Genomic DNA, 70,922 nt, shown 5'->3' on the forward strand with positions numbered 1-70,922 from the left:
TTTTTTGTGTTTCTATTGAGTTTCTAATGTATTCTGACATCGTTATCGTTGCTGCCATTGTTTCTCCTCCATTTCTTAGATTTGTGGTTTTTATATTGTTTACTGTGATTTGGACGTATCATTACTTCAATATATCCTATACTATAGCATAAAATATTCTATAGTGTACTGTAATATTACCTAATAACGTAAAACGTCATTAGGTAATATTACAGTATACTACAGTATATTTTATAGTATTATAGTATATATTTATATTATAATATTATTTTATAGTGCTATAGTATACATTTAAATATATTAGAGTATTATAATCTTATAGTATATTTTTATAATTTACGTTAGCATTTCTGCCTTGTCTATTTATTATTTGTATTGTAATTTATGAATTGTGTGTGTTATAGCTGTGCTTTGTTGAACGTTGTGTCGCCAGTTCCAGCGTTTTTCTTCCATTATGTGAAAAGCAGCAGCCGGCTCCACCATCAGGGAGCGACATCTCCTTTTATATTCATGTCAATAAAAAAAAGATTTTGGTATAAGAGATCAGCTGAAGTAGTGAATGAGGAAAGGGTAAGTATTCGAATTGCACGCTTTTGTAAATCCCGGATGCTTGAGGTGCGAGTATCGTACTGTTTTCCTAGGAATATGTGCAGTAAGTTAGGTGAATGTGCATAAATGCAAAATAAAGTAAACAAAGATTATGTTACTGAAAGTAATGACGTGTCGTGGGAAGCACCCGGATATTGAAAGTGACTTTTTTATTTAATGATTCCGAGTGTAGGTTGAATTTCAGATGTTCGTCTAGTATGACGCCAAGAAATCTGGTACATTGAGAAAGCGGGATGACGTTGTTATTCAAATAAAATAAATTAACAATAATAAGTTGTCTATGATCAGGATGAAAAACCATAAAATTTGTTCCTTTTACGGCTGGTTATTAAGACACTACGGGATTGGAATTTAAAGTTCAGCATTCGAGTTTTTAATTAGGTCATTAAATTTTTTGCGCTCGTATATGGTGTGGCATCATCAGCGTGTTAAATACAGTCAGATTTGACAAAATAAGTAGGCAAATAAAAAATCTATATTAAGAAAAGTATTGACCTTATGATATATCTTGGCTGATCACAAGTGCCTGATTAAAAATGTAGGCAGACAACACTATTTGAATTCAGTCACTAAGTAACAGAGCATAAGGGTTAAAGTATGGCCGCAGATTCTTAGAGATTCCAGCTTGGAAAAAGAATAGGATAGTAAATTGCATCAAAAACTTCTGTAAAATCCATAAAAAACAGTAATAAGCTGTGCTGTGCCATGACAGTGCACTGAATATTCCTATACGTCCACTAACGCGTTCATTATAGCAGATTTACCGCTTTGGAACTTTTAACTTTACATACCGGAACACATACTAGCTATACATTTATGCCATTCAAGGCAATAATGCGCGACTGATTTTTCTTCAGTTTGGCTTTACGTAGAGTGACGTTAAATGCTCTTTAGAAGTTCCTTACGGGCCACTACATAAAAGCATCCAGCTGAGTTCATTAATTTAATCGTTCACAGCCGCCGTCAACGGCGGTATCCGCGTTCCGTTTCAAAGTTACAATATTAAATGTTTAAACAAATTTGTCAAAAACACGATATTGTCAGAGAGAACAGCAACACATTAGAATGCATGCACGCGAAATTTTTCCAGTAAGTATCAAATGTTTAAGTAAATTAAACATATATTCAACCTTGAATCCATCGAGATGGTTCAGTGAGTATGACGTTTGGCTAGTGAGAAGAGGTTTAAGGGCTCGATTCCTGCCGCTGCGTTCATACTTCTTTGAAGATGAAATGCAAAAAAGACCACGTAGTGCGACTTCAATAAACGTTAAAGAAACCTAGATGGCCGGAGTTAATCCAGAGTCCTCAACTACGACGTACGCTCCGTTGCACATAGTGTTTCTTTGGGACGTCACATGCTTTAAACATTATTAATTTTTCTCGAAATGTCACTTTTCGCTAGCTATTTTTATGAAAGTAACATCTTGTGTAGATTACGTGTTCATCAAAGAAGAAGAAAACTAAAATTTGATTTGTTCACTGCTCGCGACGCGGCGAGCACACGCTGCGTAGAAATGTGAAGACTAGTACTTACTGCGAACAGAGAAGAACTGAAAAGTGCGGACAATTCATCGATAGTGCACTCAACGGCGGAGGGAGTCTGACTTTCCAATAGTACACCAGAAATGAGCCTCTTATTAAAATGCCGACTAAATCGCTGCCATTAATTCGTCTATTCAGCCCCACAAGGTCTTGAGGCCGCAATAACCGCCCGGCGAAATCCATTATGCGTCGGACGCTAGTGCAAACATTGACTTTATTGAGCACCAGCAATGTATAGGCAGCTGCCGTGAGCCAGTCGGAAAAGTAGGTGCAACTCGCAGCTGCCCTTTAAAAACTCGCGCATTTGGTCCGCACTTACGTGGAGGAACCAGCGCGCTAGACCACTATGCTGCAACTAAGTTTGATCGCACTTATTGCCTCCGCCCTCACGGCAAGAAACGGCGTGCAGGCAAGCCCCAAGACACTTATGGATAACTTCATTCCTTCGAAAGTAAGTCTCGTGAGCTTTCCTTGCAGCTGTGATCCCATCTTGATGGACAGTCTTATTAGTGATTGAGAATACCTGCGCCTTTCTCGATGCCGTGTTTATATTGAAACCCAACAGGTCAGCGAGCAAGTAAGAAAGCTTGGGGTTCTGAAATAACTCACTATTCTTGAAGGAAATTGTAAAGGAGCATTTAGGTGCAACAAATTCTGGAAGACAATGCTTTAAATGTTGTGTGCTCTGCACTTAACTATTGACACTGTACACTTCATCATTTGTACATGAGAACCGCATGTACTGCGAAGAAAACAATTTGAACAGGCTTTTGTAAATGAGGAAGAAATGCGACCGACAGAGGTATAATGTGATTACAAACAGTTCAATGCTATGTGTCCCCATTTTAATGGGTTCCTGAGCCCTCCACCCCCGATCATAGGGAGTGTACTGACTGGTCGTTTAGAGCGCATTGCTGTTGCCACCTTAGCCAATCAATTCTGTCCTACAGGGCACGCAGAACTGACGAATGAAACACACAGTCACGCTCTCCTGTGTTCTATACAGTGGTGGTCTCCGTAGGCATCACGCTCAAGGTGCAGTGAACACCAGCGTGGTGGTGCTACACTCTGTTCGATCGGTCTTTAGCCCACTCGTTGCTGAAAACCACCGTCAACAAAACTGAAAAAAAAGGCCTCTAGTTGCAGGAAGACCTCCCACTGATGAAAATTAAGGAAATATATTTTTTCTTTGCTACAGACGGACAATAGTCATCCAAATTCTGCTCAGAATACCGCACCTCAGGTCAAGAGATGTTTTCGTTCTCCCTATCTTATATACTTGTTCTTTTGTTTCTTGGACTTAATCTTCATAAAGAGCCACTTCAGAATCTTTTCAAGCTTCGTAAAGTTTAGCAGCGGCTTTCTAGAAGGCGCCTAAATAGTCTGATTTCTCGCTTCTCTGCAGTGTCCCAACCAAAAGTTAATGACGGCTGTTAAAGGATGTTGCTAGCATATTTCATTAAATTTCTGAGTTGTTCTGCAACTGTTTGTTGATGAACTTCATTTTAATCGCCGACCTTCTTTTCTTGCACAGTTCGAAGGGAAGTGGTGGGTCGACAGCTTCAGCCAAGTGATCTATGGCGACGCGGATCGGTGCGCACACTTCACGATCAAGAAGAACCATGACAACGTCTACAAAATCCAAGCTGAATACGTAGACAGCGAGTGAGTTAAGGAAAACCCATTCCTTTTCACGTATTCAACAGCTCGCCCATTAGTGCTACTGCAACAGAGCTCAGATAAAATAGGATTAACAGGTTGCGCTTCTTTCTACACGCTGAAGCTTTTACTGCACTGCTTGATATTTCAGCAAATTATATTGGCATTCAACTGTCAGCCGTGTTCGTTGCATAAATTAGTGAAATATTGAATTTATTCTGCAGTTCTCACTGCAGTAATTGCGAAGTTAATTAACTCAATAAACGGTAGTTCTTGCATCATAACTAACAGTAGGTTCTTTTTTTGTATGCAGCAATGAGCTCGTAGAAATGACTGTCGATGTCAACGAAGATGATCGTCATCCGTCCAGGTTCATTCTCAAGATTGACGGTAAGAGTCATATTTGAAGCTCTGCTGTTTTTTCCTGCGACTTATGCATTTAAATGGATGATGTGAGCTGTTTGATTGTGTCACATATGGCAGCGACCCAACCCGATTTGTATTCAGTGCTCTGCGTTGTCTACTTGATAAGTATGCTTTCTTTTATTCAACCTGCGCTTACCTTATTCTCAGTCGTCAGCAATAACCTCAGCAGAAAAGCTTTAAGTTACCATAAAACTGACTTTAATTGTTGCAAACGAGTTCATGTAAACTTGAAAGGTAACCGCAACTCAAAGCAGACAGGGTAGGCGTTGTTTGCTCTCGTAAGACAGGTTTAGAGCCATGTGCGCGATAGAATTCAGTAATTGCTGCATATGTTTTCTATGCATTTTCGTTTACACTACGTCCCTGTTGTGAGGCTGATAGTAGACGTATATTGCCACTTCAAACATTTTCTCGGCTACTTTGTGGTCAGCAGGGAACCATAACGGCCAAAAAAAAAAAATTCGCAGAGGAGCCCTGACTAACCTGGTCTTCGATACAGGAAAAGTTGGACTAAAACGTTACATTTTCAGCTGACAACATCTTCGAGACGGCCATAATCGACACCGACTATGATAACTGGGCTATAGTATGGGCCAAGTCAGGAACTGCAGGTAAAGAAATTTCACTTTTACAATGCTAACTGCACAATGGACATTGGGTCGTTTCACGTTTACCACGTTCTGCGTCCGCATAGGCGCAGAGAAGAGGTGGATAAACATTTGATCTTCTCGCAAAGCTCCCGGAACTACCTAATCTAGCGCAACCACAACACTTCATATAATCAAGTTGATATCCAAGCGGCCGTCGAGTATTCCAGCACATAGTCGCTCGTTCACTGTGGCACAGGAGATGGATGGGCCGAAGTGAATTCTTTTTCTACGAACTCGGACAAATCGTTACAGAGCTCGGACAGTTATCTTTCTAGTATTCGTGAAAAGTAATGATATTGAGGAAGCGTAAGTGTACTTCTGCCTCTGCTTGCAGCTGCTTACCATGTCGTGACCCGGAAGCCCAACGCAGAAGACCAATTCCTCCCGGCCATTCAAAAAGCTCTAGACAAGGAAGGCCTGAAGAAGGACGCCTTCAGAAAAGTGCCCAATATGGACTGCACAAAGAAGGACAACATTTAGGAGTAGAAGAAATAAAAGAAAGCTACCAAAAGAATTGAAACTGCCTGTAATGCCGATCACCACGATGATCTTGTAACCTGGAAGCAGCACATCCTTGAAAATGACGGCTTAGTGCTCTGGCATACTTCTTTGGGGTACTAAAGAGTTATTTACTTCTTATGGCGATATTTAGGAGGACAGAGGGTAAGGCGAGTATATTTCGATTTGATAAAAAGATGTTTCGCTACTATGCAAAATTTTCCGCAAATTCTTTGGGCAGACCTTGACAACGCGACCTGGAATTCAAACCCTGGCACAAGGTAGTTTATATTGAATGGAAGCGGTTGAGGCCTTAGCTGAAGAGAAGTTTTATCAGAATTATTTTGAAGTCCGTTCTTGACTGTACTGGGCATCAGCTGCTGGCAAAACAATTATCGGTGCTGCGGAGACCGTGCAACATTCCCAAGAGCAGAATTTCAAATAAAAAAAGCGAAACAGAACTTTTAACTGAGAAGTAGAACAGTCTGTTTGGCATCACAAATCGAAGCTGTGAGTTCGCGAGATTACTTCAACCCTCATTAAGCGTTATTCGGCTAATAACGGCGCCGCGACTGCATTTCAACGTCGTCTTTGGAACCAATATGCTGAGTGCTTTGCATAGGCTCTGTTGACTAACATGGTAGGATTTCGCTCGAACAGAAGTCATTCGTTCCAATTCAAAAAAAAAAGAAAATGTTCACCTGCGTCATGTACAATAAAAGTAGCCCTCCGCACCGGTTCATTTGCATGGCGTGCTAATTGTGAAGCAGGCTACTGCATGCAAAACTAAAGGATGAGTACAATCGTGCGGCTGTGATCCAAACTGCACTTCTGGTGAATGCGCTCGTAACGAAGGGAGCGTGGTAAAGTGAGGCTAGAGTTACGTTGCCTTCTTCAGCATTTCTTGAGCGTAATCATCCCGTGCGCCTGCTCGACAGCCAGTGCATAGGCGGCAGCGACTAAGAGGATTATCGAAACGAAGCGCGGTAAATTATCCTACCAAGTCTAATGCAGCCAGTATATTCACGTATACATTGATAAAGACCCTTTTATTGTCTCTTCTCCAATAGGTTGGTTGAAGGGGAATTTTGAGAGGCCTACGCCAATGTAGGATGCATCGATTCTCCAGGATACGCTCGATCAATCCTGAACAGGTCAATGAAAAAGAAGTTAAAAGCATACACCGCATGGTGATCACTTATGAGAAGCCCCCCCCCCCCCCCCCCACCCCCCTTTCTTTCTGCCCTTTATCCGGCCTCCAGAGAAGGCTACACGTAATGAAATACGGGCCGGGCACCGAGGAATGATGCATACAAAATGCATGCGTCAATATTTTAAAGTTTGCAAGAACGAATAGTTAATAGAGAAACAGGTCATTTTGCGAGGAGGCAAAGAAAATTTATCGAAACCACAAACTGCACGAGTACTGAACTACAAGGGCACTATATACCACCGTCCGCACGCTTAACACGAACGCTCGAATAGGTGGCTTGGACTGACGCCAGCGCCGAGAAGTGTTGGCCACTGTTGCCGAGATAATATCTCGGTATGTTTGGGGCTGCTGCCGATAGCTGGGGCGCAACTCGAATTGACTGGTCGGCTTGTCTTTCACCTTTGTCTGACCAGCGGGGAGAGTGCGCCCATTGACCGGCACGTTTCGCCTTTCGATCGTGGGCTTCGGTCTCACGCGCGCTGAGAAAACACGTTGCGGTTTGCTTATCTCGGCAAAGCGATGTGGCGTGCTAAAGCTCGCACTTATTTTGAGCTAGACTTCAAAGCTGCCGCTTGAAAGAAATGGATATTGGGAAAAGCAGAGGAAACACGGGTTTTTGGCGTTTGTAAAGGTTGGACAGCAAATAAGTCTGCAAATCCGAAGGCATAATTGTTCATGTCCTCCATTTCTTAATTTTCGGACAGCGCGCACAGGAGTGTTCTCGCAGGTGAGTATTGAGGACCTGCGCTGCCAAGGTGACACTGCAATTATTCCATTCGGTGACTCAAAACTGCTTTTGTCAGCCGCTGCAAACGCGAGAACACATTCTGCGTGATTAGATACCCGCGTTTGGCTGACAGCATTCATTGCCTAGATTCTCTCGGCATAGCCCAGATAGCTGACGCACGGCACGTGCGCCTTCGACAGAGCGCGCAGGCTCAAGCCAATAAGCGCCTGAAGGTGGCGCGGAAAAGTACTAATAGTACTACCCAGAACTGCTTGCTCTTCTCGCTAGGCAGTATGCTATGGCGCTGCAATCGGCACCGCAAACTTCACCGTGTTCCCCATACGGCGTCCTGCGTAGTGCACGCTTCTCTGGAGCTGTATAGTGTCGGGGCTCGGGGCTTAAGAGCTGCGCGTGTCCTGAGCAAGAAAAACGCGTTGATGCGACTCCAACCAAGTTCGTAATGTCTAGTTGTTAGCGAAAAGCGCTAAGTGGCGTCTTGTCGGATGAGAAACTGGCTCTTTAGGCAAAATTCGTTTGGTCTAATTAGATTCAACGTCCCGAAGCGACTCAGGCTATGAAAGATGCCATAGTGGAGGACTCCGGGTAATTTTGACCACCTGGAGTTCTTTAACGTGCACTGACATCGTGCAGAACACGGGCCTGCAGCATTTTGCCTCCATCAAAATGCGACCGCCGCGGCCTGGATCAAACCCGCGCCTCCCGAGCCAGCAGCTGAGTAATATAACCACTGAGATACCACGGCAGCATTATTTTGCAGGCTAGGAAGAATCTGGCCATAGACGCAACGAGTACAAGGGTACAAGCCGATGGAGAACACTGGTTGCCCTCTAGTAGATTGCACTTTGTGATATTGTGCGGACCATATGAACAATGGCCGCGCGCTCATCTCCGGTTGCTCTTGATGACATCTTTACAAAAAGACATGCATGGCGCATTATTTTGCGCGCAGATTGGCATCAAGACGAAACAATGCTAAGAAGTGGCGTTTCTGGCTCTGGCGTACGCAATTCGTCACGGCCGCACACCCCGGGTGACAGCTCGGGGCTTTTCATGCCAGGGAGCCTAGCCATTGATACGAAAGCATGAATCCACAAGAAAGCACGAAGAAGCGCGTTTTCAGGCAGCTACCAAGGTGGAACAGCATTATAGCGCTATAGACGATGTAGGCGCGGCGACAGCTTATGACATTTACGATAGTGAGGAACAATGTTAGACCCGAGGAGATAAAAAGCCGCGCATCTAAGAATGTTCTTCTAAAGACAGTCTGAAGAGTACAGAAAGAAGAGCGCTTCGCCATAGTTCACATGGCTCGTACAATGTTCCAAAGAGAAATAGCTGCTACAATAGGGAGGCCAGTGTTCACTGTGGACAGAATCGTCCAGGCATTTAGAGGTGAAGACCGGATAGAAAATGCTGCACGTGCAGTTCAGGATCGGGCAACAACGGAAGAGATCCGAGGCCTAACTCGAAAGACGCGCGAGCTGCCGCAGGCCATGTCACTTTGCAGAGATAAACAAACCGCAACGTGTTTTCTGAGCGCGCGTGAGACCGCGGCCACGAGCGAAATGCACTGAAATGGGCCTGACAGGTGAGCGTACTCCCCCCCCCCCCCCCCCCCCTTATCCCTCGCCAGCCAGACACAGGCGAAAAACAAGCCTACTATAGTCAAATCGAGCTGTGCAGCAGCTATCGGGAGCCACCGCAAAAATACCGAGATATCTCGGCAACAGTGGCCAACGCTTCGTATCTCGGGCGCGAGTCCAAGACACGCTATGGAGCGTTCGTGTTTAGCGTACTGAGGGCGGTACATGCATATCTGGTGCGGTTGACAGTGGTGGTCCCTAATGAAGAGTTTAGAAGGGCCTAGTAGTTTGCACCTCACCGCTTAGTGCAAGCGTCTGGATTAATGAAACACTGAGCAGGATATCTTGAGAGGATACATTTATTGAGGATGAGAGGAGCGATTGCTAAAATACAGACGAACACAAGGTATCACAAGGCAGATGACTCGGAGGCACTTGAGATCGTTTGTCCAGATGCTTAGAGAAGTGCGGATGGATGGAAAGGAAGTGAGAAAAGATCTCTAAACGAAGAACACGCTGTCCACTTCGTTGAGGCTCGTGGGTGGCGCGACTTCAGCGGGCGTGCAGTTGCCCTCTACTCTGTAGCCAGCCGTTGCCTTGTACTCTGCGTTGGACAAAAATACGAGTTAAGGAATGAAATTTAGCCCTCTCACTACTACAGTCAACCAGGCTAATGTTTAGTTATGCACTTATGCTGGTTTCCGGGCGGATAAATGTCGGTCAGAGTGCCTTGAATCGCGGGAACGTACCGAGAGTCAAGCAAGAACATATTTAACCTCTGTAGCGGTAAACGCGCTTGGATTTCTTTTAGAATAAAATCGCACATAACGACTCTGGTATTCAGCTCAGCCTAGGCTCAAGAAACTACAGCGAGAAAGACCTGCAGAACTAAGCGTGCTGTTGAGTACCGATTGTTGCAAAATGAGAGAAGGAAGCCTTGCTTTGTGTATGGCAAGAGTAGGGATATATTGTACTCGTATTAGTATAAAATGGTATGCTTACGGTACTGGTAGTAGTCGTACACCTCCACCACTGCATCCTGAAGGTTCGCCACTTGCAGGTACCTGCTTTCCGTTACGCTGAAGCACGTCGGCTGGATGGTCAGCTGCAAAGTGACAAAAGAACAGTCCGAATATTACTAAAATACCGCTGTCAGGTTTCGCTTTGCACAGGAAGTAAGGAGAGGTTCAAAGCCAACGGAAGATCCCTGGAATGAAATTTGATGCATTTGCAGCGACTGTACGATGCAATTGCACGTTGGAGAACCCCAGGTGATCGAAATTTCCGGAGCCCTCCAATACTGCGTCCGCATAGCCCGAGTCGCTTTGGGACGTTAATCGCCAATAAACCAAACCAAACCAAAAGTGAAACCCTGATAGCAAGGTGGAAGGATTCCATGTACATTGGACACTAAGCCACTCCCATTCAGAGCAGCGCAGTGCTGAAGAGGAGTCAATGGCGACGATGTAGTCTACAGAGTAAAGGAGTTTAAAATCGACGTTCTGGATTCCACCAAAGAGCGTATAGTTCTTACCGTCTGAATGATGAGCTGGATTTGGTTGCCGTTGACGACATACCGCTTAACGACGCCACTGCTCACGAGCTGTGGGGAAATAAATGGAGAGAAAGTTGAGAATGTGCAGAAATGGAAACATTGTCAGAAAGCTAGCGGCCCGAGGGGTGCTTGTTCAAGTGCAGATGTATCTGCAAGACATTGCTTAACGCACATTTTTGAGAGACTGGTCATCTGCCGAGTATCCAGAAAGCAGGGTGATCTGGACGATCGCGGAGCTGCGCAGAAAGCCTTCGGTGTACCTGCAAGAGGAAGGCGGACAGGTGAAAGGGTTAGCTTGTAATGGCTGCGAGTTGTACAGCCGTTTAAAATGACCGTATGGTTTGGACAGGGTGGCAAGTGCAGGTCGAAAGGGAGCCCTGCAAGGGGTGTGCAAAACTTATACAGTAGCCGATGGATATGCGAGCACGAGTGGAGTATGCTGCCAACTTTTTCAGTCTAATGAAAGGCTAGTGCTGCCAGGCTTTACGTGGAGGGCAAGCCAGATGAACTAACCGTGTGCATATTTCCAGTTCAAGGGTGCTGCAATCTGGTCCAGATGTCGTGGACACGTTGACTTGTATTCCTCGCTGAACCGGACTGTTCCTGGAGTTGTAGTAGTACTTAACCTGAAAGAACGACACGAAATCAGCGAGCTAACCGGCGACGAAGACAATGTAAATAGCAGAAGACAAACTGCACTAGTTAACAGGTAGTGCCTCCACAGCGTGCACGACATATCGATTGCTTTATTTTCTCTAACGGTTTATGTACATCGTAAACTTTATGACTAGCTCTGTTTCTCGTGTACGTAGAGAAACGGAAACACTCTTTACTCTTAGGACATCAGTGACATGATCATGTTGAGCACCTCCGAAGACTAAGTGTAAGTAACACTGTTTAGGGTGGTCTGAAGGATGAAAGAGACTGCGTTGTAAAGTAGAAAGGCAACCGTACGGGGTTCAGTAGAGGAGTTTCCTGCTTTGGGTGGCGTATATAGAGTACTAACCTGTAAAGCGGCGCACCCTGCGCTGCCGTCAGCAAGAGATGCCTTGAAGCTGTACGAATCGCTTCTGTTCAAAAGACGCTCCTGCAAGGAAAGATTCATCTCGTTGTGTGGAAGAGGAATGTCACATTTGGAAGAATTAACTCGTCCAAATTGCAAGAAGGAAGTTCTGCCGAATGGCGTGCTACTGTATATAGCCAAAGAAACTTTCCCTCTATTTCTGAAGGTAACTGATAATGATGGAAGTGTGGGGTACCTGGTATAGCAGTTTGTTCTGCTCAGAGATCGGGAAAGAGACCGTTTCGGGGGATGAACTGTCGACAGCAACGTTCATAGTCAAGTTTGTGTTCTTCGAGAATGCCACGCTCGAGTACTGGGTCAGGGCTTCGATGGCGACGGTGTAGACCTGGAGAGTAGACAAAGATTCAACGGAAGATGGTAATAAGGACGAGGTAGTGCGAAGCTGTTTCTCGTTAGGTTTGATGGCAAAAATTTCGCACAGCAAGACGCAAATATAACCGGCGGTAAGAGAAAAACCGCGGCAGAAAACCCACAAGCGAGATTTCTTTGAGCGTGCAACAACGCGCTCAACGGTACCACTAAAATAATAAAATAAGGTGGCGCATAGGATGTACCACGTAACAAAATCAGCTGGTCATAACCCGTATCCGCACAGCGACTCCGTCCAACATTTTAGAGCGTCATAAACATTCGCCTAGCGGCGATGATTGGTAGCGTTAGGAATGCTATGTGTAGGAACAGCGGGCTCATATACCTCGGAATAGGAGAAAGTGTATCGGGCGTAGGTCTGCTGCATGAGCCAACGGACGATTGGCAGCGCTTCTCCCAGGTTTCGGTCGAGCAACTTCAAAGTGAGAACTGCGTAACCAGCGGTGTCTGCCGAGCCGTAAGTCAGGCCATCGCCGCTCCACGATGTCAAGCCACCTGTAATGAAGAGAAAAAGAAAGGAAAGAACATAAAAGTTTGCAAGTCTAGGTGAAACAGCGTGAGGAAATGAAGCTTGGAAATTCCCGCTTGCAAGAGACTGCCGATACTTGCAGGCTGAATATGTAACGGAGAGATGCCATGCGAGTTCCACTATTAGCGAAGCTGATTAAAATACGTGGGGGGGGGGGGGGGGGGGGTGCGTTGTGACCAGAGGCTGCTACTTATGCGCAACACCTTGGAAACACAGGAAGAGGAGGTAGATGACAACCCGAGTCGAGGGCTTCTACGTAAAACTGAAACAGCAGAACTGGTACGGTGCCCTAACGAGTAACAACTGAACGAACAGCTGGAGGACTATTTTTAGTAGTCCACTCTTAGCGGACAGTTGGGTAGGAAACTGAATTACGTGAAGCGAGGAAGTGTGCTGATCGGCAGAATCTGCGAAACATACTACGAACTATGCGCGAACACTACGGTAAAAGCGAACAGTATAGTCCGTAAAACTACCGAGAATAGAGAATGAAGGATCCACTATTACGCCTTCAGCATCTTTGAATCTTTGACGGAGCCAGTGACGCGTAAAACCAATAGCAGACAAAGACGCGCAATTTTGCAATTCGAGGAGCCAAGAGTTTTGTGGAAGTATGCGGGAAATACACGGCGACGGGTGGTTGATCATTTGGAGACATTTTGGGAAGGAGGAAATGGGGACCGCGGGACCCGATCCATAAACTACGCAAAATCTTAAGGCGCTTCCGCGCAAACCTGGCACAAAATATGCATAGCTATTTGTCCATTTCCGAGCTCCGAACTCCGAATGTCCGAGCTCCGAACAGTGCAAACTCCACTACGCAAAACCATAACTGAATAAAAACTGTCCCGGCTTAGTTTCAAGAGCGCACAATTAAAATTCTGTGGTGTTTCGAGTGTGCATACAAGAGAAGTGTTATCCTGAGGTGTGAATGAGCAGCGATAAGGGTTTGAACCGTGCTGCCACTTTATTCCAAGACACCTGATCAGCTGCCTTGACCTTGGATACAGATGCGAACTCACTGCTTTTATCAGCTTCGCTTAGAAGCGTGTCCAAGGCGCTGTTAGCTCGGTCCGTGCGTCCAGCGAGCGCCGAAAAGTAGGCGTTCAGCGCAGTCGTGTGGTTGGAAGGCAGATTGCTGGCGTCAATGCACTGGAGGACACCGTTCGTGATGTTCTCGTAGTTGTAGCCACTCTCCAGAAGCATGACGCCAATGGCCGCGGTGAAGTCGGGCTGCAACCCAAAAAGGTTCAAAATGGAACTCGTTGCCACACAAGGAAACAAACGATAGGCAAGAACGAAACAGTCGCCACCAAAGATCTGTGCTTACGGCTGTCTGGGGGCCGAAGGGTGACGAGCCGGGCTGGTTCTCAACGAAACAACCGGTGGCAGCGTTCCAGTGCTGCAGGACGTAGCGCACGCTAGTTTCGATGTCGGCTTCGACGCTGGTGCCCAGGTACTCCTTGGCGGCGCTCAGGGCTTTCACGGCGAAGGCGGTGAGGAACACGCTTCTCGGGAACTCGCTAGAGCCAAACTGAGCGTACGAGCCGTCGGAGGACCGGAAGCTGTTTTGAGCCTGGGACGCTGAAGGAAGAGGGGAAATAAAGAGGACATCCAGGTCATATATCCATCGTCTTTGTGTAGTTTAACACATGCATACACTGCATCTGCGCGTGGGTAAGAATGAGAGACAGACCGCTTGGAAGTATAGCTGGGGTGCGAAAAATTTAATGCTGGACCAGTAGGACGAACTGGCAATTACGGCTATGAACAGGCGGTCTTCAAGCGTGTGAAGCTTAAGTTGTGCAGCAATCTACAGGCTTGTATTACGGTTGGCCAGCTATTAGTAGTAGATGTTTCACGACGTCTAAGAAAGCAATCCTAAAAGCGTACGAAATATACCGAGACTCAGATTGAGGACTTTTTCTTGAGGATTTGTCTTGTTTCAAAGCTACACATCAAGCGGTATCTAATTGGTACAAGTCATCTGAATAAGGCGACTGCACCACCGTTTGTTAAATTCTCAAATATATGGCTTGCGGCAGAGTTGCGACCACACGAGAAATGGTGTTCAGTTCCAGGTTTTCGGCGCACTGGTACATTCCGGTGTAACCTAAATATGTTGTATTATGCTCGAAAGCCAACGTGCTGCACTCGGCAAGAAATTGTCAGCATGCCGCCGTTGGTAGTGTTTGAGCGAACACTGTCACTGCTTATAACGAACCTTGGCGAATGCGGGATCGGAGGCCAGAGTTCACCGTGTCAGTCAGAGTCCCCGTCTGCTCCAGGTACTTGTGGAGGTAGACGCTGGAGGCAAGCACAGCCAGTGTTCCCTCGGCGTTGGAATAGGTGATGGTGGGAACCGATAGGTCGTTCAAGCTGAGAGCGAGGATGTCTCCTGCAGGCACGAGAGATTCGCTTCTATGAAGGACTAGAAAGTCGTACGAGAAAGCGAAGAATGGCAGTATTTGGTTTATAGGGAAAGCAAGGGAACAATTCGGGTAGAATGCGATAGTTTAGACGCTAGGCGCAACCCGTCACGCAACCTAAACAGAAGAACATATGGGCGGAACTGCGACATTGTCTGAAATTTATCTCTGCGATTTTCAGGCTTCCGAGGTATACTTCTGTCATGGTGATGAAGGAGAGTTATTGGCGCGAGGGAAGCTTTGCACCAACACCGTGAAGGCACTTTCGCCTATACAAGGTGTGATCTAACACTTGTTTAAAAGCTTTTCGCAGCCAGAGGAACCGAGCACCAGGCCAGGGGAACGCTTGTGCTCCTCATCAATGGTAGGTTTTCATCAGCAATGGGAACCGGAGGTCATGTCAGAATTTTAACGATAGGCAAAAATTTCAGTATTAGTCATCTGAAGAAGGCTCCGTAACATAGACTGTGAAATCGCGCGATGACAGGGCTGGATCACTGGTGAGGGACCTGTTAAGGAAAATATGTAAGCACCTGCACGTGAGGCACCCCCAGTGTGATAAAGGACAGTGAAACCTTACCTGTGCCAACTAGTACAACCTGCTGAGAGCCTTCAACAAGAGCGACAGGAGTCGGGAGGTTGACTTGCAGGGTGTCCGGAGCGCTGTCTGCATCACCTGAAATCAGAGAAACGAGAGTGGTGGTGCTAAGAAGAAGTACAGCATGCGTATATGCCAGAAAAGTCACTGCCAGCAAAAAAAAATCGCTGGAGAGCACGGGCAAGTTTCCGTACCTGAAGCACACAGGAGGAACGTGTTGATTTCTCTGATGGGGAAGCCTTCAGGCTGCAAGGTGAAATTCGCGGATCAGAGAACAGGAGGGGAACGCCCTGTTCGCACTACACATGATGGATCATCGTAACCGACTCGTCCCACTTTTCATCCTTGTGCATAGCAAGGGGTACAGAAATGGCGTAGCTACAGCGTACTTTTAATTAGAGGTCGCAAATCAGCCGACACCATAAGCCAATAGCCTTTAACACCGCGGCTCATGATCACTGCCAGGAGGTTTTGAAGAATGCAGAGCACTTTCAACGAAGCTGTTAAAATGTCTGAACTTACCCTAACATCGATGGTCTGGATGACAGTATCGCTTGAGTTGACGTTGGACAGTTTGACGTCCGGATACTGTGCCTGGGCCTCGGGTCTCGTCTGGACACGGGCTTCCAGCCGGGATTCCTCAAGAGTGGTAGCGCGCACGTCAAACGGGAATGACGCGGATGTGCTGGAGTTGGGGCAGAGCAGTGCGTCGGTGCTGTTGGGACCACCGACCACCTCGAGATTCTCCAGAGACCTCAGACTGACCCGGACCTGGAAGAGATGATCAAATAATGTACCACACGAGGGAGGGACGGGAGAGGGGGCAATGTGTGCAGCAGAGACACGAGGGACCATTTGCGAGCGGCGACACGACGTGCGCCATGCAAGTGTGTTAAGGGTGGCAACATGTTTGAGAGTGCAGGAGAAGTTATAGTGTGACTTGTTACAAACCGCTTACCATTGCCACTGCATAGGCATGTTGGGAAACTAAGGGCAGGTGCACGGCCTACTCGTGAGCGGCCATCCATTACCAAAACTTCTTTACAGTCTAGACTGACCATCGACTTCCGTCTATAGACAAATCCTAAATAATAGTCCAGTCAATACAAATCCTATAGACAGTATAGATATATGGCCACACGGTTTTAGACTTGTCTATAGAGAGTATAGACTGAATAGACAAAAAGAAATATCAATAGGAAGGCAATAGATGTATAGTGCTAACTTCTAAGAGGAAAAATAACCCCATTGGGCAGAGCCGATCGTAGGTAGCGATTTTCCTTAATTATGCTCCGCTACCTGGCGACACGTTTTCTGCACGTTGTCAGCGGAATGTGGCGTCACTTACCGCGACGCACTCTTCGCCGTAGTTGAATGCCGTGAGAATGACCGTGGCCACTTCGTTGCGCTGCATGTACGCTGGCAACGTGAGCGATACGAATAATGGCTGGAATCCGGTGACGTTTGCCACTTGGGAGACGCCGAGGCCGTTTCGCGGGTGCAGGCATACGGCAGTGCCCTGCCATGTGGTGATTGTGTCCGGGAGCGTCTCGGAGTACACCAAGGAACCGTCAGGGCTGCGAGATGGAGGACCGAACATTAGGCGAGGAATTGCGCGCTTCTGTGGTGCTATTGGCATGCATGTTAGCCAAATTCAGCTAACGAAATGGGCAAGTTAACACCGTGGTTCCGATTGGAAATACTTCTGTGGCGCGAGTTATACATACAGGTTCCGCGATGCGTAAAGCAGAGATTTTGTAGGCTGAGTGGTGGACAAGAGTTGGAGAGTTCACTTATAAACCGTCCAGTACAAACATCAGCCTAAAAGATACGAAGCGACTGAAGACAATAGTCTGATGAAGGGCGAACATGGGCACGCAGGCGGGATTCGAGAGAAAGCCAATTAAACGTTTACGGCATTGCACGGAGAGGTTTCAAGATGCTTACCTCACTCTCTTGATCTGCCAGAGCCATGTTTCAGGGAAGAGTGTGCGGACGGAGTTTGACCCCTGGACGACGGGCGAAAAATCGGCTTGCGCAGACTCTGCGATGGGTGCCGGTCCAGCAAATCCGGGGGAGGCACTCGGAGCAAATGCCACTTTGTTCACAGCTGCCAAAAAAAAAAGAAAAGAGGGAATGCCGTTAGAACATAGTACCAGACTTCTCACAAAGGCGCGCTTAACGTAGGTCAAGGGAAGCGCGCTTTTCGCTTCACATGAGTGATTCGGCCGTGGGCTCGGCGGCAAACTATACCGCGTGAACAGCAGCAGTCTCGTTTTGTGAAATCTTCGTTACCTTAACCGTGGTAAACTGCGCTCCTGTGATAAGCACATCAGTGCCGCCGTTGTGGGTCGTTACGCATGCAGAGCATTCAAAAGAGCCGCGACTGCGTAGCATCTAGAGTTTTGGGATCTTGCAGTGCATACATACACCAGCAGTGTGCTTCGGCATGCTTTTAGGATTGTGCCGTTTAACATCGGAAGTGAACGCATTGCGCCTATAACGTCGGCATGCTGCCGTGTACGGTGTAAGCCTTATATACACAACTTGGTTACACGACCACACCATGCAGTTGCGTTTTCGCTGTTATACAGGAATGAGTGCGTCCGAAATGGCAAGCGTGTCGTTCAATGGAGGTAAGGACTGTAGGACAGGATTGATTAGCGTTTCTTTACAGAGATAGTTTGCTTGGCTGGAGCTCATTTGCCAGCGTAACGGGGCAACTGATGAGCAGAGGAGGAGCTGCTGAAAAGTGGTTAATTTTATTGCTACACTTGCCTCCGAAACCGCCGAAACTGGGATAGTAGCGATTGGTCGATCCCAGGACTTGATTGTTGGGATAGCCAGGGAAAGCACGGTTGGGACATGGCCTCGTCTGGATTGGCAGGTTGGTGAAGACGACAAGACCAGTGTTCTGCGAAAAAGGCGAAAGGTTACACAAAAAAATGAGTCAGTATACAGGCCACATAAGGCACAGCTGTATTAGGAACGCATGGCGTGGCATATGCGAGCGGCGATTTGAAGAAGCTTGACTTGTCTGGTACTGCTGGTGCAGGTAGTGCCCTGTAGGCTAGAAAATTAGCTTAGAGTCCTTAGTCCGCTTTCCATTGCCCTAACACCTGTAACTAGTCTGTTCTGCATAGAGTCGCAGAAGCGACTATCTGATGAGCTGAAATTTGGACTAAAGGGAAAGGAAGCATGCAAAGCCGGTGGCGGCAGATCAGGTGGGACGAGGATATTCCTGGGCGTCTGATGGCCTCAAATGGAACGAACCCAAGAGTTGGTTCGTCAGCGGAGTCATTGACAAAGGTTTGGAGGCTGACAATTCGTGGAGAAAGCTAATGTCGGCTTCCTGGCTTCAAAGCCCACCCAGTATGTCTAGCGGAAGGAGCACGTCGATGTCCGCAAGGTTGTATGCAAGTCACTGATCTGTATACAATTAACGGCGCTTAGAAATATGTGTTCCGTGGATGTGCAGTGGACTAACTGTACGTAATTGCATGCGGGAACAAGCGGACAGCGAGCTTTGCAATGGATTCGCGAGGCTTGCGACGTTGTCATGTGCTTAAGAATGCCATCATCTCGTTACGGAGGCGCATTCGAAAGGCTCCCTGTTTACCGATGCATGTGTAGCGAGGTACACATGGTAAACCTACCTCGAACGAGCTCAGGGAGTCGTAGCTGAAGGAGACTGAAGGGGCCACTGTCTGCCTCCTCCTCCGCACCTTGAGCTGGGAGTCACCTGACTTCTCGTAGGGTTCATTGTAGAGATAACCATCTGTGAACAAAATAGTCGGCACAAAGTTTAACTTCATACACGCCAAGGGAACCTGCGAGTAGCAACACTAACATTGCAAGTCTGAGTGCGATATTGTGGTATTGAAAGTTAATCGCAGTGATCGCGCGTATTGGGTGGTTGGACCAATCAACAGCATGACATGGATCACCTACGTCGAATACTGCGAAGAACTACGCAGAAGCAAACTAGGGCACTGCATCTTAGAAGTCCCACGGCTGCTCTTAATGACGAATTGAGCTATATATGCTGTCGTTCCGCAGATCTGAATGGGCTTGCCCGATATTTGCGGAAATACTAGGAAATTTACGAGTTTTCCCAACTGTCCTCGTTCCCTGGAGAGATCTTTGAAAGCTGCACACCGATGTACTGCACATCGCGTTTCGTATGCAGGCGGCCTTGCCAAGGAATTGTAGGAGCAACGTGATGGCACTATGCATCCCTTATTTTACCTATAATTTGCTCCTGCCGTGCCCAGTTATCGCAGAGCCACTTAATCAGATGGCGAACACGAGCACGCAAGAGCGGCTTCTTTGGTCACTAACCGCTGTTGCATGCGAAGATCAGTAGCCACGGGACACGTAAATACGGGGTAGGGATAGGTTAGTGCACATTTAGAGCGGCCCACACTGGCACAAGCACTCTGCATAGGAGAGGGGTTCTGCTACCACAAGATTCAGCCAGTAGTAGGCAGCGGCACAACTTTATAGAGAGTGAGAAACGCGGTCCAGTAGGCTCACTTACCAACGTAGCAGTAGCTCTGGTTGACGAGAGAAGTGCGGGTGTACCTGTAGTTGAAGTAGCTGATCTGGTTGAGGAGCTGGAATGGTAAATAGCATGGACGATTTCAACGAAAGTGCAGAAATTGAGCTAGTCGTCTTGCAGATATGTTGCAGTGCCACTTAACGTCACTTAGCGACGTTCTGAAGGCTATAATTTAAGGACATTCGTTTAATCAGAGCAAAGAGTAGTTTTCCGGCGTCATAAGAAACATGGAGCAGAGGTCAGCGGCTGGCAGTGTAAAGCCGCGGCGTACGAATGAAGCCGACCAGACGAAAATCATACTCAAGGCGAACGGTGCCCGAGGGAAGACGCCTAGCAGTAGCGAGATTAGCGATTTGGCATTATGGAGCGGAAGGGGCATTAGTATCCTTAAGACCGCGCACCGGCATTCCAAGCATTGACGTTGTGGAGTGGGAAACTGGCAACAGTTCACAGCAAGGGAACAAAAGGGTTTCAGAGATGGGGGGAAAAAGATGCGAGCAATGCTTTGATGTGTTAAGCTGAGAAGTCGAACGCTAGAGACTGCAAAGAACAGAACAGGCGCGATGAATAACCGTAGAATGCGAGATGGCAGCACAGCAATTCTGTCAACTGAAGTCGACAGTATGTTTGAAACGGGTAGGCAAGGTGTTATTCATGACAAGAACGCCAAGTAGAGAGACTGCTCTACTTACGGCGTCCCTAGAATTGCGCTGGTTGTAACCATCCAGAAGGGTGACGCTGCTGTCAACAGCTCCGACACCACACAGGGAGTCTCCGGCAGCAGCAAGAGACAGCGACACGTTCGAGCCGGGCAGAGCTTTCTTGGGATCAAACTCTAGCGACACCTGGAGGGAAAGGCAAAGAAGGACAGTTTGTTACAGTAAGTTTCGAGGAGTAAACGGCCAGCGGCAGTCAACTTTGAAACCGGCGCTCATAGTGGATGCTATAAGCTTGAGAGACCACGTTTCCGCACATGAATTAACAGTGAGGAAATTACATGCAGAGCAACTTCAAACTGACCGCTGTGGGCCAAAGTAATATAACTGCATTTTAGGCTGGTACTAAAATTGGTGTAAACTTTAAGAGGAACTCTGAAGTTGAAAATTTCAGAATCCATCTTGGTTCTCTTGCAGCCGCAGTGCAAAACTTTTACAAAAGTCGCAGAACAAACGATGTTTGTTAACTGTCAGAAGGACTCCTACGGGAAAGCAAACAAGTGACTGCAACGAAGGATAAGTGCCAAGACAAAACGCACAATATCGTAAATAGACATATGCTTACGTTGTTCTCCAGGCACTTTTGGACGCTGAACTCCGCCCAGTCAGAGACGACTTCGATGGGCCTTTCATCGGAGTCACGGTGCACGTAGTACACAAGGAGTTGCACCTTGGGGCTGGCTTCCGCGGGTAGCCTTGACTGGAACTCGAAGCTGCCCACCGACCGCACGGTCTCTGGATCTACCACCTGGGGCTCGGAGCTTCCAGCTGGAGGGTCGCCGTTTTTGATCTCGTTGCCGTTGGACTGGTCCATGGTGAGCTCGGCTTCGGTGAAGTGCTTTGTGAAATTCTGCGTCTCGAGGATGTGGCCGCCCGAAGTGAGCTGCGGTTGTTAGAAAAAGGGGCATCAGAGCTTGATAAGGACGTGCGTTCCAGCGGGTTTTGGCTTTGTTCCCGAGCATGAATGAATAGGACTCGGAACATAAATAGTGTGCCTACGTGCAAAGCGACTGTAGGCATCCAAGAGCGGCGAGAGATTGGGAGAAAGGACTGGGATGATGGACAGAATGGCAGGTAGCAAATAGAATGACGTAACATATACAGACATTCTGGTCATGAGAGCATAAGAAGAAAAACGAAGAGTTTGATGTCCAACTCCAGTCGACGTACATAGAGCGAGCGGTCTGTTCACGCAGGTGCATAATTACCGAAGCATTTGTTAGTACCCGTGTCGAATTTTCCGGAAGGGGGTTTCAACGCAATTTGTGGACGCCTCTAGGCAATATGCTGGATGCAGTCAGATGGACAGCAAAATCAATATCAGTTTAAAATTGCCACCCGGTAAAAGGTTGTGCGACTGCGGCGGCAGATTGAGAGATGTGCGCAAGAAAAGAAGAGGATTCAAGAAGTGGCATGCACGAGTATATATACGACTGGCGTGTTAGGGCATGTAGAAAAAAAAAGATTGCAGCCACACTTGCTGCAATGACACTGCGTAGATGGTACCTTCGCGGCGGTCTCACGCGCCGTGAGGAAGCTGCGCTGCGGAAGATTCCAGAGGCGCTGTTCAGACCCGTGCGGTCAGGGTGTCATCGAAATCTAGGCCGGAGACTACTCCCCTAACATGCCACTTCTCCCCGTTTGCGACAGAGGCAACGTTCAAACGGTATTTTTGGGAACTTGCCCCGAACTTCGGGGAACGAGCGGACGACATCGGCACAGCCAGGACTGCCACACAGGACGGTCGTGAGATATGCTTGTGGACACAGGCCTCAGCATTGAGCCTTGTTAGGATCCAGAACCTATATCATCCTGCTCTTAATTTATGCCAAAGGGTAAATTTGCTAAAGAAAACAAATACGGGCAGCGAGCACCAGAGTGCAATGAAGAACCAGCAACTAGAGGAAACGCTGCGCCTTGTGCAGTAAGACCAGTACACAATAATAATAAGCTCTTGGTAGAGCCATTTGTCTGCTAGTAGACGGAGCATGCTGCTGCAAGGGACGATTCCGGCTGTTCGCTAAAAGGAGTCTAGTGCGAGTGATACAGATACATTGGCACGGACCTCGATCCCCTGCGCACGAGCGAATGCAATTGAAGGCGAAGCCAACGCAGCTAGTGTCACTAGTTTGACAACTTCATTTCGCTGTAGAGCGCTTGGACTGCCTGCACTTTACAGGAAGGAATGATGCCGTTGGCGACCAGACGCTTACGGTTGGCAAAGCTCACCGTGAGGAAGATGTGGTAGTCAACGTTGGCGTCGGCAGTCATCACGATGGGGCGCGTGAACTGGGCCTGGCACGTGTACACACTTCCGTCTCCTCGGTCGATGCGGATAGAGCTGGCCGTGGGCGAGTAGAAGGGGACAAGGCTCAGCTGCGCCGAGGGCTTCTCCAGGGTGGGGCCATTCTTGACTACGATGCGCGGGAAATTGACAGCGATGGCCTGCGAACGACCGGAATGCATGTAAAGATAAGTGGCAGATCACAGATAAGCGGCGCCGTCATGGTTTTGTCGCTGTAGTGTGTACTAAAAACTGACATGATAGCAGACTCCATGATTCGGCGACTAGCTAGCTATGAAAGCACCTAGTGGCTACAAGGTCTTGCAGGTCTTTATTGTCGTCCACGGGGACTTTTGCTGCCGACAGAAGAGCATGAAACCTACTGCTGCATTTTTTCACAGAATGAAAACATGCTACTTTTGTTCTTGAAAGACTACGTGCGATATGGCGTGCTTCCATTCGCGCGGATTTCAGCTCATGAACACGCGCATGCTCTAGACGTACCTGCACAATGACACCAGTGACCCTCTGATTGAAAGGTGGCAGGCTGAAGCCAACGAGACCGTCAGCATCGGAGGTGTAGTTTCGGCAGGCGAGCACGTTGTCCGTCTCCCATGAGCGCCACTTGAACGTGTTGCGCTCCACGAACATGCAGAGCTGTACTAGCTCATTCGGGCGGGCAGTTCCATCCAACTCTTGCACGTAAAGCTGAAAGATGTGAACACGTTGTAAGGTGCCGCTTGTAAGATACAGTGACAAACGAGTTGTGTGCCGCGGCAGTCACTGGAACGATGCAGAGCAATGGTGCCCTCTGCCCGAAGCATGAGGATATAGAAGGAAAGTGACGACTGCATGGCACTGAACGGCCCACGAGTAAGCAGCAAGGGAATAGCTTTTCAGTCGCGAAAAAAGAAATCCAACTACGACAGCAGTTCGCTGGTGGCGTCCTAAAGACGCGAGCCTAAAAGGCGATAGGCATACGCCGTGAATGACCTCGACAATTGCGCGCAGTGGTGCGGCAAAATGTTTTGAGGGCCGGAGATTACACTTCAGTGCGAAACCAACAATCGGAACTAAATGAGCCTAGCTAAACGCATTCAATGTCGGTTAAGAGGGAGCGTGTTCAACAAGGATTGTGAGCTGCTGCGCAGGCACGTAGAAACAACATACATGCATACGTATACCTGCGCAGATGCGAAATTCGATCTGGTGAGGCATGCGCAGGGTCTGTGATTGCACCCTTCAATGGTAGTTAACAATATGGCACTGGATAGAACCTCGAACGAGTGTCCGCCGAGAAGTTAAAGGATGGCCAATAAGGCAACTGTGTAGTGTTAAAGAATGACCGACGACATACCTGTCCCTTGTAGAGGAGGTTAAGCTTGAAGGTGTTGTCGGTGCTAGTGTATTGGTTGTTGGAATTGTACTTCTGTCCGAAGGTCAGCCTCAGTCGTGTGGTACCACGGCTGTGCAGCTCGGTGGCAGTTTGAGAGACACCTGTAGAGAGATCGGGCTCGAGTCGCATTCAAAGAGCGATGGCACGTAAATGCCATTTGTTTTTGGCCGACTCGAAGTAGCCAGCAAAAACCGTTGGGAACTTTTGGACTGCTGGAGATATTGAAATCGGAGCTTTAAGACAACATTCTCTGTGCGCCAACGATCTGGGCTCGAGATGCGTGTTTAGAAGAGGCACTCGAATTTGCTGTATGAGCGAAGGTAACAAGGCGCCGAAAAATCTGCATGTACAGCTCACCTGTGCCGTCTTCGATGACCTTGGCAGTGACGTTGATTGAAGGGTATGTGGGGTACGTGTAGTTCACGGTGTTGAACAGCGACACGTTGAAGACGTAGTCGTAGCAGCCGTTGATCTAACGAAAAGAAAAATGGCAAGTAATCCAGAAAGCAAGGTCTATAATACGTAAAGGAAGACATAGTTCCGAAAGAAATAGTGTATTGTAGAAACTGGCAAGGCGCCTACGGAACCAATTAAGAGCGTTTGTTTACAAGCGTTTCGAGTACCATGCTTCGATGGGGCGATACGCTGCCGAAGATTGGTACACAGCAGCGCCTCGTGCCGACGTTAAACATAGCGCTGTTCGGGCAAGTTGCCCCTATGATGGGAATTCTTCAACAAGCATGCGCAAGTGCCGGCACGATTGATATGCGTCCATGGCAGCTCCATGCCAAATGCTAAAAAGTAGTGGGCACCGACTAGTGCCCATAACATGTGCAAATGTCGGAGGGGACTACAACGCATTGGGTAGTGGTTGGTCGTGCGCGTAGTATGGAGAGCGATACGGATTGCGCACAAGCACGGATACGAAACAAAGGATTGATCGAGTACCTCAGCGACGCGAAGGATGACTGGCTTCTGGCGCACTGGGTAGTAGTAGTTGAAGGGAGATGTGTAGATTTGCACAGTGCCCTTGACATCTTCGCCATAGGTATACCTGCAATGAAGAAAGGCATGAAGGGATTATGTGATGGTTGTGTGATGAGTGGTCTGCATGAGGTCGAGCCCACAGTCGCAATGTGCAGGCGCGGAAGCGAGGAATACGGGCTCAGGAAACTAAGGAAAAGACTGGAAACCGCAGAGAGGAGTTCTGTATTAGAATCGGGAACAATGACACCAGAGTCGCGCAGCAGTTTTTAAATTTGAGTGGTGCGAACGTCCGCTATTGTTCCTCGCAACGTTAGGCGATAATAAATTGCTATACAATTAATCGAGCGAAAAATAAAGGGTGAAAAAATAACAGAAATACAAGCTGCGATTACATCAAGGAAAACACTGTTAGGCAGTAACGGTAGAGTGGGTTGCAAACGAGATTCGTGTGAATATGCAGTATTGAACATTATGACCACGACAAGGAAGAATTTGTCAGGGCTCAGCTATTTTGGACTTCACTGCTGGGGATGACAATGGTCCATATTGGTCTGATTGCAGATCCTAATGGACTCTGACCGTAGAAGACAGAAGTACGCTTACTTGGCGCAGACAGTGTACAGCACAGTAGGGTTTGTGACGACGTCGTTGGTGTCAGGAGTGATGGTAACGGAGAACTTTGGCAGCACTGAAAAGAAACATTCAAATAACATCAGTAAAAAGCAAGGGACCGTTATTAGGCACGTGTCGTTCTTATCACCCTGAAGTGGCGAGTCGTGGCGATAGGTATGCAAAGTGAACGGGACTTAATACAATGCAAATCGCACTGATGAAGGGGATATGCAAACTAGATTTCGTTCAGCGAGGCAGCTTACAAAACATGTCTGAAGCTTGAATCTTTATCCGCAAGTAACCCAGTGCAGAAACTGGCGTCACTAGATTCATGCCCTTCTTGCCGTCAACGGGGCTTACCGTAGTCCTGAACTTGGAAGGTTGCCGAACCGGAGTTTGTGCCTGCCGACACGCTGATCGTCCACGTGCCTTCGTCGGTAATGGCAAGGAGGTCGTAGGAGCCTTGAAGGAGGCCTGCGAAATGCAGACACGCGTTAGTGTAACGGGCGAAAACGGGCCCAGGGTTCGCGAGATTGGCTAACAACTGGCGTACCGTCGGTGAAGTTGACGTACTGCTGCTGGAACAAGAGCTGGCCATACGGGTTCGTGATGGTAATGTTGGCCTGCGAGAGGAGGGAAAGTTCAGATTGCGAACGGAACGTCCCTATGGGAAAAAGGCGTAGCGTTGTGTTTATGGGGATGAGGCTGCTGAAAATGCAGCATTAGAATGCGTGATGAACAAAAGAATGTCGGTATCGAAACAACGGAAGTGTAAAATATGCCGATCGAAATGTGGGAGCGCGTAGTAGCGCACATGGAGTGAACTCACCAGCTGATTCGTCACGGGGAGGAGGTTGTTGTCAAGCAGCAGTATTCGGTAGTTCACTGCAAAGAACAGGTTGCAGTAACAGTGAAGCTCATTTATGGGCTGGGAAGAAGAAAAAAGTATTTCGTGTAAACGCCGGCGAAGAGGTAGCAATCTTTCTATCGAGCGGAAGAGAAAGGAAGGAAATACAATACGAGCACAAGCTTAAGTGTACAGTCGTCCCTTTAGAAGAAATTTTCCTTTGTGTGAAAAGAAAGTAGCCGGAGAAGAGTGAGAAGTACTTGCGGCGGGGGGGGGGGGGGGGGGGATGAAGCACGGCGCATGAAGTGATAAAGAGAACTGACAGAACTGAGCAACCTTTTATTAAATCTTTCTGTCAGTCTGAAGAGCAGAAAGAAGTGGACCGTGGTGCATTTAAGAGCACGGTTTGAGTCTTCAGCCTAGCAAAAAAAAAAGGCATCACGGCAGGTTTACTATAGTCGCACGAAGGCTAAGAACGAGGAGGCAAAATACTCACGACCCTCCAAGCAATGTCAGCGACCGACTAACCGCGGCGACAGTCTCATTAAACGCGGCGACATGAAAATCGGCTTACGCCATCGGCTGCGGGCACCTGCCGCTTGGTTCTCTAACAGTTTTAGACTATAGCACGCCTTGTTCAGGAGAGTTCCCAGACGAAAAGTTCAGCCATTTGACTGTGCCTAATATGTGGCAAGTGCAACGTGTGCGCGCACCTGTACATGTCTAACAGGGCTGCTGTTAAACAAAGGCATTCTGGAATAACACCAGTTCTAGCAAGCGAGAGCAGCGCCTGCAAGTAGCAATGCAATGCGACTTATTGCCGAAACCAACATGCACAATCCCGCGATGGAGGAAACTTAACGAGTCGAGCGTAGAGAGTATGAGATTAGTGCAGCGGCAAGAAGTTGCAGTCCCACCTGGTGAACGGGGGAATCATTAAACGCACGTTTACCCTGGCGTTGGGTAACCTCCAAGCCGTCTGCGTTGAAAAGATACCACGTGACAAGAAGGAACACAAGGTTGGCTACGATTTCAAGAGGGACATCACTAAGGGGCGGGAAGAAATGGCGACAGTGCAGTATGGCAAGCTCTAGTAAAGTTGAAGGGTACAAATGGATTGGTACGTAGAAAAGGCTGAGGGGGTAAGCTGCGTAAAGAGCCAGACTGGGACAGGAGCTTTGACCGAGAGGAGATGAGTGAATACCTGTGCTTCCTTGACGGTACATGGGCTTATCCGTCTGTACAACGACGTTGACATTGGTAACGTATTCCAGTTGAACAGACGATCTGTTTTGGAATTGGTCGCTGCCGAATTGTCCGGTCACATCGAGGTACAGGTTGTAGAAGACGCTGGGGCTCAGGTCGGGAACGTGGAACAGCAGCTCGGCGTCGATGCCTGCGGAAAATAATGAGGGGCAGGATGAAGAAAGAGCATATGTGAGCACAACCTAGGAAATCAATGTTTCGCAGGCGAAGCTGAGGCAAACCTCGCAAGAGTAACGATGAAAACACCGCGGCTCAAGCATAAGGGGAGCTTTGAAGCATGTTCTGTCTGCATAGGAGGGCATTTGGGAAAACTGAACGCTATTCAGACTAGAAGAGCCGCACGACGTGCATTCCGGCTCCGCCTAGAGTGAATGTGGAAAGAATTGAGCCTAACTGAAGGACAAATGGATGCTGCCATGGGAGTCTAGGCAAAATGCTAGTGGTCACACAAGTCGCAAGCAAACATAGGAGAGAGTAGAGTGCTCACCATCTGCGCCGATGTCATACGTCCGACTTGCCAGCACTGTGCTGTTCTCGTTGATTCCAACCCGAGTGCCCCACAGATCTACTTTCAGTTGTCCCGCCGACGCCGGGTTGGTCACCACAGCGGTGATCTTGATGTCGGTATTGGGAGTCAAGAATCCGGGTGCAGTCACAAGGTACTCGCTGTACGAGAGGATAATAGTAACTTGGTGAATGGCGTATGGGCGGAGAGAAGAACAGGTTGGAACAGCGACCGATTTGCGGGACGCGTCTGTTACGTGAGTGCCGTATAAAGAGAAATGATGTTCGTTCCGCAGAAACATTCGCGAGGCAGGCACTTTTTTTCCTCCAGACAAAATCGTAATACATGTACGTAGTACACAATTGCAGCCGACCTCGTGGGTATTAGCATAGATAGGTGACGGTGGCGACACCGTGAACAGAACTGGCCGTCCAATTGAGTAGAATGGAAAGTTGGGCGAGTTGGTATGCGTTCATTTTGAGAGGAAAAAACAGCGCGAAAGGGACGGCTCGTCCGTGTGGTTTCCTTCTTTGTCTTCCGTCCCTTTCGCGCTGTTTTTTCCTCCCAAAATGTCCAATTGAGTGCACTAAATGAGCAGCGAATGCCATTAAATGCAGTTTCCCTTCTAGGCGGCTGGTAATGATCAAATAGGGGAGGTTGTAGCGGTGGTGTTGTTGGGAAATCGTAACAGGGAAAGCCAGCGGACGTCTGAGAGACTGATACCAGGGTCGGCATCATATGTAGGCACAAAGACTTAGACAGCGCACAAATTGTGAACCAACACTCTGTCTGCCTACTTGAAACACAGATACATACAGTAAGAAAATGCAGAGTTAAAGCAAGCGTAGTGTGCAAATTCTGTGAAACTGATCTCCACACGATACACGTACTTCAGGCAGCGACGGCGTTCGCGTCAAGACGTTAAATCATGCCGTGCTCACTTGCAGCAAGCGCATTCAGTTGCGTGGCTACTAATTGATTACGGCTGTTGCATTTGAAGTCCGTAACCTCGAGATATGCTTTAAAAAAGGCTTTTACGGCTTTTTCAAAAGTCGCATTCATCGTAGATGAGCATTCGCGTGTTGACCATGAAGCGCACACGTTAGAATTGGAATGAAGGAAGCAACGAGGGCAGGTGCTTACATAGAGGCGGCGGTGGGCGTTGTTCCCAGCGCGACCACAGCTGCCAGCAGTAGCAGCTGGTGCGTCCAACCAGACGCCATGGTGGGGACTTATGGCACCTGCGGTAAATAGAAAGGGGGGGGGGGAAATGACTGGCGGACCTCAACTGTGTGAAAGCATCAAGGTTTCGATATAACAGCCACGCAACGCGGGTCGCACGCACTTAAAAAAAAGCATAATTCAATTGCAGGTTCCAAGAATACGATAGGATGAAAGGCGGCCCGAAGCAAAGTGATTGGCTGGCTGTAAAGGATACAAAATTGGCATGTTTCCAAAAAAAAAAGACCAGCGCACAATGCCAGTAAGAAACAGAATGGTAGACAATGCAATTGGCTCGGAAAACGCAAGACATTTAAATGCCTGTACTTGACAACCATTATGAAGTAGAAAAAAAAACTGCATGGCAGAACAAGAGCTGTCAAAAGAGAATCTACTTTAAAATGAAATAAATTACGTTGCTTTTGCGGAAATGAAAAACGCAGTAACAGCCACACTTCCCGGTAGATTTCACCGATGCACCGTTTTGTTCTTTACACTATTCTCTCGGCGGGGATCAATCCGACGGATGCTTACCGTTTCCACTAGCAGCGGTCGATCACCGTAGCAAAGCCAACGGCCTACGCAAGCACCGATGCCACCGGAGTGCGACCACAGAGCCACGCTACAATCCTCACACGCGCGGGCCACAGAGTGAAGGGGATAGCCCGATGCTCGCCTATTTCTACACGGTCGAGCGCTTATCGCTCGTACATCTGATGCTTTCCGTATCCGGGCGAAAGAACTGCCACCACCCCTTGCGCAACGCTCCGTGCGCAGTCGGGCGAGATGCGGCGCTGCCAGAAAACACAACCCACAGTAACCACGTGTTGCATTCGGCGCAAGGGTGACTCGTCGCGTATCGAGGAAAAAACGGCCTCGGTGCGCGGTTCATGTGTTTGTCGCCACTCCGGGAAACGGTATCGCGCGCTTAGTTTCGCAACCCGACCGCTGTGGCTTTGTGTTCACCGCGCTGCTCCCGCGCGTCATGTGAAGCCCGTTTTTGTTCCACTTCCTCCGTCATCACGTATTTCCTTTTTATTTTTTTCTTCGGGATACCATTTATTTTTGCTGGCACATATAAAGCGGTGTTAGTAATGGGCTTCGCCATTCAGGATGCGGAACGGCTGTTCGTTGCGCCCTCCCGGTGCAACCATTCCGTGCACGAGTCAAACTCACTCCGAGAAGAGACACTAGTTTCGACGAGAAAACACGGCTTCTACGTACGCGCCGCTGGCTCAGCCGAGCAAGCAGGTGCAAGAATAGCACCCTCAAGTGTATTCGATGTCAAGCGTTCGCTATACACAGAGTAACTTGCCAGCTTCTTTCTCACTTAACCTTGCCCCTCCGTTCAAGGACGATGGATACAGAACTTGTCTTCGTTCGGGTGACTTCCGGCGTGGATTTTCATATAATCACTGTTTATTTGGATGGTACAGCAAGCACGGAAACACTTAGAGCACGGTCGTCCACGGTCGGCGTGAATAATAAAGCAGTTTGGCAGAAGCCCATCGCGTTGAGCACAAACGGGCTTAAGAAGTCAGCGTATTACTAATGCGTGCTCGTACGCGAACATCCGTAAGACATAATGGTAGTCATGCTGTGGCGTCCTCCGAGGTTAGAGAGCCTACTAATGGAACAAATTAGCGGTTGCCAGTGAACTGATCACGAAACTTTGTGAAGTGCTGTTTCATCCCGCTAGGCGTAATGATGATTGGCCTTGTGCCACGCGCCGTGCTCAGGAGTTTCTTACACGTGTCAAGGCAATTGCGTGACATCTCACGGAGAAGACGCCTGTTATGACGGGCTCGCCGCATCCAGAAAGGTCGTGAACGTATAGTCCTTCCTTCTCCTATTTGTAGCCTCCATAAGGAACGTTGTTACATGAATAACAACGGCAACGATTGCTTTTAAGCTAGCTGGCACTATTCTTAGCACGACGGAGCCGCCGCGGTGGCTGAGTGGTTATGGCGCTCGGCTGCTGGCCCGAAAGTCGCGGGTTCGATCCCGGCCGCGGCGGTCGAATTTCGATGGAGGCGAAATTCTAGAGGCCCGTGTGCTGTGCGATGTCAGTGCACGTTAAAGAACCCCAGGTGGCCGAAATTTCCGGAGCCCTTCACTATGGCGTCCCTCATAGCCGTAGTCGCTTTGGGACGTTAAACCCCAATAAACCATCTTATCACGACGTAACGTAGATGCCTCGTCAAAGAGGCATTAGATAGTACTGTGCCGGAAAATAACGCAGAGGCTTTGCCACTCCGGTTGCTTTGTAGAAATTGTGCAAAGCTATGCGAGATATCCTTCTCAGTGTCCTTTATTGTTTCCCTTTCCTTCACTTTAGGCGAAATAAAGAAAATAGCGCAGGAAGTTTAGTAAAGATTAATTCGCACTCTGCACTCTTAACTTACACCAAATGTACAGCGCGCCTCTCCGAATCATTAGCTTGGTGAAGCCTTCAACTATCACGCCTGCAACGTTTCTCGTCCCACTGCCAATGACCCACTTTGCATACGACCTCGCAACTGACACTGCTCCTGTCGGCGCGCGCGATTTCCTCGAAGACTCGCCGAGCCCGGCGAGGTCGAGACACTGGATATCCGCCGTCAGCGTCTGCACGGGAAACCCGCGGGCGCGAAGTTTCTTATCGCCGGCGAGCCCGCCCCACGCCTGGGCTTCTATACCATCCGCCACCTGAAGCGGCAAAGATTAGCCCATCCGCGGCATTCGCCGTGTTGTGTCTACGATGTTAGGCGTCGGTGCAGGCCCTACTATACACACTCCCCCTCCGCTGCGCCGCCGAAAACACGCTTGCTTCGCGAAGGTCGCAGCGACAGCACGTGCGAACAATCTGCGCCGGAAACCTGCTTGCTACTATACTACACGCCTTTCAAGCGCCGTCAATGCTGCGGCTCGTCAGAGGAGCGTAAAGATCGCGAACGTTGCGCCAAGCTATCTGTGCGCAGTTGGTTTTTCGATCTGCATTACGCGCGTATGGAATTGCCTCTTTTTTAGATGATACGCGAGGGATTTTTCAATAATTTTAGCCCTCTGAACTGTACCGCTTTGATTATTTTGACTTTAGAATAAGGAACTTCAGTTTCTTGCTGGTAACTATGACAGGTGCCTAAGTAAGACTAATACTAAACGGATACTCCGGAGGCCATTTTTGGAGGACCGACGACATCTTCGCGCCTCAAGTTTTTGCGCAGTATTTACGATTTCCAAAACGTTTCAGACCAACATCAAGACATGAAACCACTCACACACATGTCACCGAGGACAAATTATGTCTTTAAAGCCAAAGGGTTTTCATTTAGGAGTGATACTTTTGGTCATTCCTTCCCTGTTTGAATAATCGGTCAGTGGAATCTTTTATCGCCTGACATTGTTTGAACGTCATGAAGCAATTACTTTTCCACGCGTTGAGTGCGTAATTAAGAAGCGTGTGTACTCATGTTTTTTGTTGGTCTAATACGTACATTGTGCATTCAGGTGTTCTTGCCGTCAAGGCGGTAAGCAAATAAAATTGAGCAAATGAAAATAAATAAAATATTTGATGCAGAAGAATTATATTGACAATTAATTCTGGAGAGCCTTTTTCTCCAGGAGCAGATCTCTTTCCACTATAGCCCACACCCACGGAGATGCCATAGACTATGTATATTGTCTAGTCTATGCACTGTAGTCTATGTATGCCGACGCAGAAGAGTAAGGTCGTCTGTCGACGACACAACGTAGCAGTGCTTTGGCGACCTTTTCATAGGGACGCGAGGTGCGTACCCTTCACATGTTTTGTTACCTTCGGAAGTTATTTGAAGTCTGATGGCGTTAAGTCGGGGTTGTAAATTTTATGAGGCATAACAGCCACCGAAATTTTTTAACAGTGGCATCCAAGAGTAGTTAGTGCACTGGTAGCGAAAGTGCAATTAGGTTGCTGGCGACTGTATCGGTGGAAGGGGAATATTCAAGAATTTCATTTAAATGTTTTGTTTATTGGTTTTATGGGGTTTAGCGTTACAAAGTGACTCAGGCTGTGAGGGACGCTGTAATTGAAGGCTCCGGATAATTTCAACCACCTGTGGTTCTTTAACGCTTTCTAACACAGCACAGTAGACGGGCATCTAGGCTTTCGCCTCCATGGAAGTGCGACCGCCGCAGGCGGGATTCGAACCCGCGTCTTTCGTCATTTAAATGTAACATCTCTATTAAAACCTTGCAGCCGAGTACAGAAGACTATTTGAACGTTTTTCGTTAAAATACAAGATATTCAAAGTTTGGTTTGGAGACCTTTTAAAAACAACAAACGACGAGCAGTACATGAACAGCTTTTTTTTGCGTAGGTTAAGCGGCCAGGTGGACGCAAAGTAACAAGCTTACTATATCAGCCAATCTCCTAGTTAACCACAACCGTTTAATAAACTTTTCTGTCTAGTCCCTCCAGCTTCCGTGCATTTTTATACTGCAAGCGTAAAATTGACTCATGAATGTCAGCCTAGAAATTTCCGACACGGTCTCCGGGAATACGCATGCTGGTATGTGGCGATCGGCGTCTGGTTTCTCTGTCGTGGGACGCAGCTATTGCGCACAGGGTTTCTTTTTTTCTTCAATTTCGCTAGCCGAGAATGAAAGGGGAGCAGTAACCAGCTTCACCGGTTGCTTTAATAAGCCGTTGACGAAAAGTCATTTGCGACAGCTACATCATTGCGGGGAAGAGCCTCGCCACAGTCTTGTGCGCGCATGAATAGTCTTGAAATACGCCCGAGTCTCTTGTAAAAATTAAATACAATGGCCACGACTCACAAGTTAATTTACGAATTTTGCTTAGTGACGACGACAATTAGCCCCCTACTTTGTGTTCGTCCGGTCGCATACACTACTTTTGAAAACAGGCAACGTGATTTAGGAGAATAATGACTCCGTTATTACATATCGTTAGCTTGGAACAATTTACGATGGCCTAATTTAGAACCTCTGCTTAAATATAAGTCGGTGTGGCTTATCTGTTTCCGATTAATTCAGCGAGAAGTGCGAATGAATGGACTAGCTCACGAAATAAAAAGGAATCGAACTTTGTCATCCTTTTCTCTTAAACTAGACGGCTGTCTTGTGTTCAAAGATTTTGGCGACAGCAGGCCAATGAGGCTACTGTTATGACGCGACATAAGTGATATAGAGGACGAAGTACCTAAATTTGGGACAGGCGGCGCGCACTTAAGTGGCAGCAAGTCCAATAGACGAAGGACGGTGAGGAGGAGTGCACACATAGACAGTTAGTCCAGTCGACTAACTGTCCCTTCGATTTGCTTCAGTAAAGCACAGTTGATGGTCCGAGAGAGTTAGTCCAGTCGTCATATGTATGCCTCCCTTTTCTCAATTTTCGTCCATCTGACTCGTCTACTCCTAAGATATAACACAAATAGAGAGCTTCCAGAATTCCACTCTTCTTTCCGCAACTCCCTCTTTTATACGTATCGCAATCTGCTGCTCTCCCGTGTCGACAAAACAAAGAGTTTTGCCAAAAAACAAAACAAAAACATAAATGATGTTTCTCGTAGGCTGTGAGGTCTGTTAATTTATCTTCATCTTGTTTCTGCCGGTTCGCACCTGCCACGTGATTTGCTTGCATATCCCGGGACTAGAAAAAGAGGGTCTGCTAACCTCGCTACAGTGTCATTAGTTATATTTTCCATTATTTCTTCCTTTCTGTACAAACCCAGCCCGAGTCGGTTGTTTCCTCTCCCCGCTTCTTTCCCTGTCCCTTTCAACTTATGAAGCGAACACGTGCTCCTGCTCTGCATGTATTGCTGCACGGTTGGCGAACAGATGTGCGAAAGGGAATCGACCCAGCTTCCTTCTTCACCAGCCTCCACTCGTACGGAACAGCATTCAATGGCTTCGACACGTGTCTTTCTTATTTTTATCCACCAGCTGCGCCGGTGTTTCACGGAAAACAAGGTACTCGCCGACACCCATGTCACACGCAGTGACAGGACTTTGAGAGAAGCCTGCGCGTATGTATGCGGACCTGGACAGAAACAGGGCACGATTCTGCTTTACAACTATTTGTAGTGTTAAACTAGGCTGGATTGACAAAATGTCCGATTGAGATGAAATGCCGCTAGACAGTAAGCAGAAAGTGTGCTTAACTAAAACCGAGCGTTCAGGGTCATTTCGCCAAATATTAAATTAGGCAATACCAGGTGTATCAGGGAATGTGATACCTAATTTTTGAAAACAGGGTTTTTAAAGTAAAGAGAAGCTTTCTTTGGCACAATAGAGTTTAGACGGACGTCAGAAAACATTCATTATTACAGCGCAAAGACGGCACAGAACAAGAAGGGGACACAACAGCGCTGTTGTGTCCCCTTCTTGTTCTGTGCCGTCTTTGCGCTGTAATAATGAATGTAGGTAACCAACTCGCCCAAAATGTTGTATTATGTCAGAAAACAGCGAAACATGTTAACTAGTAAAGTGATTAACTAAATTTTAATAGTTAACTATTACTGATACCCACCTGACTGCAATTAAATATTTGTAGCCGGCCGTTAGTCACATCATTTTTTTTAGAATTTCGAACACCCGATTACCCTCGGCGCTGTGGCTCGACACAATATGGTTATTTCGACTCGTTAGATGCACTGCTAGGGGTTGCTATGCCTGCATGCTTTTCAAAAGCGCATGTATTTTGCCACGATGTAGCCAGATTTCGTCCAGCCACAGCTGCGAGGGTAATCGCATTTTAGAAGTTATAAAAACTGATTTGGCGGTTACTAACGGCCGGCTACAAATCTCTAATTCTAATCAGGCACCTCTCGGTAATAGCTAGAAAGTTAGCTATTAAAATTTAGTTAATAACTTTACTACTTAACATGAGTCGCTTGCTCTTTGACATCCGCCAACACTGGTATTACTATGCCGGAAAAGCTTCTCTTGAACTCAAAAACCCTATCTTTAAAAATTACTGATCACGTTCCCTGAAATACCTGGTGTATGCATTCCTGCATGCGTGCTGCTTTTTGTTTTTTGGCTGTTAATTACTGGTTTTTGAGGAAAGGAAATTGATGAATAACTTACTCTCATTTCGGAGGACACATCAACCGCGCCGTGAGGGAACGAAAAAAGGTTGGAGTGAAAGAACAAAGAGAAAAAAGTGCCGTAGTGGAGGGCTCCGGAATAATTTCGACTACCCGGGGATCTCTAACATGCAATGACACTGCACAGCACACGGGCGCCTTTTGCCTCCATCGAAAAGCGGCCGCCGCGGTCTGGTTCGATCCCGGGTACTGCGGCTGAGTAGCCCGAGCCACCGCGGCGGGTATGGGGTTGTTGCTCCATCCTATAATAGTGCTGAGCACTGTAAATTATGGTACACTAGTAAAATATTAACGCCAATCATCTCAAGGCTGTTCGCAAGGTCTAAGAAAAACAGGAATAATAATATAACTGATAGGATAATCGGCTTAAAATTTGATGTTTCGCAAAGTTGCGAATAAAAATGCCTTAGGCTCTCGACTGCAATGCTTATTTTTAAGTAATTAAGGTTGTTGCACTGGAGCATAGTATAATTTTGTAGCCGCATGCGACATGAGCTAATGATTTGTGGCCAGCTACCTGCACAGCTGTCAAGTCAGCGGAAGCCTCCAACATACGTTTGCCATAAAAGTGCCCCTTTCCTGACACACGCGAACCACGAAAACGCTAAAAATGAGCATAAGGTCAATGACAGTCGCTCAGTAGGAACGTGTCGCAGATTTGTAGACATTTTGCCCACATGTTTCCGGGGGATGTGGGATTAAACAACAAAGAAATGTATGCAGTGAACGCCCCTACCTACTTAATAAGTGCCGCAGAAATCCTAGTGGTTCGCTTCCTGACGCACTGGTGTAAGACTTTTTTTTTTTTCAACGGAAGATGGTATACCCGCAAAACGTATGCGATTCACCAAAGTTTCTGTTTTTTTTAGTGCAAAATAAGGCTCTAACCGGGCTTCTTCAATTGAAATATTGATCTTCCAAGCTGAAGAAAGCATTACTTTTAATGCTAGTAACACTTAATAAAACAAGTGGCAAGAAATATATTGCGCTATAACGTAAACTCTTAGCTTTGCATACAGCGGCGGAATTTGCGGATAGCGAGTCCTGTGAGAAGGAAATTCAGTTCGATGCTTTAGTTTTAAAGCATACAAGCGAAGTTCGGAAACTGGCTGCAGGAGACAAGGACATATTTACTTCGAGAGATGCTCACAGGATATATCCGACAAACCATGCCCTGTGCGGAAGGCGACGGAAGTGCCACGTTTTTACATTACGTGTGAACACCAAAAATGACCGAAACAAACGCGTTCTTTTGACGACTGAATAAAATGTTCGCAACGTACACATAGTGAACAACAGATCTCGGGCTTAGAGCTGCAAAGGATCCGCTCTATGAACTTTCAATGAACAAATAAAATGCCAATAAATAAATTAAATGACTAGAAAAAGTAAAAAAAAACAAGCAAACAGTAAGCATGAGCAGGCAAAGCAGAAAAATGCGGCACGGATATAACCTTGAGACAGGCGACAACAACAGAGTATGTTTTGTAGGCTCGCACAGACCTTTTTTTGCCGGGCGTGTGATTGAGTGGGGCCAAACCACGAAGCGCAAACAGACAGGGAGTTGTTGGCTGTACCGGGTTCCGACCTCGCCGTCAGGTGAATCCGCGCGTGCTCGAGTACGCACGCGCCGTGCTCGTCGCGACTGGACAGTTCGCGCTTGAACAAAAGCGAACAGCTCCGGGGGCTTTTTGAACGCCTTCGCTTTGCGTCTCCCGTTCGCCCGGCGGCCAATCAGGCGCGAGCGTTCCGCGGAAACGAGGAAAGGAGGAGGAAACAAAGATAAATCCCGACTCAACTCCCGGCTCAGACAGGATGAGTTGCTGTTTCTTTTTCCTTTTTCATCTTTTTTCACTCTTCTCTTTCCCATCCTTTTTTCTCTTCTGTGATTCCTCGGCTCGCCGCAGTCAGCGCAAACATTACGCGCCGCCGTGAAAGTGAGGTACCGGCAACGGGACCTTGATGGAGCAATGGCTGTTGGGACACCGAGCGAAAGAGGGGTGCAGAAAGAGAAAGAAAGAGAGAGAGTGGGAAAGTAGAGGCGTCATGGGCTGGTATGGAAACGAAGAGGGAAAAGAAATAAGAAAGAACGAAAAAAAGGCGACGGCTGCGGTTAGAGCGATTCCGCTATGCTCGCGCTGCGTGCGACACAGCGTCTACGAGGTCTTCAGCGCTCTCAAAACAGGGAGGGCAGAATCAGTATTCGCAAGACAATGTGCGCGGACTGTTCTTTGTGTTTTTACGCTGTCCCACATATGCCTGCGGGGACTGACTGCATGAGGGGAACTTTTTTTTTTTTAATTTCGACGCACACACCGAAAAAAACACTTCGTCAACAAACGGGTTCTGTATTCGCGTTAGAGGAGGGTGCTCAGTGACTCCATCATCGATAAAACGTGTCGTGAGCGACCGGATGAAAGCGGTTTGGGGGAAGCAATCCTTGACGTTTCCGTATTTATCGCAGGTCTGTCCGTAGACGGCAAGACCTTCCGTATGAGGAAATGAATGCATAAAAAGAGAAAGTCCTTGGTGGCGCCCAGTGATGCACAGTGGGATGAAAGTAATCAGTTATTCCGCGTTTAAACTGTGTGAAGGGGTGATACGCAGGCACCCTTTGTTTCTTACCTTTGCAGGCTGGCGAGTTAAGTCCGTGAAGTGCGACTTATTTAGAGTCTCAAAGATAAATCTGGTTAAAGTTGGTGGACCATTGCACTATTATACCTATTATAATCGCCTTTCAGAAAATAGGAACAAGCAAGTGAGGAAGTAACGGTAAGGGAATTTGCGCCAAGGATGAAACTTCAGCTGTGAAGTCAGTTTGCTTGCTTATATAAATGCAAAATCATAGTTCAAAGAGACATAATAAGGTTTCTGAAAAGGGCAAATATTCCTTCAAACGACATTAACTCCTATGGTTTTTGCCGCACGCTATTGCCACCTTCTCCTCCTGAATCATTTGCGTATGTGTCACTAGTTATTCTAGGTAAGAAAACCAGCAAACTAGTAGCACGCTGTAGTCACTCCGCTTGTTCTCGGTGTTAACACTTATGTCAGAGAGAGCGTCTGAGGGTCACCGGTTATTGATGCAGCCACGTCAAAAAGGAAACTTATGATGCAGATTACGAAGTGTGTACTTTACTTTCCCCATCCTGCACCCTCTCTTCTTAGAAAAGGAGAAGGCTCTTGACCTTAAGCGCGTAGAAAACACACGGACAAATATATAGACAAATGACCAACTACAGCCCAAACCCACACCTTACAGAGCGGAGCTTCTATTTCTGTGTGCGAAGAGCCGATTCTTTAGACTGAAAGTTTCTAGGGTGCACGTACCCAGCAATTCTGGACAAAATTGGTTTTGAACGGGAAACCGTTTATGAAGGCAATTTTTTCATGTACTGCGAGATATCATTATAACAGTCAATATACCCGCAGATCACATGACGGCAGTCATGCCTTTTTTTTTCTGTGAGCTTTCTTGCTATCGTAAAAATCGTACCCCGTTGTTTTTCTATGGCAGTCTCAACTGTTTGATGCGATCGATGGAAACGCTTTAAAAGAAAGATTTTGCAACATATCAGAAGAGTACACCATCACCTTAAGTATTTGCGTAACAGTATCTAGCAATTTTTCAATTTTCAAAATTTTTGTCCGAGAGTGTTGGACACGCACATGCAAGTACTATCGGTTTTTCATTCCTCGTAAACAAATGCACCATTTTCCTTTGGCCACAAGCGCGTATTGAGGTCTGAGTTCACATTTTGCAGCAATACTTCCAAGAAGCGTAAACCATATCGTCAGCTGTTTTCCAGTCTCTCTTCATATACGCGTAATCACTCCGCGCTGCGCTCAGATAACTTGTGCATAGAGGCAGTATTTATTCACCAAGAAAAAACGTACAGCTGCACGTACTTCTCTGGCTACACTGAAAGTAGATGTACGCCGCTGTGCCACGTTTTACTGCTAAGATAAAAGAACGTACGTCAGTGCTCATACAGTTTCGCATAGGTTTGATCCGCAGCTGCCTTCGAGTCGTAGGGACGAAACATAGTTGGAACTGGGTTTGCGTACTTAACTGGCGGATGACGGAGGGACAAGATAAAAAAGTTTTCTTTCCACGAGGCCCAAGCACAGCTAGTATGGTGAAAACCCAGGCGGCGAAGCATTACAACGCGGGTGAAAGCGCTTATTGTTCTTTCGCATCCGATGCCTTTACAGTCATGTTCTGTGCATTAAGTTAAAATTCCCTTAATTAGAATGCAAAATTCTTATTTATGAACTTTTTTCCCCTGAAACAGTTTGGGAAATTGAGTTATTTGAAAAGAAAAAAAACGAGAAAATTTGTGCTCTTAACATATCCTCAAAACCCAGGAAAATTCTTTTTTTCGGAAAATTTCACCCTTAAAATTCTCCAAATGAGAAAAATTCCCCGAATGGAATATTACTCTTCATTTGAAGTTTTTTCAAAAGTATAGAGTGCAGGGCGTCAGCTTGTCAGCTGAAGTGCGTGGCTGGTTATGCATTGCCAGCGCTGCAAATCTCCTTGAAGGTAATAGGTCTCGCCCTCAGTCCTTCGAAGTTTGAACTCTCACCGATGCAGCAAGGGCCCCACCGTATGGCTTAGAAAAAAATCCCCTTGAGTCTTTTATTTTTGTCTGTGCCTGTACATAGAATGCTGTTTTATTTTTCGAAATAAACCGGGCAAATATGAGAAGCAAATGTAAAATTTTAGCGATTCTCAAGACACACGCGTGCTTCATCGAAATGATGTGTTGCTATTCACACAATAAATGTATATCTATTCTAATGATTTACAAGTCCTCGCTCAGAACATTTAGCCATAGTCACTATACTGTGACATACTAGTATACAGGCAGTCGTGCGCCCCTACCACCAATCTAGGAACAAACCACAGGTATGGCCATTGCTGTAAACTATTCAAGAATCGGTTGGCTGGCCTGTCGACGAAAGGAAAGGGCTACAAAGACAACCCAGGGAACAGAAGGCGTGAAGACCACTCCCATATCAGCAGATGCATGCCAGCTTTCCCTTTCGACTCAGCTCCAGCGTCGCCATGTCGAAGGAGACTGAAACGTATACATTATCTTTATCACTCAGATAATTCGGTGCAGGCGAAGACGGGAAGCAAGAAGCAGCAGGGTTTCCCCCCAACGTTTTCCTCATCGCTTGGTCAATCAGCGCAATGCGTACAAAACGCGACCACGTCGCTTGACGCGTGACTGCAATATCAGTCCGCAGTGCTGAAGTAAGCGCCTCCATGGTTTTCACAGCTTTACGGCGCGCTTCGAAGCACGTGCCCTCGTGGCTTTCGTGTTAAGTTTGGAAGGTGCCCGGACAGACATCTTGCGCTGGTCATTCTTCTCGATGGAACAGAGATGGTCGATAGTCAGGCGCGGATCTTGCTTTTACAAGGATGCATATGCAGCAATTGTCGACAAAGTCAATGCACGTATTATCATGCGGCACGCGAGTTCGAGGATTCGATTTTTTTTTCCTACAAAACACCAACCTCAAAAATAGATGGGTTGCTTCTGGCGCCATCAACCGTGTAGTTCAAGAACAGACTGACAATAAAATTGGAAGAAATAGAAACTGTGTGCATGAAAACACTTCCGGAGGTCGCTAAAACCGATGACTGTCTTTATGATGTTAAACAGATCTTTAACGTGCAGTGAAATCGCGCAGTACACGCACCTCTTTCATTTCGCCTCCATCGAAATGTGACCGTCGCGGCCGGGATCGAAACGGAGTTTTTCGGGTCAGCAGCCGGGCACCGTTGCCACTGAGCCGCCACAGCGGCTCGTATCAAGAAGAGTGTGCATTGTTCTAGCTTTGCGCTTTACATGGGGAGCATCGTGTAAGAAAGGCTGTATGTACAGTCGTGAGCAATATTAGAGGGAACGGACTTTCTGCACTAAACTGCGAATTTTCTGGTCATTTCTCTACGAAATTTCACAATGACTTCTGGGCATTACATGTCAAGAGGAAAACTAGTTAAAACACAGAAAAACCGTGCTTGTCGCATATAATTGCAGGTTAATCAACGAATGAAAGCGGGAACTTTCTCTCTTCTTATATTGCTCACGACTAGGGCCAGAACACCCTTCACTGCGCGGTGTGCCCATAGTGCTCAACTTTGGAAAAGAATTGCTGCAAGCTTCGTTTTGACCGATGCATCGTGGTGGCTTCAATGTACAACCTGACGAGAAGAACATTGCAGGAAAGCAAGCGGACGATTACAAGACACATTGCACTCTGGCGCCGTCGTTGCGAAAGCGCCTGACTCATCAAGCGCCCCAAGTCGCGCGCTTGCCTCGAAAAGAGTCCCGACAAACCTGCTTGGGGCAACGTTGGCGTGGCTGTACACGTTCGCGACACGTGCGCTTGGATGAAAGCAAGAGTTACCTTCGTAGGTTTTGTCTGCGGGCGGCTTGCTGCGGGCTCGGCACAATTGGAAGGCGCTGATCGCTTGCCTCGCAGACAGGTGCCGGCGCAAATGTCCCCCGTCGTCAAGAAGGACGCGCTTGTGGCGGCCGCTGCGGTGGAGGTAGAGGAGCAGGTGGGATGGCGACAGAGAGGGCAGAGGCGCCGGCAAGGGTTCAACGATGGTCGCTTTCGCCTATGACATAACCGAGGCAAAACACGCTTTCTTACTTTCGAAGAGGGGAGGGAAGCGGCCGCAACTTTTCTCGGGGGAGTCGCCGTCTTTTAGTCGCGACATCCAGCTGTCAAGCTGAGATAGCTCCGAGGAGGGGCCATTCTTCAGCCGCTGGCGGCACAGGTCCTCGCCCTTCGGCACCAAACCGCGAGAAGCGCAAGGTCTGGAGGAGAAGCGGAGATACACGGGGGGCAACTTGGAACCACGGAATGGGAGGACGCTTATCGAAGGGATTAACTCACGCTCTTCGCGTAGCTTCAGAAGCGGCGGTGAGGAAGCCCGGAGACGCCAGACGAGAACATCAACAAGAACGGGAAAGAGGGAAAGAAGGCGAGGAGAGGGAGAACGGAGCCAGCAGGGCCTCCATTCTTGGACAAAGGTGGCACCGCCCAGGAATAAATGCAATGGTACGCAAAGCGGCGTAAGAGCGAGCTTGCTTTTTAGTATTCCTCGTCTGAGCCGCTGTCGCCGACGGCGTCTGGTGGCATCGAACCCGACAGAGACCTGCTTGCGCGCCCGGCTTGGGTACGACGTGGCCTTCACCCTTCGAGCGTGACGTCACTGCGTCGCGCCGCCGTCGCCTGGCTCAGCATAGTGATCCGGGCAGGCTCCCCATTTTCATCTCGTTCCGAGACCGGTCCGCGGGTTTCACTCGCTTCGAGTTGTCTGGGTGTCGAGGTTCTTCCGCGAACTCGCTTTATTTTACTCCGTTCGTATTTAGTGTGGGAATCGGCAATGAGCGAGAACCGGCAGCCATATAACACGGCAACTAAGATAAAACCAAGTAGGAAATGACTGAAGGTAGAAGAAAGCCAGGTCAGGGGTCGATGAACGAAATAATGGCTTTAAGAGGGGCGTTTCGCTGGTCTTGCAATACCATTGATCGGCGCTCTAGAGTAGGTGGTCCAGCAAGATAGAGCAGACGAGAGTCCGGCCACGAGCCCTGCACTCAACTTTGTTATACCGGTTCTGCTTCTGTCGACAAACTAATGCTCCCGAACAATAAAAAGATGGATTCCTGGTTGACTCAGGCCATTGCACTTGTACTGTACTCGTTAGGTTAACCACCGAGAAACAGCCTTTTTAAACTCTGTATTCGTAACATGGATATCGTTGCATTGCGCGCGCCGGTTGGATACAGGAAATGCCCCTTACCGTTTTTTGTACGCACTTACCTACTACAACAAGATGCGGCTCTTCTGTTTATGTCAAATAATTTCGCGCGTGGCTATTCTGTTATAATTAATGAATCTGCAGAAAAGTCTCGTTTGCGTTCAAAAGGCATAGATATACCAGAAAATGATCTGCGCTTCCTCATTATCTTAATTTTAAGTTCTTACAGCAGAATCATTTAGGTCATTTATTTCATGCATGCAACTAAATGAAAACTCTTATACGCTAGGGCGCGTATTCTACCACCAGTAGACATGAGTTATGGACAGAATATGTGTTAATGTCTGTCAATGTTTGCAGAATGTTTTTGTTGCGTGGAAAATAATTAAGTAGTCCATCTTTGGTAGGCCTTCCTTGAAAGGTGCCACTTTGAAATAATATGGTGGAATGCTGGTGTAAGAGCGGCGGGGAAAAAAAAGTCCACGGCATTTGCCAAAATTATCCAGAAAACGGGCTTTGCTTCTTAGCCTTTTAGTGAAGCCCCTACAGCACCCATAAAAACTGAAAGGTCTCAAAAGGTGACGACAACAGTTCTACTTACTTTATACAGACTTAAAAACGTCAGAGGTGCCATACGTGTTTCTCTACACAGCTGTGAAGCATGCCTCTATGCTAGGGTAGTTTTTGATATTACGGTACCTGTGTGATTCAAAAATCATGAGAACTACTTTAACTATACTCTTGCTAGTAGAAAAAATATGATAAAATGAAATAAAACCCAGAATCTGCTGTCATAAATGCAAAATAAAATATTCTTAAGGTCAGAAGAACACCAGTACTGAGGAAAAATTTCGTTGTGGCTACGTTGAGGGAATGCTGCTGCCGTCACAAAAAAGAGAACGCAAGGCCCTTTGACACGACTCCGTCACCCTTTTAAAATGATTTCGCTAAACTTAGGATGCCTCTTTTATCACAAGAAAAAAAAAATCGCAGGGCCGAGGCGAGCAACAAGCTATGTGCCGCTATACCGACACACAGTGCTTTAATAAATTTTGTTTCGCATTTTGGTGTTGAGATGTTCAGGCCCGTTGCACTAGTTTCGGGTACGTTGTTGTATTTGACGTCGTCCACTTAAAGTAGAGCAAGACACACGTCACAATACACATTTTGCGCGAATAGCCAACCCTATAGCCTTCCAACTTTCTCGTTGACGTTAACCAGCCTTGCCGATGTCAGAAATCGGTTCTTCTGAACCAAACCCAGCGCTACGTAGCGACACAGTTCCCGCGTGTCGCGCATGCACGTGCTCATTGTTTTGTTCCGCCCTTCAACCATATACAGGAAACGTGAGCAACTAAAGAGGCAGCATGATGCATGCGTTCTCGCAGCGATATCGAGCGCGTCTCTTGGCGTCCCTGGAACAAAGCGTTGCATGCTCTGCGTCTAGAACATGGTGAAAACGGGACATCCCGTCTGCTGTTCCGCCGTGCTGTCATAATGAGACATGCATCCGGCTTGCCTCAGCGATCGGTTCATAAAATGTGCATTGTATATAATACGAAGTCGCACCGGAATTCTAAACTTTTCTTCACCTCACTTCGACTTTCTGTTTCTTGCCATTGACATGCCGAACATTCTTGGACAAAAAATTTTGAATGTTCGAAAAGTGCAAGGTACCGTTATGAAAATATTGAAGGTAATGGTTCATTCTGGCTTGGGCACGGCATGTGGTGTGAAGGCAAGATAATAGCTGGTCCTTAAGGGTAACGAAGTGGATTCCAAGAGCAGGCGAGCATAGCAGGGGCCGGCAGAAGGTTAGGTGAGCGGATGAGAATAAGAAGTTGGCGGGAAAAGGGTGGATGCAGCTGGCAAAGAGCAGGGTTAATTGGAGAGATATGGCAGAAGCCTTTGCCCTGCAATAGGTGTAGTCAGGCTGATGATTATGATAATTATGATGATGACAGTAAAAGAAAAAATTGCGTTCATAAACTGTTTCTCGTTCAAGGATGCTTTTGTCCAGAACTGTTCGGTATGTTAGGATCGATATCTGAAGGACTCTAGATTCTAGCTGAAAGGTCTGGAGTGGAAGAAGTACCCAGTACGGCCGCTGTCCGCAACTAGGCCGGCATCACGGGCGGCGACTTCGCTTTTTTTCCAGCATGCTGTCTCACCAGGTGGCACTTACCCGCTCTCCAGCCGTGCTCAGTGTCCGGAGAGTCCAGCGGTAGCAATAAACAACTTGCCTCGTGGAGCGTATGGGCCTCAAACGCCGCTGAGACGGTGGTTCCCTTCCCTCTCTCGCGTTGGGCTGGCTTCAGTGAACCCACTGAAATTTGACCCAGGAGGACCCACATTGGCAGTAAGAGATACTGTTCACGCTGTAAAAAGAAGAGAGGAGATCTTAGAGAAGCGTGGTTTATGTCAGAGAACAGCTGGCTAGAGGACTGAGCCTACCCCTCGACCCTTAGGTTGAGGTTGAGAATGTTGAATTCTACAGTTGGGATTTGCCTTGCTTATTCTGCCGGCAGTTGCGTCACCGTAGCGTCACTTCTATGTTAATAATATCCTAAAACCTGTCGGATCTACTCCGCTATGCTCACAGTCACCCTCGACCCTTACTCATTTTGCTTTGTGTTTCCATTCATTAGAAAATTTCCTCGTACACATATTAGTGTCTGCCTTTCTCGTGCTTTATTAATTCATCACTGTCCTTCATTGTTTTAATCGAATTAGGATGGTTTTTTGTGTCGTCACTGAAAACCAAGAGCTTAGCCCGTACACGCAAGAAGGATTAATCTTGACGTATAAGAGCGAAATGAACTGTTAAATATTTTCCGCCTCGAAGATTTATTTCTGTCTGCGTAGCTGGGTTGAGAGAAGTAACCGCTCATGCTCACTGCGGAGAACTGGCGAGATCCGGGTGTTGACAAAACACTCAAAAAGAAAATGCAAGGATATTTATGATAAAGTTGAATTTTGTACCACTGTAAAACAATTGAGGCTACGGGGCTTTTAGGAGGAGAGAGAATAACAACGAGGAGGGGGGCAAACAGATGGCTTGATCTGCCACCAGCTTATATCCATCGGCACAGTCGTTAGCTACCCTGCAATTTCCGTGCACTGTCTCTTCTTTGCATGCACGCCTGCATTTGAGTGCGCTAGTGTAGTGTAGTGCGCTAGTGCTGCGATGCAGATGTCCTACGTTAGATTCTGCCTCAGCGTGCGGTTCATGACTTTATTTCTTGATTACCCGGGTTTCTATCCTAATTGTCAACCATAGTGCGAACATCCTGTATACAATGAGGTCCTCGAGGCGCTACGTTCACAAACTGACTCTAACTCCTCGTCTATCCTCTTCAAACTTGGAAAATGGCTGTAGCCCCCTTCTAGAAACCTATTGTACGGATTAAATATTTAGTTATCTAAATAATTAACAAGCGTTCCTGCGGCGGTCCGTGCATAGATGAGACTCTTCGATGGTGACGGACTGAACTGAACTGAAACACCAGGTAATGGGCCACGCTTGATTTAGACTCACCGGTAATGCGTGAGTGCGGCTAGACGCTGTGAAACAATGTAACAGCGTCGAGGGAACATTGCTGACTCCGCCTGAAAGCGTTTTGCGCTCAAATTTTCATTTCCACAGTGACCTCTAGATGACATTAGCGAAACTATCGGCAAGGAGCAGAGTAAAATGAACTCAATGTAATTTGATACGTCTGTTAGAACATAGAGGGTGCTCCACGTTCCGACACTCCTGCCTCCGCTTTCCAGAACTCTTGCAATAAGGATGGAAGAGCAAGAGGGAAATACAGCCTCGCAGGGAAAGAAACAGCAGTGCGCTCTTTAGGTGGCAAAATGCGTCTGCAGAAGATGGCTCTAATTTCTGAGCATATATGCAGTATTTTTAATACATAAGGATAATTCCAAGGATCAAAGAGGCATCAACACAATTCTCTAAATGGAAGTACATTTAGAGGGGTGAAACTATGAAAGCGTCGGCAGTAAAGAGGCTGTTTCTGCAGCCAGATATGCGACATTCTATTGGACACGGTTATGAAATTCGGGCTTAGCACAGTCGTGCCAGTCGCAAGGTTTCGAGGTAATGGCCCTGTCCAGCAATACCATGCGCTTTCAAGTCCAGCTTTCTCGGGCAAAAATATTGAAAATTGCAAAATTGTAAGAAACTGTTACGAAAATATTGAAGGCAATGGTCCATTATTCAGATATGTAGCAAAACTTTTCTTTTCAAGTGTTTCCAGCTATCGCATCGAACAGTTAAGACTGCTATAGATAACTAATAGGGAACGCTTTTGACGATAGCAATACCTTCAATAGAAAAAAAATACAGGACTGCCATCGGGTGACCTGCTGATGTATTGATTGTTATAGTAAAATCTTCCATTATATGAAAAAATTGCTTTCATAAACGGTTTCCTGCTGAAAAATGCTTTTGTCCCGAATTGCTGGGTAAGTTAGACCTAAGAGGAAAAAAAAACTGTGCCCAGACGTACTGCACGAAGAGGTGTTGTACTGCTTGCTCTGTTCTCCATAATTAAAAAAAAAGCCTTTTTGTCTAGGGCCGTCAAGAGCTACTCTAAATAGGACCACTCACAGATAGCAGTGGCTTGCTCTGCCATCCGCTAGATCTTGGCTCCTGCTGTTGGGGGTTTATAACCCAGTCTTTACTGATCGAGATTTGCATCGGTAACGTTTTCTAAATTTTTCTTGCCCAGAAACATATTGCTCTTTCGAGTTCGCGAGGGGTGAACCATTTAAAATCTTTTTTTGATACTTAACTTGTAGTCCTACTCTATCAATTGCCGCAGGCGCTATTAGAAGTGAGGAAGCCGAACGCACCACAAGGTTGAACTTTCGCTCTCCTCTTATTCATCGTCTACATAAAAAATAAGAATACTGCACTTCACACCACTGGCATGATTTTCTCTATACTTGTGACAGTACTAGCCTCTCCTCATTCACCTCATGGTTATGCAGCTGTCAACCTGCGATTGGACTTCCGACTTGCGGTACAATAACCGGATTTTAATCAACCACAAAAAGAAACTACTGGGGCCACTTATGCTCCGCCTTAAGGGCATGACGCGATAGAGGAGTAGGTAATAGTCCCTACATCCCATTCATAGACCCTTGGGAGACCTCATGCGACTCCTTCCTTAGTGGTGCAGTGGTTAAGCGATGCACCACTGCCCCGGGGATGACAGGTGGTGCTACCGGTTAGGATTGTGCGACCCCGGTTGCTCTTCCCACCAATAATTCATTCAACTGCCACCTGTAATAGCGGTCAGTTTGCTCTTAATCCGATGAGTAGGTTGTGAGGCCGCCGCGAGGTCACGTGACATAGGTGGCCCACCTATCTTCTAGGTTGCTTCTCGGGGTATTTTTGGAGGGATTTTTTGCTCACGGTCAACGACGCCGACGCTGACGACACCCACGCCTGATTTTCTGCGACGCGAGCTTGTTACGCTTTCGCGTCAAAACTAAGCTTTCCTGCTTTTACTGATGTCTAAACCTAACTTGCCCTTCTTACTCTTTCCTTATTCACTCTCCAACGGCCGTGGCTCGGTCACCCACTAGAGCAAGAGGACATTATGAAACGCCCATTTCATATTTTATGAGACTCCCCGAAATGTTGTGACGAATCGAAAGAAGGAGGGCAGTCGCAGACGGAGAGCGTGACCCCGGAGCGGTCGGGTTTAATCGCAAAAGCCTGGAGCAGCTGGAATGCTCCTCACATGACTTTGTCCGCTTCGCCATTCTCGCGGTTCACCGTGGAGGTCGCGCGGGTCAGGCGCGTGGCATCGGTCGCCCCGTGAAAGAAAAAGAATCCTACCGATGTGAAAATAAGTATGTACAAAAGAAGAAGAAAGGAAATATATATAGACGAAAGCTGACACATACAGTCCTTGAGGGTGGGAAGCGGAGAGAAATAGGTCGAGATAACATGATAGTGCGAAAGCTGATTAAAACCCTCGGTGAAGAGCACTGCAGTCGAGAGAACAGTATGGCTTCAAGCGTGTCACATACACAATTTTTAGTTAGTGATCGCCGTCGGCCGACTGCCCCACTTCTTTCCTGAACGGCCTTCGTAATTGAAGTTGCCGACGCAGCGGAGGACTTTATACGGTTCAAAATAACGCTGCAGCAATTTCTCGGACAACGCTTTTTGGCGAACGGGATTTCCAGAAAAATGGGCTCACAGAGCGCCTCAACAAGACGCTGCCGGAAAGGATTTCAATGCGCGTGAGTGTAGAGGTAGGACCAGATACTCTTGTGTGTCACCTTCGCCTGTAACACCACGGCTCAAGAAACGACCCAATTTATCCCTTTCTGTCTTTTATACGGAAAAGAAGTGCGAATGGTGTTGGACGAGATGCTCCCGTGCGGGGATGGCGACGTCTCGTCAGCCTCGGGCTCGAGCCCGCGTCTGGTGAGACGTTTTGGTGAGGATCCTTCGCCGAACAATCCGAACAAGCACGTCAGCTGCTGGCTCACTCGCATATCAAGAAGCAGCAAAGCACAGACCCCCTACACTACAGGCTCTCCACCACGTGGAAATGGCTTATAACCCAAGTGACCACGTATGGGTGTGGACTATTGATATGCTGCCGTCGTTCGATGGGCTGAGCTTCAAGATGTCGCGCACAAGATGACCTGTAAATGCCTGGCCCCGTCTGTAATTATGATGGAATTGTGGATTATGATGGCTATGTAGGTGTAAAATCACGCCCATAATAAAGTGGGCAACTTCGGAGGCCTTGCTTTACGGGAGAGCCAAAGTTTCGGCGTAAAGCGTCAAGTATTCCGTAGCGAATACTATCTGCTTGTTTCCCGCCGACGTTAAACGAAATGATCCGAGAAGGCCCATGCCTATTTGCCTAAATGGGGCTTCAGGGGCTGATGGACTTCAATATAACAGACGGTTTCAGTGGCAATGTCTTCCTATGGTGGCATTTGCGGCAGGTCCTGGCGTAGCGATTTACGCCCGCAGGCTTGGGTTCGTAATAATTTTGCCGTCCTTCAGACAGTGTACGCGTAAATCCAGTGTTCTCGTAAATCTAAATTCAAATCCAGTCGCCTAAATCAAATCGTGCCTCACCCGCACGACTTCCGCGTGGGTCAGGCACGTGGCAATACAGTAATTTTATGCGTGTAAATATGTGAGAAAAATTTTACGGTGGTTGTTCACAAGGTGATTTCTTTTAATGCCTACAAAGGGTCATTTGAAAACTGTGAAAGGGACGTTGGTGATTAATTAACAAAAATTAATCAACCAGCGTTTATTAGGTTGCAGGGGCCTGGAGATTACTTCGGTATAGCCGTAGTTTCGTTATAGTCAGCAATGACCGAGCTTCTAAGGGTAGCATTAATTACTTTTTTATATGCCATTTCCTTATAACGAGTTTCGAGTGTGTTTATACTATCGTATTGTTCATGTGATTGTGATCATCATGAAAGTGCCAACAGAGTTTTTGGGAGAGGTCTGTGGACACTAACGAAAGGCAAATTGAACCTAAGGTGCAGTCGTGCACTCATTATAACGTGTAAATGCATAACGTAATTGCAGAGACTGCAGTGTTGTTTTCACTTTATAACCATTCATGGCCCCTTATAGTATAGAAAACACCGATTATAAAGGGGCGGCTTGAGACACTGCGGAAAAAGATCGCTTTCACTTAAACCTACATTCATGTTTTCAGCACCTCACGGCATCCAATGCTTTGAAACTCGACCGTCTGCCATATGCTCAGTGTTGATGTCACAGTATGCGTTATTGCATGTGACGAATCAATGACAAACGGGACCTTACTGCCATCGTTTAGTTGCCCAAGCCCCAAGGATTTCAACAAAGAGCTTCAACCAGCGCAAGTACAAAGAATTGTCAGCACGCCATGTCAGGCATCTACAGGTGACGAATGCCTGATTTCTTTCGCGCTACTTGTTTCCGAAGCATTTCCTCCATCGCCGTTGCGTTCGACGAGAGCAATTTTCTTTTTCTGTGCATAGGGGGAACATCGTACACGACAAATGGGAATGTCAGCCATGTATATAGAGAACCACCCAGTACAGAAACCCACGGAGATCAAGATACTAGGGCAGTATATCCCGCAGGGGCAACAGAACACCACCACTATGAAGAAGCTTACAACATCCACCGAGCAAATCCTCCGCATGATACATCGTATCCGAAATAAACACCATGGCATGAAGGAAAGGGACACCATCCGCTTAGTGCAAGCTTTCGTGATCTCTCGGATAATGTACGGGACGGCATTCCTTAACCTCTCCAGGTCGGAAATTGAAAAGTTGGAGGTACTCATCAGGAAAGCCTACAAGACGGCACTGGGGCTACCAAACTCCACGCCAACAGCAAAGCTCATGGCTCTAGGAGTACATAATACCCTCAAAGAGATGTGGGAAGCACAATGGTTCTCACAACTGAATCGGCTCGCACTCACAAAACCCGGCAGAGAACTGCTCGATAAAATCCATGTTAATCTGCCCTATACAATTGACCAAAGGGAAGAGGTCCCACGCGATGTGAGAAGACGCATAAACGTGCACCCCATTCCGCGGAATATGCATCCCGCATATAACACCGAGAGGAGGAAAGCAAGAGGTGAATCCCTGCAAAAGAAATGGGACAAGCAAATTAACACCCTTTACGTGGACGCAGCAGGACCAAATAATGGAGTCATGACTATTGTGGTCTCAACGCCTTCAGGGTCGATGGTGAACTGCGCCTCGGTGAAAACATCTAACCCCACTCACGCAGAGGAGGCAGCTATTGCATTAGCTGTAGCATCTAACCCCAACACCGTTGTGCTCACTGATTCCCAGAACGCCTGTCGAAACTTCAACAACGGATTAATTCACAAGTCAGGGTTGTCATTGCTGACTAAGCATCCACCCAACCAGGTCTCAGTAATCTGGTTCCCCGGTCACCTGGAACTACCAGGAGGAAACGAAGCCGCCCACAGGCATGCCCGAGCTCTTCTATACCGGACGTCTCCCCCTGATGACCATGAAGGGTGCCGCGACCTAATAGGCTTAGCAGTGTATGCTGACAATCTTGCGCCATACAGAACAGCCAGAAAGGAGTACCCAACACCACACAAATCCCTCAACAAGTTAGAAGAGAACACCCTTAGGAGACTACAAACCAACACCTACCCAACACCAGCTAAATTGCACCAGTGGTACCCTACACTATACTCTCCACAGTGTCCACATTGTGGAGCGGTAGCTAACCTCTACCATATGGTGTGGGCATGCCAATATAATCCCTTAGTTGACCCCATTCCCAACCCCTCGGAGGAGCAGTGGGAGGCTATTCTGCTCAGCGATGATCCTGACCGTCAGCACTGGCTGGTGGGGAGGGCCAGCGCAGCAGCAGCAGCCAGTGGACTACCGGACTAGGCGGCCCACCCACATGTTCGGAGAACATTGAAGAAATAAAGACGTTTGTAATCAATCAATCAATCAATGTCATTTGTTAAGAGCAAAAGAAGCTTGCCACGTGCGTAAGGTCCCTGACACCACAGGCGATGGATTTCTTCCTTGTTTTCACTTGTCACTTTGTTTCACCTTCTAAAGGCGGAGGTTTAACACACGTGCGTTCTTTGAATAAGCTTCCGCACTACGCTTGTCAGAGACGGCGTGTGATTAATTCCAGTCACCGGCCTCGGAGCCAGCGAGTTTACGTACATACGTCACTAGTCTGCAGCTGTTATATTCGACCTAAACCTTACCGAAACTTTTCGAAATGCCGTGTTCTGCTTTCACACCCAGGGGAATTCAGTGAGTAAAAGAGAAAGACAAGAGCATGATAAAGGGGCTAGTAATAAAAATGCACTTAAGCAGGAAGCACATCTGAACTTGGCGATGCAGCATTCGGGCGTCACTGCAGCGAAGCACCAGAGACAAAGCACAAGCAGCAAAAATACGAGTTCCGGGGTCGTATTCTGCTACGAACTAGTTCGTTTGGTCATGAAGTCAATGTGACGAAAGCAACAGGAGGTAGGAAAACAAACGGATAATCTGACACAGATGGTCTGGTCGAGGCGCCGCCGGTAGCAAACCTCATGCCGCCGCATCCAGTCCTGGTGTCACACGGAAAATGCTGGGCCAATTACTTTGCGAGACTGAATTAGCGGCGACAAAGCTCGCCAGGCATGTGAAACGTGTCGTTATGCTCCGCCATTCGAGGGAGTCGGAGCCTGTGTGACATGGGCTCGAGACGTCTCTATGCAAGTAGATAGCATCGTGGGCGTGCTTCTGTCACGACCAGCGTGACGTCTGCTCTAGCACCCTACGGCAATGGGAGCAGCGGCCAGTGCCAGAGAAGCAAACCGAATGAAAAGGAAATGATTCTTAACAGAATACGGTCCCTGTTGCTGCGTTACCGTAGCATCGAACGCTACACCAAACAGTCCAAATGATTATGATGATGATGTCGTCAGGCTTAATGGCACATACCTACGGCGGGGGATTGGGCAGGGTGCATTGCGGATACAAACGCACTCATGGACAAGGAGTGGTGTATTTGGATAATTTTGTCTCAGACTAGAATTTGTACAAAAAAAAACGGAAAAGAAGAAGCCGTGAATTTTCATTCTAGCAGAGGAATCAACCTGATGTAATTATATAGTCGTGAATATAACGCACACAGGTTTCAGGGCATATCCCTTGGCGCTTGCCCCGAAAGAAAGGAGGACAGGAAACAGCCGAAATGTCCATCCCGTTGGGACTTATGTAACTTGTTGTCTGCTGTAAATGCTCATTAAAAATATTCGCGAGAGGCTTCCTTCCAATGCTTAAAGAAAGGGAATATAGGGAAAGAGAGAAGAAAAGAAAGGGGATGCGTAACCGACAAATTACGGGAGTCCATACTGCGATGGGACAAAGTTTAAAGCACAACATTGCTACAACAGATTGCGACTCATAGCGAGGAAACTACAGCCCTGCCGAATAAGGTTGGCGGACACCAAGCCCTCTTTATGCACGGTTGTGCACCCTCTTCGCTTTCTGGAGGGGGAGCTCTCTCGAATTGCTTTCCTGGATATAGGCATTAATCTGGACAATAAAAGTAACGGAAATTTTTCTGGGAAAAGTCAGAACGTTAAGCGAATGCTCGGCCCCGGCTAACGAATAAAGAAAAGCGCGCCCCGGATGCTCTGGCGGCTGGTGCTGGCACCCATAATGCTGTGCGGTGGTAACAAGAACCAGTCAGTGATATTTTATGGCATAACACATCCGAGCTGGAAATTAAGGATAGCGAGAGCCTTAATGCCTACATCATTATCGCTGGGAGCGTAGAAAGCTGCTTTGGTCAGGTGCTCCCAGACTGATAAGCAACGTATGCTGAACTTGTTTACAACATACAGATGATGATAACGCGGAAAGAAGATAAGGCTCTACATTGACATTTCTGGACTCGATTGGATAGCGGCGCAGTTTTCTGTGCTTCTTGAGGTGCAGAAGCCCGAGAAACATCACTGACGCAGAGGAGAAGGATAAACTTTATTTTCTTCTACCAAGGCAGTTGGTGTGGGGTTATAGCCCCATCAAGTGGCCATGAGCCCGTGGCGTTCGGCGACTTCTAGGGCTCTTGTCACAAAACTTCCATCGCTGCATGTCTCTTACGTCGTTATTCGCGCTTGCGATTTTTGTGGCGCTTCTTTAAAAGAAATGGTAGGGTTTTAACGTAGTTAAACAGAGTAGGCGCGTGAAAGCATGTGTCTAGCCTGATTGGCTCATGGTTTTGCTTTTCTAGGTCCTCGGCACGTTTGGCGACGATATTAGGTTCAGGTTGAGCTCTAATCGAGGATAAGCCGATCTGATCTGTTCCCGCCGCAGATAGAAGTTATGAAGACGAAGATTGGTAATGCGCAACGTGAGCGTGTGTTGCAGCTTAACAGGAGGCGTGATTGGCTGCGGCGACAGCATAGTGCTCTCGCGCAGTGGCCAGCGAAGCTAATCTGTTCACACCTCCGCGGGTTTGGATCCCAGTTGTTGCAATCTTTCAATCTTTCTCATTCAAGATCAAACTCAAGGCTTCGGCGATGGCCCGGCTTTTGCAACTTTAGTCGTGAAGTAGACGACACTGCAAAGTGCTGCTGGACATTACACAAGCGAGTTTCCTCTCGAGATTGTCGGTGCATTTTTACGCAAGCAGTGCAGCGAAACATCGCCACGTACTGTCAGCAGGAAAAATGGCGAATGCCATGCACGCTTTGCTCAGGCTGCATCCCCTCGCCACTATTCATCCGAGCCTGGCGGCGAGGCAGGCGATGACTGTGGTTGCATTCAGACGTACCAATTTTTTTCGTTTCCATGTCTCCATCCTGCTTGTCTAAAACGCTGAAACATATCGCAGTGGTGAGTGGTATACACCGTTTTTGCTCCGGAGATTCGCGTTAATTTAAGGGACGCTGAAAAACGCAAAGACAGAAGCATTAAGTCAAGCACCTTCATAAGGACAATACCTGCTAACAATAAAACCAGAGCAATTTGTTTTATATCAAATAAAAACCACGACGTATAGAAAAAAAAACGCAGTTTTGCCTTAAAGGTGGTCGTGTAGAACGGAGCTTTGAAATTTGTTCGCAAATCATTTCCACAAGAGAGAGAGAGAGACAGAAGAACGGAAAGGCAGGGAGGTTAACTAGGCAATGTCCGGTAGGCTACCGTACACGTGGGAAGGGTAACACAGGGAAAGGAAAGAGCGGCAACGAAATGAGTTTTTCAGTGCCCATCGACCACTATGACAAGGAGACAGGACAGAGGGCGCACACTTAAAGCTTCAAGTTTATAGTCGGGAACTAAACCCCGAGTCCCTTACGAATTTCAAGAGAAAGAGAGAGAGAGAGAAAGTGGAGCCCTTAGTCTAGGATCTTATTTGCCTTAGCTTTTTGGGTCGCCCGGGCGATGAGGTCACGCTGCCCGCTCAGGGCTCTGCTGACCACAACATGCAGTTTTCATCAGTTCAGGTTGCAACGTGTCGAATTCTTACGAGCTATCGCAGTTAACTTAGGCCTTTTCCTTGTATGTCACGACTGCGTGCAATACAGCTGAGTTAAAACACGCGTGGGTTATCTGTGTGTTTTTTTATCGCCGATATTGCACGACAACTTGGATGTGGGGACGCCCCAAGGGAACATATCTTCCTCACTTGAGCGCCTAGCTACATTGTGCGAAGTCAACACGTAGACGATACGCTAGGCTATCTGAACAACAGTTGGAACAGAGCCAACGTCACCGTTGTCACATCGTTGTCTCGCATGAATGGAAGCGACCCTAACTTGTTACCTAGGAGTACGCTGGACTGCCATCTGCTAAGTCTCCTCCTTCACAAGGCCAATCCGGCCTGACATACCGTAAAATTAATCAATATTAGGCTCCTTGATTTCTTTTTGCATACAAAGAGTTTGTAGTACGATTATGAATAAAAGAGATCACTGGTATGATCAGAGATATATACATAGACTTGTTCCCTCTTTATTTAGTGCAGTTGAAAGACTCCACAAGAATGTCGATACTTTCCCAATGCTGCATACATGAAGCAGTACATTTTTAAACAACGCAGCTATGATGTTTTCTCAGAAAGCCTGTCACTCAGGGCCGGAGTGCAAACGGAACGAATCTTTGGGACGTTGTCATGAGCCCGGCCTTGCTAGAAGAAGGTAAAGGGCACAAGGAAACTATTTCTTTCTAGGTACACTGCAATCGGCGCTGACAATTTCATTTTGAAATCGGTGATGGGCCGACGTTCTTTACTAAGTAAGGAAGTGGTCGAATGGCTTAAAGAAAGGACTCATTGCCTGAAAGACACGCAATTTTTAAAATCCAATCGGGTTTCCAGGACATGAAAGGCGCATAACTTACTGAAGCTACCGTAGTTTCCAGAGTGTAGCTATTCTGTGATATTTTTCAGAAATTTTATCAAGGTTTCGACATCATGAGGTCCTCACCTCACACATCCTGTGTCATAGCGGTGAGGTCGAGGTTGAGGTGAGGTTCAGGTCCTCACCACAACCTCAAGCTCATGTCGTGAGGTGATGTTAAGGTGTGGTCGGCGACGGCTTGAAATTGTGGGAGTGAAGCCAGCAAATCAGACCTCACGCGTGAGTTTGAGGTTGAGTGAGGTCGTCGTTCAGTGAGGTCGAAATTTTGAGGTTGAGACTTTCTGCAGTTGTCACGTCTTACTCCGACGAGTGCCGCTTCCGAAGCGGAGTTGCAGAGCATCACCGCAGTGTTCACGCAATGACGCTTGGTGTTCGGTTTCGCCTGTCTAGACAACCGGACGCCGCAGTCCGCTCTTATCTTTTGGTGCTGCGCCGTAATGTCCGTTTAGCCCGAGACTACTGGAGGACGCACCCTTCTGGTCTTCCTGGAAGGAGTGCTGCTGTCACGGCACGCCACCCTCCCTCCCCCTTGCCCCGCTGGCGTAGCACCCGTAGCTGCCTACGGTCTGCTCAAACTCCAGAGAGGGCGCAAAGCACGTAACACACGTTGACTAGCGGTAGCTTTGTTTAATGCCGCAAACAAATAAGTTCAGTCCAACAAGCACGCAATAAATTCGTCGCAGCGCGGATGGCCCCAAGCAAGACTGCTTCGTGTTCATGCTCGTTGCCGGCGCTGACGTCACGGCTCTTGCCTTGCAGTCGAGTAAAGGGGATCCTGCTGTACATTACAAGCTGACTTAACAGAAACTGGAGCTGCCGGCACAGGCGAGACAATGTGATTCAGGCGGTTCCTAACAAGGACACCTGCTGATTTGACTAAAAAAAACACGAAATTCTGTGTTGGAGAAACTCCGCGTTGGAGAAACTTCGTGTTGGAGAAACTCCCTGTTGGAGAAACTCTGTGTTGGGGAAACTCCGTGTTGGAGAAATTCCGTGTTGTAGAAACTCCGTGTTGGAGCAACTCCGTGTTGGAGAAACTCCTTGTTGGAGAAACTCTGTGTTGGGGAAAGTCGGTGTTAGAGATAATCCGTGTTGGAGAAACTCCGTGCCGAAGCATTTGATCGCTGACTTCCCCTTTCGAATCTCGCACAACTTCTTTTTATTCCCGTTCCGTAATGCAAAAAGATGCAAATATATTTCAGACATGGTAGTTGCGCGAAATACAAACACACACACACACAAAAAAAAGGGTACAGGACGAGCGCATGGCGTATCGCTAACAACGGGGAAGAGATCTAATTTGGCTAAGCATTGCCTGTCCTGCAGTGACTGTCGGCCACGGCTGAATGAGATTATAGTGCTGGGAAGAGTCAAGATTCAATCGCACATGAAGTTATGGAAGCGTATTTCATAAAGAAAAGAGGGGATGCATGTATCAATGATTCTTCGGTTGTACTGTTCAATAGTGAGTTCTTGCCTTGGTGTGCTACTGATAGTCACATGATGTACCCTTTCGCTGCGCATGCTCAAAGTGCATTCTTTTTCCTTCAAATATATGCTGCGTCCGTTGAATAAAATCAGTTTCAAGTTTGCTCTCGTCCCGTACCCTGTCTTGTGTGTGTATGTTTCGCGCAACTACCATGTCTGAGGTATTGAATCATCTAGCCCGACAACACGTTCTACTTATGCAAATTGAATTTAAGTTTTATATCCTTCTGATTAGCCTCTATTTTAGACTCCGGTTCTTTGTTCCTTCTCGGAAATTCGCTTATTATGCCGAAACACCGCAACATGAGGCGAACGTACCAGCATAGCGCTGTTACGGCGGTAAAATATGCAAACTATAATGAATATATGGTGATGTGGTAGCCGATTCCTTTTCCTTTTTTTTTAAAAAATGAAGATGTGTGATTAGAATTGATTACATGCTGGCACTGTGCTGCTGAGTCGCAGTTTCAAACTTTCTAATATATTTAAGGGGGCACAGTGTTGTTCGCTTCTATTTTAGTGTGCGATTTTTGTTTGAATGTTTCTATAATCATTGTTTTTTTTCTTTACTCGTATGGGATCAGTTAAGTTGGCGGCCTGCCTTGCAGACGAGGCACTACCCGTTATCTTTCCTTTAAATATTTTGCAGATACCCATCGTTCACCTTAAACGGCTTCGCGGAATGCTTGCGCGGTGCTCGCGGGTAAAAAAAGTCGAGGATGCCGGCGTACCATTTATTTGTTCACTTTTGAAGGAAAACAAGTGATTGACTTAACGCAACTTGTCTCAGACTGGTTGTCGAAATGGTACCCAGAATTCTGTTCGGCGTATGAGTATTTAGGCGGTCCCCTCCTCTCTGTTGATGTACTACAGTCGCAGCTTGTTAAGTGTTTTCGAAGGCAGCATACAGAGGACTAAAAAGAGCGTTTGCTGGGTGACACAATTTTCATCTACGCTGAGTCCCCTCGCTATGCCGGATAGAGCTAAAAAATTGAAATATACTGATATCCGTCTGCATAACCATCGCATTGGAAAGTACATCAAAGACCAGTTTCTGTATACTCGGTAACTATTTTTAAGCCGGAAAACAGTATCGTGAATACCCCCCCCCCCCCCCCCCCCATCCCAATTTCTGGTAGATGGTGTAAAAGGTCTGTGTTTGACAATTGCTGGTTCGTGCGTGAATGAGCGAGAGGCTTGGAATACGAACATGTATACACGAAGCAGGCTGCCGAATATTGACACATGTACTCTCCGACGTACTGATGGTAACCACGTATGGGACACCCCTAAATTCCGCAGGCCATAAACTCTCCATAAACTCTTCGAGATTATAAGCTTCTCCAATTACGTGCACATCAATAGTGCCTGTACAAACCTTATTAAATACCATTATCATTTTGGCTTTCCTATCTCACATGATTCTCAGAATTTTTAACTGAAAAACTTCTTATTCGCTTTGTTTTTTTTTTCGTTTGTTTTCTGAGGTCGAGCAGCCGACCTCAACCTCACAATGTGAGGTTGAGGTGATGCTGAGTGAGGTCAGCAGTGGCCTCAGGAAAAGTGAGGTGAGGGCGTCTAAGGAGACCTAAACCTCAAATGATGAGGTTGAGGTTGAGTGAGGTCGGCAAATACTTTGAGGTTTAGGTGAGGTCCAGATTTTGGAGGTCAAATGCCCACTTGTGATCACAACACGTGTGATCTGAGACAAAAGAAATTTTGCGGTGCTTTTGTTTCAAGTCAGATAACAAGAACAGGGTTTTGCTCTCGTATATTAGGAGATGACAGTGCAGTGATACCTCGATAACTCGTAGTCGCTTACACGGTGGAAATCCAATCTCTGAATAAGGGACCCGCTACAGGCTTTGAATCTGTGATCCTCTTATGCATTCTTTGCATACTTATTTATTGGTGATTATAATTATAAACTGAACTTGACCTCAGGTCCCATTTAAGAAGCCTGCAGTGGAATCGGCGAAAATTGTGGTTAATTTAAACAACTTCATATGCGAAACGTCCAACTAGAACAAGACTGTCGGAGGCGCGTTCTGCGGCTAGTAAAGAATTTACCGAACCTTCATCGATGCGCTAGTAGTCAACATGCTAACGTTCTGAATATAGATTTAAAGAGTACAAGTAACCGTGAAGAGGCCGAAAAAGACGCTGACTGCGCAAAACCCGGGGCTCTCAACACTACAATGCAGGCAAACTTTATTATGAGCATCGAGCGAAGAACAGAGTTCTGACGAAGGCAGTTGTATTACAACTAAGATGACGGAATATATTGAGAAGAGGTAAGGTGCCAATACGTCAGAAGTTATGCCAGCGTGAGGTTGAATGTTGAGACCACTACAGTTTAAGCTTTACGACCGAGAATATACGAGGGCATATCGAAAGCCGCCGGCAACTGTACGCTGTGGTTTAGTGGCTATGGCGATGAACTTCTGAGCTCACGTTTTACTGTCCAATAAACGCATAACGATAAAGGCGAAATGACGAAAAACGCCCATGCTTTCTGCTATGCCAGAGCACGTTAAGAACCCCAAGGAACTAATTCGGAGCCCTCCCGAGTGGCCTCCTCGATAGCCCGTGTGGGCCTTCAGGGCGTTATAAACCCTCATCGATTAACCAGCCGCCATAAAAAAAAAAACATTTTATGCGGAGGCGAAAAGCCTGACAGTGGACGCTACGGAATTCGTTGAGTGAACCACAAACAGTAATCGCTGTATTCCGTGGCCAAACAAGAGCTCCAGCTACGGCAGGCGCGTGAGAAACGCGGACTATATACGAAAAAACTTGGCAACAGCACGAACAAACTTTCCGTGAACTGGAAGCAACCTTTTCGCGCGAAATATCAAATCAAATCAAATCAATTTATTCAAACATCCTGGGATGGTTAGGGGCACGGACAAAAAGCCAAAGGTGGCTTGACGAGGTCCGTGCCCCTTACAAGGCATACAGTGGAATACGCGGAATGTTTAAAATACAGGCAGTAAAATCAGCAGAAAACGGAGAAAACGCAGAAAACGCAGCTGCCCACAAGGCAGAAAGGCGTACAAAATAAAAAAACGAAAAATGCAGATAACGAAAGGCAAACAGAAACTTGAGGTGTACGGATCATGAAAAATGTAGTGCACAAGAGTGGGTAAGAACAAAAAAAAATGTATGTACTTGAAAAACGCTTGTACAAATAATACCTTTGCATCAAGCTTGCTATTGAGATACTTTTAAAAGTCTATAAAAGTTCGCAAATCGTCCAGTGATTATACACACAGAGCCACATATATCCTCAATTATTGCTGATATTCGCAGAGAAGGGCTTTGGTGAGCGCGCAGTAACGTTGCGCACTGCGGGCTGCCTCAAGAATCGCGGAACCTGAGTGCGCAGCTGGCGTTGGGGTTCATGGTCGAGCCCAGCGGGCAGTCGAAGGCTTCCGAGAACTCGGCCATGCCCACCAGGGGGATCACGCAGCGGCTGCGCGCCGATAGCCGCGGCTCGTCGCGGCCACACGAGAGCAGGCAGAAGCGCCTGAAGAACGTCCTCATGGCGTCCCTCGTCTCTTCCCTGCTGGTCTCGGGCCACTTGCTGTTGCTGGGCTCCCCCTCGATTTGGCTGCCCAGGGAACCCTCGCCACTCAGCAGGGCGTCCATCGCCGTCCTCGCGGCCATTGTCCACGCGAACAGGTTGGACGCGGTGGCGACGTCCCAGCCTGAAGCGCTGCCTTCCAGGGTGCTGGGGCCAGTGGGTGTTGGGAGTGAATGAATTAACGAAAAAAAAAATGATGGGATTTAACTGCACAACAACCGAAGGAGGACGACGAAATGATTATGAGTCGATCTGAATGGCGCAAGAGCGGCGTGGCCAAAAAGTGCTATTCCTAGAATGGGTCCTTTTCCTCGAGATCCGTTTAATCGAGCATTTCACTATTTTTCCTAACATTTTACGAGACATCTACACACAGGGAAAATGCACGTGATGGCAGCGCAATTATTTCACAGAAAACGCGTGTGATGGCGACACCTGTATTTATGTTTTTGATCGATAGCTTATATAAACTCAGTAGGGGCGTGCGAATAGCACTTTTTTCGAAACCGAATCAAATACCAATAGGGCAGCTTTTCTACCGATTCTAATACCAATAATATAGCTAAATACCGAATCTAATACGAACCAAATAGTGATAGGACTGAATTTGGATATGAGTTGGATGGTAATTTCTGCAAATAATCGCAGAAAAGAAATAGTCGTGCGATATGGCGAAGCACTAGCTGCGGCGTTGTGATACGGCGCTAGAACTTGATGGATTTATAGCCATAGTTGTCTAAAGACAGAATACCGATATCCACTAGGAGGACGAAACATGAAATGAGTATATAACTTGTATGACTGTCACTTTACACTTATGGTTCATTTATCTTGTGCTAACGAATTATGCAGCGAATAAACCATCACCACATCTTAGTAGATGAGACGGGAGCGAGCTGTGTGTGAGCAGTGACATCCAAGATTGAGCATCAAGGTAAGGTTCTGAACCTTTCCGAACACTGCCGTGTCATGCAGTCTTGCAGGCATGTATGAGTGTTGTGAAGGCTGCAACACGAATGGACCGCGTCGCGGCGCTTAACTCTCCATCCCGCGAAGAGAAATTGCGGCAACATGCTGTATAGCGTCGAACAAATCGTCGAAGAAAACTACGGATGGCCTTATTCGAATTTAGTGCCAATTTTTGGAGAAATATTTTAAAACTTGAGAAAATGTTCCATATAAGGCTGTTTCGTGGGTTTGTTGGTTGCTCATGACGAAAAAATAAGCGCACAAGAAGACGGGGACATGAAAGAGACGCAGGATTTCTTCCTCTCCTTGTCTTGCACTCGCTTCAGTATATATATGCTTCCGTGCCGTCAGTAAAATTCAGTTGCGGGCTATCGCTGTGTGCTCTGTCTCTTTATTGTCCTCGTTTTCTTCGTTGTCGATAAGCTGCAAATATTTCCTCTGTTCGAATAGGATCAATCGGAATTTTGAGGCTCAGGCTGCCTTCCCACGTGGTGCACCCCTGGAGAGCCGAGCGCTGGGCCGGGGTACCATCTGTTCCCATTGGAATGACCGCCTGGGTAGACCGGCTGCCGAGGGAATAGAACCCCCGACCTCCTGAACCCGAGGCGGGCGCTCAAATGCGAGGCCACGGTCTGCCGTTGCACTATTCCTATAGTCCCCTTTTCTATTTATGCGGTGAATCGAATAGGGGAAAAATTCGATTCGTCATACGAAAATTCTCCATATTCGAGCACTCTTAAGCTAAGTTTTCGTTGAAAGTATGTTCTGTCAGAGAACGCGGTAATCGCTCTATTTATAAAAATTTCAATTTCTCCTCAGTGTCCTTTCATAGATTCTTTACATCAGTATGTTTTATTTGGGTTATTACTGTTGGAAAACTTTTCTTGCTTCCGTATTTCGAATAGCTTTCAATTTTTCAGTTAGCCTTTAAGTTTCAGCCCTCGTATTCGTCTTTTATTTCTTTTTCGTCCTTCATTGCTCGTTGCGCCGCAGAAACCCATCATATATTGCCACCGACTAGATCGTGTGTTCCTTTGTTCAGAAATGAAAATAAACGAAATAATTCAAAGAGACACCTAACTCTATAATGCCTTGACAATGCGACAGCATTTGCAGTCGTTGATTCCTTTACTGGAAGTGACGTCATTTAAGGTTTAGTGACGTCAGTTCTCTCCAGCCAAAGGGCGAATTTTATGTTCGACGACGCACTTTGATGTCATGGGGTATCCAATGCTATTGCATTAAAACTGGTCGCTTGTTAGATCGAGCAGAACGCGTTGATTGCTTGTATGGTTACTGGCAGCACAGCCTAGACCTGCTTCCGAACCGAAGCCTCACGCACATCCTCCTACGACCGTGAAAGATCTCGTCCATGCTGAAGTAAATTCTAATAGTTTCAAAAAATGGGATCACTGCGTTCGGACGTCTGCTGTCATTGCATGACATCTCCATCTCAAGCAACGTAACTTGTTAACTGTTCATCGGCTCCTTCGAAAGTTGCTTCGATTTCCAGGGCTTCCTTATCCTCGTGAAGCGCGGAATTTTTTCCTTCTTATCTTGCACAAATTCTTACATTGGGCGCATAAAAGTACCTAAAGTTCTTCAGTGGCTGCTAGACTCCAGGTTGGCCCTCTGCTGGTAAATCAATCGAAATTGAAAGAAGCGAAGTGTTCTAATGCAATGTTCACAACTTGCTATACCCGGTACTCATTCAAAACCAGGACGTCTATTGCCCTCTAAATTGGCACGTGGGTCATTGCAGCGCAGATCCGTAACTTGGAGTAAGCCTTGAAACAGAGATATAGAAACGCTTTAAGATGAGGGGAACAACTGAATCACGTTTCTCTAAATAAACTAGCTGCAACTGCGCACCATACTTTCTTGCAGGAACCATGCTTCCTTCATTTTCGGTGGTCTATTAATCAACCTATATGAATCTGGTATCCAATGGCTAGCGCGGGATGTATAATGAGTCCCTGTCCGTCTACTGATACCACTAAGAATAAAAATCTCTCAGGTGCCACGGGTGTCTTTTCTAGCCACTCTTTCCAGGTGATCATTTATGCCTTGTGAGTCGATCTCAATGGCAACCAACCGGAAGACTCCATAGGCTGACAGAAAACAAATTAGTAGATTCATCGAATCCGCAGTTCCCATTCCCGTTACTCTTCTATGGTTAATTGTAAGGGGAGATGAACCTTTTTTTTGTTATGGAGCTGATCGCAAGCACACAGATTTACAGCTGCTTCTGCTCTTACACCGACAGCACAAGAGCGTGTTTTGAGTAAGTAGTCAAGGCCACCGGTGATGTCCCCCTAGAAGTGGAACCAATACCTAAATGGTTGTCGTCCTTTTTACTCAAATCGAACGCACGGGCCATGAACTGAGCATTTCTGCATGCAAGCTCATAATTAGTGAGGCCGTCTTGCGCTCATAATAATAACTGTTTTTTTGAAGGGGGAAGGAAATGGCGCAGTATCTGTCTCATATATCGTTGTACACCTGAACCGCGCCGTAAGGGAAGGGATAAAGGAGGGAGTGAAAGAAGAAAGGAAGAAAGAGGTGCCATAGTGGAGGGCTCCGGAATAATTTCGGCCCCCTGGGGATCTTTAACGTGCACTGACATCGCACAGCACACGGGCGCCTTAACGTTTTGCCTCCATAGAAACGCAGCCGCCGCGGTCGGGTTCGAACCCGGGAACTCCGGATCAGTAGCCGAGCGCCCTAACCACTGAGCCACCGCGGCCGTCCTGCGCTCATGAATTTCCCTTTACTGAGAAGTAGATAAGACTGGAAATTTAATTTCGGGAAAATTAAGCGTAGCTTGAGCGAAACAGAAAAATTTGTGTCAAGTATCGGCTTCATTTGCTGAGTGAATAAAGGTCACCGGGCTCACCTGTGAAGCCCGTGCAGACATTTCGTGCTTTCCGCGAAGGCTTCCTGCGAACGCCTGTCCCACCAGTCTTTGCTGCTGGCGGGTGTAATGACGTGCGCCAGCTCCCGAGCTAGCATGGCGCCCATTGTTCCAAAGTTGAATTCTCTGGCAAAAGAAACAAATGAATAGAGAGACGAGTTCAAGAGCAGAACGTCGTTTTACAGCGTTAGCTACCTAAGCCTAGTTTCTCTTGTTTTGCATTGTCATCGTCCTGGTCCTGGTCCGGGGTTCGAAACCGGAACCACCACTTCACCGGAGCAGTCGCTCTACGAACTGAGCTAACCGAGACTGCGCCAGTGAGTCTATTCCACCTTGGCGGATTCCCCTAAACATTTGACCAATCTTTACTTTTTGCGAGGATCCTTAGTTTGAAACTAGTCAGTTATCCTACGCCCCAATGGTAAACAGCAGACATTTATTAATCGGCGATAATTAACGAAGTGGTTTACTTAGTCCACCACACTGCAAACTCACCTGGGCATCGTGGCGGAGTAGAGCACCGGGGCACTCAAAAGGGCCCCAGACACCACAACACTCTTCAACGGCTCGTTTAAGACCAACACCCCTTCCATCTGTCGCTCGGCGAGCGCGGCCAAGTCCACGGGCAATGGGTATGCCATCGACGCCGCCTTGTGAGCCTCGATCAGAGTCAGGTACTCGTCCAGGAAGTCATCGGATGACTGGATCCTGTTCGGATAGACCTTGGTGCTTCGATTATTCAGCTGTCTCACGAGCCGGTGCACGAGCGTCACGGTGGTGTTCCTGAATATGTCGACCACAGCCGCCCAGCGTGGGTTGTCGATCCACGAGACGAGGCCTCGGTTTTTCGAAAAGGCATTGATCACGGCATCGTACAGAGCCTGCGCGTCTCCCTCGGCGATGGGAGGCAGGCCCAGGAAGCGGCTGATTTGGTACGAACAGGCGTGGCTGGAAACTCGACACGCCGCCACCAGGCAGGTTTTGCGCGTTTCCAGTTGCGTGCTCCCCGCGCTCGAGCGGCTCTTGAAGTACAGAGAGAGCACGTCCGCAGCAACCTGTAATGCCAAGTAAACTTGCACAGTCGAGCTTGTTGTTTCCTTTCCAATCATCTCCATGATTCTTTTCATCTGGGTGGGCCCTGTCCAGAGGAACTCCTCCGTGTCCAGCGCGCCGGCATACTGCTGAAACAAAGAAGACCATGTAGAGGCCCCCGTGTCCTGTATGAGCTCGGGAATGCTGCTTATGTTCAAAAGCCTCGTGTCTGTGTCATTTCGGAAGGCAGCGTCCACGGCATCGTCGAGCTCGAGGAGGTCGGCAACCAGGCTTTTCGCTGGAGTTTCTGTAGTCATCAGTGCGACAGCTGCCTCTAGATATGAAGTGAAATTAGGAAGTCCTTCAAATTTCTTCCTTAGTGAACGTCCGCTTGTAAGGGCAGGGTATGTTCTGTTCCCATAGAACTGCAGCCCGACACCGAAGAGGACGTCGATGCCTGCCGTACCTGAGAGTGCCGCTATAGCCGTGACCAGCTTGCTCGGAGGCAGGTGCTGCAGGCTTGCGGCGTACTTTTGCAGGCGTGGCAGAACTGGACTGGCATTTTCTTCGCTGGTGTTCATGAAACCCAAGCAAGCCCTGTAATATAGTGAAAAGTAGGTGAGGTTATATGTGCATCTGCATGCCCATTTTGACGCAGAACACGGGTTGACGGATATAATGGCTGGCAGGGCAGCCGCATTTCAGTGTCACAAACATCTTCCCATATACTACAAAACGTCAGGTGAAGCGCAGGAGCAGTTGCATATCAAGGCTGACCCCTTCAATTGTATGTGAAGATTATTGCTCACTAACTGTATTTTAGGCGATTCTGTCCGAATATGTGGATAAAAGATAGCTGGTACGGCAGTAACAGGAGCTAAAAGCGTAGCATACTCCGATTAGGCCGTCATCTTTGCTCCCCTAAACGGAGCCTCTCAATTAGACGAAGAAATTCCAGTTTTGTGAAATGCACTTTTGCCCCGTTCCTTCTTGCATGCTCCAGAAACTATGATTTCTTTGATGAGGCACGTGGTATATGCTTCATGCCTGCCGCAAGGGTGCGCATTGTCTTCACCAGACCAGGAACGGAGAGGCTACGTATGTACGCTCTGTGAGAGAGTCGTCTCAGTGGTCTAGATGATCCACTCTTTATGGATGGCTATGTCTGAGAAACGTGCTACGAAACATCAAGGAACAAACTGTCAAAGAATAAAATCAACACTCAAAGAACACGTCTGGTGTCAGGAACAATAGCCGGTAAAAGGACAGGACTAGGGGTAGTTTATTTATGGACAGGGGGTAAATGCAGGCAAGAAAACAAGGATCTAGTTAAGTGTCTCAATGACTACTTCAAACACTTTGGAGACGGTGCTGTGATAATTCTTATTGCTGGCATGAATGGCCACATCGAGGACCTGGATGGCTACACAGATTGTAAAGGGAAGTTAATGCCAGACATCTGTGAGCAGCATAGCCGAGTTATTGTAAACAAAAAAAAACAAATGTTATGGACAAATCACATGGGAATACCGGAACAAGCAGACGACCATTCACTACTCCCTAATGTCGAAGGGAATTTATAGCAAGCTCGCAAAAAGGGGAACAGACGAGGAGGGGAAGTGCAGTCTGGGAAGTGATCATAAACTTATTAGTCGGTAGATGGGAGCCATGATCAAAAGAAAAATGAAGAAAACACAAAAAGAGAATACAAAATTAAACGACGAACAAATAGCGCTGATCGCAGCAGGCGTTGAGATGCAATAAAGAAGCGTCCATGACCACTGGATCGCTGCAGTTCGCGATGCAACTAAAGGTGGGCCAATAAAATTGTGGAACCATATAAGCAGTCTGGGTGAAAATAAAAAAAAAGCAGGAACGGACTCAAGATGCCGATGGACAGTGTTTGAAGAGATACGATGCTGTGAAACACATTATATCAGTTATAGCGGAGTCTTTTATGAAAGACTATAGGGTAATCTCCCGAATGAAGGAGGAACACAGGATGAAATAATAGAAAGGAGCTTGGGAAGCAGATATTCATAAATGCACATCCGCACGGATATATGAAATTCCAATCAAGCTGATTTATGAACTTTATCCAAACGCAAAAGAATGTTCTTAAAGGTATTGGAAACAGTCATCACAAACAAGGAAATTTCAGACAGCTGGTGACGGAGTAAAATCGATTTGATTTATAAAGGGAAAGAAGATAACTTGATAATAATACCCTTCGGA

General features: G+C 47.3%; 3 protein-coding genes across 4 annotated transcripts in view; 1 reads left to right on the forward strand and 2 right to left on the reverse strand.

Annotated features, from left to right (window-relative positions):
• The first annotated feature begins 2,500 nt into the window (after positions 1–2,500).
• LOC144124152 (uncharacterized) lies at positions 2,501–5,396 on the forward strand. The gene is made up of 5 exons (XM_077656810.1): positions 2,501–2,605; positions 3,689–3,819; positions 4,127–4,203; positions 4,770–4,850; positions 5,224–5,396. Exons 1-5 carry the CDS (start codon positions 2,501–2,503, stop codon positions 5,367–5,369), a joined length of 540 nt encoding a protein of 179 aa, XP_077512936.1. The 3' UTR covers positions 5,370–5,396.
• A 3,878-nt stretch (positions 5,397–9,274) lies between these two features.
• LOC144124972 (alpha-2-macroglobulin-like protein 1) lies at positions 9,275–38,920 on the reverse strand. 2 transcript variants are annotated; one of them, XM_077657965.1, is made up of 34 exons: positions 38,485–38,920; positions 29,813–29,910; positions 28,652–28,830; positions 28,103–28,294; positions 26,881–26,936; positions 26,605–26,674; positions 26,412–26,525; positions 26,043–26,127; positions 25,401–25,506; positions 24,810–24,924; positions 24,414–24,553; positions 23,561–23,764; positions 23,002–23,217; positions 21,338–21,655; positions 20,749–20,901; positions 20,036–20,111; positions 19,152–19,273; positions 18,274–18,409; positions 17,443–17,605; positions 16,844–17,072; positions 16,018–16,266; positions 15,690–15,741; positions 15,478–15,573; positions 14,693–14,866; positions 13,799–14,052; positions 13,491–13,701; positions 12,265–12,434; positions 11,746–11,895; positions 11,493–11,573; positions 11,000–11,112; positions 10,659–10,746; positions 10,466–10,534; positions 9,934–10,036; positions 9,275–9,535 (listed from the first exon to the last, which is right to left on the reverse strand). In XM_077657965.1, exons 2-34 carry the CDS (start codon positions 29,890–29,892, stop codon positions 9,432–9,434), a joined length of 4,668 nt encoding a protein of 1,555 aa, XP_077514091.1. In that variant the 5' UTR covers positions 29,893–29,910; positions 38,485–38,920; the 3' UTR covers positions 9,275–9,431. The 2 variants fall into 2 exon arrangements, with proteins under 2 accessions (XP_077514091.1, XP_077514092.1); XM_077657966.1 differs by lacking the exon at positions 38,485–38,920 and adding an exon at positions 30,425–30,866.
• A 24,027-nt stretch (positions 38,921–62,947) lies between these two features.
• The window catches only part of LOC144123343 (membrane metallo-endopeptidase-like 1), a 17,304-nt gene continuing 9,329 nt past the window's right edge, over positions 62,948–70,922 (reverse strand). The window contains exons 5-7 of the mRNA XM_077656196.1: positions 68,151–69,284; positions 67,638–67,781; positions 62,948–63,919 (exon numbers count right to left, since the gene is read on the reverse strand). Of these exons, the coding sequence (XP_077512322.1) occupies positions 63,547–63,919; positions 67,638–67,781; positions 68,151–69,284 (1,651 nt within the window). The 3' untranslated portion in view covers positions 62,948–63,546. The remainder of the gene's footprint in view (positions 63,920–67,637; positions 67,782–68,150; positions 69,285–70,922) is intronic.

Source organism: Amblyomma americanum, chromosome 3 (assembly GCF_052857255.1).
Source record: "Amblyomma americanum isolate KBUSLIRL-KWMA chromosome 3, ASM5285725v1, whole genome shotgun sequence".
Taxonomy (NCBI): domain Eukaryota; kingdom Metazoa; phylum Arthropoda; class Arachnida; order Ixodida; family Ixodidae; genus Amblyomma; species Amblyomma americanum.

Coding starts and splice junctions, on each gene's coding strand:
- LOC144124152 (XM_077656810.1), top strand. CDS start 2,501: ATGCTGCAACTAAGTTTGATCGCACTTATTGCCTCCGCCCTCACGGCA. Junction 2,606..3,688: donor ATAACTTCATTCCTTCGAAA/GTAAGTCTCGTG, acceptor TTTCTTGCACAG/TTCGAAGGGAAGTGGTGGGT. Junction 4,851..5,223: donor GGCCAAGTCAGGAACTGCAG/GTAAAGAAATTT, acceptor CTCTGCTTGCAG/CTGCTTACCATGTCGTGACC.
- LOC144124972 (XM_077657965.1), bottom strand. CDS start 29,892: ATGGCGTCTGGTTGGACGCACCAGCTGCTACTGCTGGCAGCTGTGGTC. Junction 20,902..21,337: donor AAAAGTGCCTGGAGAACAAC/GTAAGCATATGT, acceptor CTTTCCCTCCAG/GTGTCGCTAGAGTTTGATCC. Junction 17,606..18,273: donor CAGTTTCGGCGGTTTCGGAG/GCAAGTGTAGCA, acceptor TTTTTTTGGCAG/CTGTGAACAAAGTGGCATTT.